Consider the following 72,089-nt stretch of genomic DNA (forward strand, 5'->3'; position numbering starts at 1 on the left):
TATGAAAAAAATTACCTATAAATACAGGTCATAAAAGTAAGTGCTTAAGGAATTATTTAGGCTTGAGTAAAATTTCTATGCACAGCATTTTAAAACTCCAAAAATAAACTTGGAAAACCCACAATATATAAAAAATCTGTTTCACATTTAAAAAAAAAATAAAATTGGTAAATAAAATCAAGAGAATACTTGAACCTGAGACCTGATGTAGTCCAGAATTTTCAGAAAAATCTATCTCCACATTTTTTTTCTAATTCATTTTGTCTGTCTGGAATGGAGGTAATGTCTCTCACTTCAGCCCTCACAGAGCTCTGCTGTGAATTTGTGGACAGAACAGTGCTGATAACACATCAGTATTTAAGGTCCTGTTAAGCAATGCTCCCATAGCATCAGGGCTGTTTTGTCACCCTCTAGTCTCCAAATTCCTCAAGGGCTGTGTGTGGGGGACAAACGGGAATTTGGGAGAGAACATACCACAGCTGAACCAAAACTGACCAAAGGGACATTCCATACCATATGGCATTTGCTGAGCCATAAAACTGAGCCAAGGGAGTAGGGGGTGGAACTTATTCTTTGTTTTCTGAAGCAATTGCTATGCATCCTGTGACTCTACTTCCCAGGAAATGACTGGACTTCACTTGTTGATGTAGGAAATGAGTCTTTTTGCATTCATTTGCTTCCATGTGCAGCCTTTGCTTTTCTTTCAACCACTCTCACCTTAACTCAGGAGCACTTCATCTTACTTTTTCCCCTTTCCTGCTAAGAAGCAGGAGCGATAGAGTGGCTTTGTGGGCACCTGGCAGCTTGACAAGGTCATCTCAGCATATTTGTAATACATTTATTTCAAAAATAATTTCCTAAATCAAGTTTGACTAAGTTTCAAATGACCTGTCAGAAAGTGTCAATATTTAGACAGTAACTGGGGATGAATTGTACTTCTTAGTCACAAGTACATGATCCCATAATTGATTTATTACTCCTACCAATTTCTGTTATTTCTGTACTTGTCTAGTTACCATATGATTTTATCAACAAATTTTGTTGAAGTTTTGCTGTAAATTCAGAATAATTACAAAAACAACGGAAGTCAATGCAATGAAATAATCTTTTAAGAAATATATGGCAACAGTAAAGCAATGCTAACAAAGTGCACAGGATAGAGGCAGGAAACATACATAAAGGAATAATTTTTACAAGTGAAGTTTTATGAGTATTCTTCAGGCATATGTGGTTAAATGGCTTGACAATGTGAAACTTTGTGGTTGAATTCTGATGTATATTTACATTAATAACATGTTGTGGACTGCAATGCTTTCCTGTAACCAACTGACTTTTTATAGATTAAATATTGAGAACAGTACATGAATCTAAAAGTTTTAAATGGAAACTATTCATATTCCTTTAAACTCTCCCAAATGATGTTAAACTGAAAGATAAGTAGTGTGTTTATTTTGATACAGGACAAATTTTTATGTCATGGCCTCTTCTTGCATGCTTCGGTGACATACAACTTAATATCCACTGGAAATAAAAGGATGTTTAATTCTTTAGAAATAGTTTATTGAAAAACATTTTTAAAAAAGAAATATGATGCCTAAAAGTGTCACTTATTGCTAAAAAATTCCATCTCCAGAAAGTTTTTGGTTTTGAGACAGTCAGAATATGTAGTCACCTCATCCAATGAGAATTGCAGTCTGGATGATTCATGAAGCAGTGCATTCACATAAGCTTAATTTTCCCATGTGAAAATGATGCACCATGACACTAATGATACATAGTTTTCCAATATTTAAAGTATCTTTAGAGGTTTCTTTAAATAAGTATATATTATTATATATATTTATTTATATATATAAAAATTATATATATATAATATATATAATATATATAATATAATATATATATCTATTTAATTCACATTAAATGTTAAGACACATAATTTTCATACCAGGCTATTGCAAACGTCTACACATGTTGCCCATACTTGTCATAAAAGAATAATTTTGACTGCACAACTTTGGAACAAGTATTCAAACTCCATAAAAATTCAAATGGATAGTAAATTGCATAATTACGCTGATCTTCAAGGTTTTCTTTCTAGGTTTAGCAGCTAAATGCATTTTTAAAAAAGCCAGAAGAAACTCTGGAGAGCAACTGAAAACCTTCTTCTTCAACTTTTGAAGTTCAAAAAGTTCAACTTTTGAACGTTTACCTTTCTTCATTAGGCTCTGATTTCATATTCCATACTTTAAATAATTTTTCACAGACATCTTTTGAGACATTTAACATTAAATTTCTATGGTGGAATGCTAAAATGTGTTTTTTAAGTAGATTTCATTTGCCAATGTGTGTCGTAAAAAAGGCTGAAAGGGAAAAGTAACCATTCTTTTATTGTAAAATAGTGTGAGAAGTAACTAATATACTGCAAGTATTTTCTGTGTACAGCTTAGAGTTTAAGTGCTTAGTATTATAGGGTATTGCTGGCATAAGCAAGTTTTATAGAACCTGGAATGTTATTTTCTTTTTAAGAAGAGCTATATGAACTCCATGGGACAAGATAGAACTTCATTAAACAGGCAGGGCATGGAAAAAAACACAAGAAAAAAGTGTTGTCTCTTTAAATTTAACTTGCAAAACCAAAAGTCATTTTTGGATGCAAGCACAATACGCATATTACATTTGCATAAAAAAAGATCTTTAAACCATATTTTATCCAAGAAAATTATGTAGGACTTCAGCACTGTATTAGAACATGAAGACCTTGAAGCAAGGGGGAATGTGAAGTGATGCCATGTGCCTGCTGGCAAAATACTACAGAAATGTCATGAAAATATTAATGAACGTACAGAAAACCTGTGGGATAGAGATGACAATAGGGAGATATCAAAAATCATTCTCTTATATGATATGGAGGAGTTTTCCACACTGCATAATACATTAGAAATGTTCTGTATTCAGAAAGTAACAAGTAATGTAACACCAATATTTTTTTAATTAGCTGCTCTTCATAAAAAGTAGAGTTAGTATCTGTGTATTGCCAACAGCAATGTCACAAGCATTTTGCAAACAGTATCACAGTAACTCCCCAAAAGTATTAATGATAATTTTGTACATGCTGTTAAGCAATAGCAAGGATTTAAAATACTAGGTAAAACTTTATATCTACACTTCAGCTTGTAGTAACTTACCTTCTGTGTAGTAATGTCTTCAAGTCATTAAAGTCTTCTGTAAGCAGAAGGATAAAGATGTCCTTTTCATCTTAGTTTATGATAACAGACACAAAATTCTGCTTGGTGTAAAGAGACATTTTTACTCTTTTATACAGGAGTCTCCTGAGGCATGATGAGAGACTGCATCAGTGCAGTTATGCCTCTGTAGGTAGGACCATCATAACCCTTTGTCCAGTTATACCATGTGGCAAAATAAATAAGATGGAATTCAAAACGTGGCACCTAGACTCCATACTAATCAAAGTACAGTGGATCAAGAAAAGAGAACATTATATATTAAACCTTGCATTAATCTAGAGTAGCATGTTTATCTGAACTCATCCATGAGTTCATAGGATGAAAATTTACTCTTCTATTTTAAGAATCTGATCTTGGGGACACACAAGCAGACAAAAATTCACTCATTCAGCTTTTGAGCAGAAGGGAAATTACATGAAGTAAATACTTCAGAGTAAAACTAGAGCTTGCAGTAACATAGGTATCTGTACTATATCTAAGCAGAAATTATGGCTATGCTTAAAATGGGTATGGAGTCAAATGCATGTGAATCTTACACACCTCAAATTAAGCAGAGTAAGCTGTGTTTGCTGGCAAAATAGTATGAAGAAATCTGCATTCCTAATGGGTGAGGTCTGACAGAGAGAAGCTGATTCTCAGGTCACATAAATTTAACACTTTGAAGGAAGAATCAGCAAACAAATACATTCTATAAGGGACTATGTTAACACATATTTGTAGGGGCATTCATCTGCCACATTTTGTGCAAAATCACCCTAAATGACATTGATGGATATTCATTCTAGAGGCAACAATGTATTTCCAAAGATTATGCTGCATCAAAAACCTTTTTGACATGACCTTTTATGCTTTTGATACCCCAGCACTGAACTCTGCTCTGTCCTTTGAATGCCCATAGTCTGAAGAATCACTTTATAAATTAAAGAATCCGAAAGTGCTACAGAGCATGTTGGCAGCTGCTGTTATTAAGCAATATTTCAGAGAGAAAGCCCATTATTTCTGAGTTGTGCAGTCTGTACTGGCCCAGTTAACTTGAGGACATTGGTTCCAAACTGCAAAATTGCTAAATATTCCTAAGACTTTGTGGCAGTTTATCAATTAATGTAGTTATTAAATGCAAGGAAGGTCCTGAGAGGGTACTTTAAAAAAATCCTAAACCATAAATAATGAAATCTGCCACTTACACTTTAATTACATTTCCCATGCCCCACCAGAGACAAAATTTAATGGTTTTCAGAGCATATTCCAATATTTATAAACTTAGATTTTCAGGCACAATCAAAGTTTAATATGACTATGAGATTTTTAAATTGATGAACAAGTTAAATGTATAACCTTCTTTAAGTTTGCTGGCCTGTGGTATAACTTGAAAATGAACTTTTCCTCAATTTGTCCAAAAGTAAATGTAAATTTTAACACATGATTACTTACACTCAATATTTACTTGAAAATTTCTGCAAGCACTCACAGAGTATAGGAGAATATAATTTAATCCTCACTGAGAAGCTAACTCTTCTGCTAGTTTGATATTAGAAAAAAGTGAGGACTGGCCACTGAATAGCACTTGCAACAGTGAAGGGTGAAAGAATTTCATCTATTTCCAGTTTGAATGAATGTTGTCTGCATGAAAATTATATCTGCCCCAGGATTCAGTCTGTCTTGTCTGTTCATGTCAATGTCACTATTAAATGTAGAAAGTTTTAGGAAGACAGATAAATGAAGAAGAGAGGTAAAGAAATTGAGAGCTTTACAAAATGCTGAAGAGTTTTCATGCCAGATGTTTTGTGTAATTCCTCTAAGGGAAGAGCTACTTCTTCTTTACTATCTTGCCATCCACAGTACTTTTGAGATCTTTATAAGCCATACATACTTTGGCCAAGAACAGGCTTCATTTCCAGCAGTGAAGGGCTAGCTTAGGTAAGTTTATCCCATGAACTCTTCAGATAATGGAATTTTACAAAAATCCCTTTTCCCCTGTGTAGCATGAATGAAATGCCTTTCACAGGCCATATATTTTGTTTGCACTTGACATGAAAGTAAGCATGCTTCAGTAAAAGATGATGCACTGCCAGAAGTCCACACTTCCATTACTTCAGCGTTCATTCCCCGCTATTCCTCACCACATCTGCTTGTGGAGGATATTGCAATGTCATGATGCAGCATAAATTTGGGGTGACTCCTGTTGGAGTGCTGCTGCATACATAAAAAGAAAGGAAGCTGGAAAACTCAGTCAATGCATCTCTGTCTAAATGTCTGCTGGTAAATGAGTTTACTTGCCAGGAATCAGTGCTCCATGCAAGCAAATTGAATCAGCTGAGGAATATGATGGGGAAGAAACTACTTAGTCTCAGATGCTGTAAATTAAAGGGGTTGCTAGCCAATTTCAGGAGAAGCTATTTTGGGTGAACACTGTACAGCAAGCTGAAATGTTGAATAACCTACTATTTTCTTGAAGTGAAGCTTTGTTTTTGGATTTTATGTGATGCAATTCTACCAACTGTTATGGTATACCACACAAGACAGCTATCTGGCCTCACACATCAAAAAAAATATGTTTCAAAGAAGCCTGCATTATCAATAATGTTTTCCATCAAATGCAGCTTTCTGCTTGGATATAAATCTTAAATTTTTTAAATTATAAAAATTTTAAAATTTTAAAAATTGGCAGGAGGCCAGGACTTCAAATAATTTTAGAAATATTCTATTTAATTTTAAACCTTTCATTTTTTCCTCTAGGATGCAAATAGCTCTAGTCAAAGTTTAGCTCTGACCTGACGAAATTCAATCTGTCATATCCTAATCAAATGTATATTCAGCTTTTAAGTCTGAGGATGTTAGAGCAAATATTCCAACATTTTAAAATACAGTAACGAAATAGCAAAAAGTTTCATGTTAATGTTAAATAAAAGTGAGAATTTAAGTCTAGAAACAATCACCATGGGTGATCTTTGTGGAATTTTTCTTTATAAATGGTAGACACTTACATCACTAACTTAACTACAGCATGTTGATGCATTAAAGAGTAAATTTCACACTCTCTGAACAGCCTAGAAAAATTGCTTCAAAGCTGTTACACATTTGCCACTACTTAAATAACTGCATATTAACAGTTCTTCTATTATATCTATCTGTCATGTTGTCTTCTCAGAAAAGATTGAACATGTAATTCATATTACAACTCTATAAAATAATTATCCCTTCACTAAGCCAGCTGTCATGGTGTCTTGTCAAACTGTAGAGAGGAATTTCAAAAGTCAGATCAGTTTGAGAATAATTGCATCAGATCTGAAAAATAATTAAAAAAAAAAAAAAAAAAAAAAAAAAAAGAAGAATGACTGCCCTAACTTCAAAATTTAAGTTAATTTTATATTACTGCCCTCAACACTCAGTTGTTTCATTTGCAGCATCCAGAAACACAAAAGGTGTAGGGTGGCATACCTTGTGAGTGTCTTTTGCTATCAAACAACAAACTCAAGTGATAACAGTGGAACTGGGTAGGCATGGATTTTGAATTTAGGCAAGAGCTATAAAAATTAAATGCAGGACCAGAGAGATCTATGAACATGGGTTTGTTTTAACTTCTCAGTCAAAGAGGTATTCTAAATTCATCTCTCTAGCCTGGTATGCTTGATATTCCCTGCTTTCCTGAGGTAAGGCTTTGCTGCTACATTTTGTAGCTTTTGATGAGATGCAACTCAGTTGGGTGATATAGTACACAACACAAATCTGGCATCACACATCACTACAAATATGTGTCCAAGAAGTCTCACCATCAAGAAAATTGAAAAAGCATTTGGCTTAACTCTTTGGTGAAATTAATATTCTACACTCATTTGATCTCTTTGCCTAATGATTACAGACAACCTTGAATTTTGTTTTATCTGTGAACATCTTGTAAAGATAAAAGTCAGAATACCAGTCAATCATCAATGATATCACTGAGCAATGTGGAGCTTCACAAAATCAAGAGACACTCTTAATTCATCTGTGATGCCTCCTGGAGCAAATTTTTGCTTTATGCTAACCTCAGTAATTTTAAAAATGCTCTCCTAGATATTTTTTCCAATAGTAAACAATTTTCATTACTGAATACACAAAATCCACATTTAAATCAGAGTTTTATCTGACTTCAATTCCTCTAAGGAGTCCTGCAGCATTCTCACTCCCTCCAAAAATATTTTTTTTTAGGTTGAAGATTAAAAACGGTTGGATAACATAAAAAAAAGCAGACATTATTTGAGCTCAAAAGCTTGAATTTTCTACTGAATTAAAATTTTCAGACTGTCTATAAATACATGGATAGGCCAAAGTGAAAGTGTTAATAGTTTTCTTGCTTCAGGCGTCTTCCCAGTTCTCTATAGATGGTTCCTTAACTCTCACAAGTTAAATTCTAGTGGAAGTTTCTTTCCTGTTTTTTTGGGGTTTTCTCCTAGTTCACTGTTGTTTGCAATTCTCTTGGTCTTCACTGTATCCAAACCTGGATCCTATTTAAATCCACTGTATCCTATTTAAACCTGGAGATTTAAATGTAAAATTGAATTCAAGGGTTAGAAGCTCTCTCCCAGGTCCCCAGGGAATAACGAGTAACAGTATATTTATTGTTCAGGATTGCCTGGGGCATATGCCTGCTGTTTCCTGGTTCTCCAGACATAAAAATCTATGCCAGCCATGTAGATTTGTTGCATTTTTGTGAGTCGATACTAGAAAAACCCTCTTCATATTTTAGAGAGAAGTGCTTCTTTGTAATGGCAAACCCTCAGCCTATTTTAAACAAGTCAGCATTTAGAATAGTTGATATCATTAAACGGGAACAGAAATTTGGAGCAATAGATAATAGTACCTGATGTATTGTCAACAAAGATAAATGTATTTGGGAGATTTCAAGGGTTATCTGCATATCTGCAAAATTCTGTTAGTGAAGTGGGGCCTCATGGAAGTAGGGATTTAGGGCTGTAGCAGACGACTTCCTACTGAATCCTTTAAAGGATGCAAAAATGTCACATTGTTAACAAGCACCAGAAGGACATTCCCAAAATATGCAACAAAAGCTCTACAAAAAACACAAATAAAGACTAGGAAAAGTAGTTTGCTCCAGCATTCTCTTCACATTTAAGGATTGCTGCTACTCAGCCACCTTACATTCCTCTTCACTTTCCATGGAGACAAGACACTGGTTTTAATTTGCCATGATACATGTTACTGCTTTAAGTCAGGAATAAGAAGAAAAAGGTTTTGTTTGTTTGTTTGTTTGTTTTTTGATACATTTGAGTTAAGGAAATTTTAATATTAAACAGCATGTATGTGCATGTAGCTTTTGGTACAGTGTTACCACATAAGAAGCAATCAGTGCAGAGTCAGGCTAACTTCGGATGCAGTATAATACTTCATCATAGCTGCAAGACAAGAAAGTTCTTCATTTATGATAATAAATGTAGCTACCTCTATAGACTTGTGATAGGATGAGAAAATGGAGGTAAAAAAGTAAAAAGGGAATGAGTACCTGCAAGCAAGCATAACTCTACAACCAAAACTCTCAAAAAAAGTTCTGAAAAAGGCTTAAAAACCATTTTCACTTAGCAAGCTCCCCAGGACATATTTTAATACAGAAGTGATATAACAGCTGATTTTTCAAGAGAATGCTCATGTCTCTTAACTAGTAATAAGCTAGTAAGTTGTAAAATACAGATCTAAAAAATAAGATCTAAAATAGGGATGAAATCTAATAAAGCTAGAAATCAATTTCTAATGTTCAATAGTTTGCAGAATGATTTCTAGCAATATTTGCAATAATCTTTCCATTTCTTACAATGAAAAATCAAGTATCAATAGATGCATCACATTATTCAATGTACAATAATCAAAGAAAACAATTCACTCAATAATTAATTTCTTATGAGTTTCACTTGCTGATTTCTTCTAATGATTACATGTCAGAGACTGGTGTAACAGTGAAGTGCCTGCAGGGAAGTCTTCCTAACCACAGTCATATTGGCTGTACTTGCCGTTGCTTCCCAAGCAAAGTAGAATCCAGATCATCAAATATTTTTGGTATCCTTATCCCTGGGGACACCACCTGGGCAACCTTGCAATGTAAAAAATATGTTCTATGTGTCAAACTTAAATCTATTCTCTTTTGGTTTAAAGTCATTTCCTCGTGTCTGTCATTGCAGGCATTGATAAAAAGTCTGCCTTATAAATCCACTTTGTATAATTCAAGTCTGTAAAAAGGTCTCCCTGGAGCCTTCTATTTTCTGGGCATTAAAAACCCCAAATCTCTATGCCTACCTTAATAGGTGGTTCCATCCCTCTAATGATCTTCCTGTCCCTCCACTGGGCCTGCTTCAACAGATCCCTCTTTTTCTTGTTCCAGAGGCACCAAAGCTGCATGCAGCACTCTAGGTGGGATCTCACAAGAGCAGAGAAGAGGGGTAGAATCACCTCCCTCAACATGCTGGCCATACTTCATTTATTTTCAGATCAGGGTACAAATGAATTTCCAGGCTGCAAGCACACACTGCCAGCTCATACACAGCATGTTCCCACAAAAGTACATGCTACTGCACACCTGAGGTCACAGCTGGTGCTGTATCTTCAGTCTATTTCAAAAATGTTTTGTAAATATGACATCGTTCTGAAACCTCCACGATCTCCCAAAACACTGTCCAAGCAAACTAATCAATTGGTAATTTATGGGTCAGGTACCTCACACTTCAAACTGGAGAGATTTCTTTCCATCCTCAGTTTCAGCAGCTCTAACTGCTGTGTGTGTAAGATTTACCACCTTAATTATGTTTTGGTCTTCTGTTGCTTTTAACTGTGCTATGTACTGAATCAGAAATATTATTCTGGCATCACACAATTCTGTCATGGCTACTGTTCTCACACAGTGTTATGAACAATGGAAAACATGCAGTCCCATAATTTTCATGGTTTTCCACCAAGGACTGACAGAAGAGCAGTGAAAGCCTGTATCTACAAGTTAGAAAATAGAAAAAGAAATTAATAGAACTAAGCACTGAACACATTTTATTACAATATTTACATGGTGCTTTGACATTCAAGAACTAATGTATTATTTTGAATCAAGAAAAAAGGAAAAGCTTCGAAGTGGGACATTTCTTATATTCTGAACTTACACATTTCTCTTTGTGCTCATGGACTTAAACCCTACTTAACTTACTGGTGAAAAGATTTTAATGTACTTTCAGTTATTATGCTCCTTACATTTCAATTCTGTCCCTCAGAAGTCTATGGATTTGAATATAGACAGCTCTTTTATCAGAGAAATACGTTGAGGCTTTATCACAAGAGGGATATCAAATAAACACAGTTAGAGAAATAAAAAAAGAAATGAAAAAAACCCCTTACCCAGCAGTCAGAAGACCTGTCTGCTTTCAAAAGTCAAAGTCCATTATCTGTTTTCTAAGAGATTGCTCTACAATTATAAATCTTTCCCTGACTGGTATTCTTATAAACAGCTCATATACAACATCCTCAGGATTCTTTACTCCCTAGGTACAGACAGTTCATGCTGAGTAGACTGGCTATTTATTCCAAAGCTCCCAGCACTTTACTCATTATAATGGCCAGTCACTTTGATGTTAGCTTCTCCCTTTAAAGTCCAAGCCCTGGAAACTTCTGAATTGTGTGCAAAAACATACTGAAAAATTCACAGATGATAACCAACAAATTGAGATCTTATTTTCTTGATGGAAATTAAACAAATTAAACAAATTAAGTTTGATAGCGGAACTATCCTCTATCCATTCATCCTTCATAAGAAGTGAGGCAGTATCTTTTACCCCTATTGTTCATAAAGAAAACCAAACCAAATCACTTGAGATGATAGCTCTGTAGTGTGGAACTTGAAAGGACCTTTCACCACCAAGTCCCAGAAAACTCACAGAGCTGAAATATCACTTAGTCTCAGACTATTCCCCCTACAAATGAATCCAGGTGTGGTAGGAAAAAAAAAACAGCCACTGGTGTTACTTTACAGGTGTTGGATCAGTGAAGTTCTCAGAAACATGGAGTAACCTAGAGAACATACTTAGCCGTGATATAGCCAAGAACTGAGTTGTCCTACTGTCATCAGAAAAACACCACAATACACATAGCATAAGATATTTATGTGCATCCTCAGTAATCTTCCAACTTTCAGGGCCAGGTGGCCAAATAATATATCCCCAGTTTATTTTTCTGATTTAAGGCTTCATTACTACACAGTAGTTGTCAGTGGCAATAAAGCTAACTAAGAGAATATTACTAATTAAAAGTAAATTAGTGTTCTCACACAGTCCTTATCCCAAGGTTAATTATATCTGTTTTTTGAGGTGCTCTTTTAAGATTCAAGAAAACAGAAGATCTACAATTAGATACTGGTACAGATAAACTGCACAAATCTGAAGCTTTATATTAAATGGACAAAGAAAGAAAAAATCATGCACTCATAACTATCCATGTTGCATTTCATTAAGTTACACGTATATCAGTAGTTACCACAGAATCCAAGGAACAGAGTAATTGCAAGTGTTTAAGCAGTGTTTCATACTGAATTTTCTGGTTTTAACAACACAACACAACGCAACACACAGAGTTTAATTCCAGCAGAAACAATCCTGAAAATCTACTGGGTGCCACAGTTGATACTCACTGGTTCAAGCAAAAGGATGATCCTCACTTTTTTGAGTGCAGAAGACCAAGCTTCTGGTGCAATACTTCACAGCCACAGTTGCTGCAAGACTTCACAGATTCAGGTAGTTGCAGTGTGTGCTCCAGAAATATGGGCTGCCCTCAACCTGGCTCTGTGCAGAGCCACATACCCTTCACTTCTGAGCTGTTGGGCCTTTACAGCAATGAATAACATAATATCAATATTATAGGTTTAAAATCAAGTGTTAAAACAGAAAGCTGTTTAAGCATGTTCATTTATATAGGACATGACCCACGGTAGATTCAACAGAAAATTGTTGTCAAGCACCTTCTTTCTTTCTGGTATATTACAATTCGGAAGTAAGGCTTGGAATGCCTTGCAGGTTTAATTTAATTACTGTAGCACTGACCTTTTTATTCTATTAACAAATAATCCTTTGTCCCTCTAGACTAGATTGTTTATTACATTTTCTGCCCACAGCTTAAAGCATATTGATTCCCAATTACCACTTTATAAAAGCCATCTTTTTACTGCCAAGCCATCTTTGACGCATGACTTTTCTGCCCACCCCCAAAGCGGTTTTAAAAGTGTACAGGTCGAAAGAGGTAATAACAAGATTAATTAAAAGTTACAGGAAAAAACAAAGGGATTGAAACAAAAATAAAAACATGCTAAATTACTGCAACAAGGTCTCTGTGTATCTTCTATTATCAAAAGACTGTTTCTTACCATAGAAGCTGTATTTTTATACTGAGGATATTATTTATCAAGAATGAGATAAGAGAATGACTGTTAAATTCATATTAGAGTAGGATCACACTAGAGATACAGTGTTTGAAAGGATATGAAATGAGTATCATTGCTGTCAAAAAATGTAATAGCTTAATATTAAGCTGCAGTGCAATATAAATGTACAGTTACAATTTCTAACCACAAGCTTTCTCCCCAGGTGCCTGGAGGAGGACGGCAAGTAGGCCTTGGTTATGAGCTAAAAGGGTCACATGTCCTATATCCCTTAATAGATTTCCTATGGACATCCTGAAAATCCTTCAATCATCAGGACAAGATTAGGATTGCCCAGTGGCATTGGTTTTTCCCCTCTCTTCACCAAATATCAGTTAATGCAAAACCAGCACAGGGTGTTATTATATGTTTAAAGAGTGTCAGTGCAATGTGAGTTTACCAGACCATCATAGATACCAGAATTTCCAGACCATATAGTACTTGGCAATCTTTACTACCCCTGCCCTCTTCTTGTGGTGCAGCTTGCTGTTTTGGGATAACAGCAACTATGCCATGCTGGAAAGGGCTTCTCCATAGCTTTCTCTTCACATTTATTTGTCTTATCTTGAGCTGAAACTACCTAAAATGTAATAGTGTTTCCCTGAATTTTGGCAGGGATTTTTTTGGGCTGTACACATGTGTCAGCTGCTGAATTTTTCATGAGTTCCCCAGTGTTTCTTGACCAGTGGCATGCATTTTCTAGGCATATAATTATCCCTTCTTCTTCCATAGTTTTTCCAAACTAGCACATTTAATCTTTAAGTTCAAACACCACGACCAATTTCAGTATTTTTGCCTCAGAGCCAGTGCCAAATTAATATCCAATCTTTATTTGTTGTTTACAAGAAGTTATGCACTCAGCTGTGTTCTACATTACTAAAGAATCCACAATTGTATTAGTGAATAAATAAATTTCTTCTGTCAACAAAAAAAGTAGAAAATTAATATTGAGCATAAAGGTATCCCACAGTCCCAGATGGATCTTCATAGATTTGATGAGTGTCTCCCTGCAAACCTCAAGAGGTTCAACAAGAACAATTGCAAGATCCTGCACTTTAGTCAGGTCAATCCCCAGTTTCAATACAGACTGTAGAACTGAGAATTAGACATGGGCTAGAAATGTCTGCTTGCAGCCCAGAAAGACAACCAGAGTTGCACATAGGTGTGTAAGACCTGATGAGATGCATCCCAGACTCCTGAGGGAATTGGCTGAGGGTAGTGGCCACAACACTTTCCATGATATTTGAAAAGGCATGTCAGCCAGGTGAAGTCCCAGATTACCGATAAAAGAGAGATATTGTACCAAGCAAGGTCAACCCACCACAAGCATTATCCTATATCTACATATGTAGAAAAGTCCCTAGCTTGGTCTCATAACTAGTCAGGAATACCAATGACTGCCAAATCTACATCTTCTGTGCATATCTAGTGATATGCACTGAAGGCAAAATGGCTTCTCTGTCTTCCAGGAGTTTTTGGATGAAGACTTTAGTTCCTCATATTTTCATTCCAAATACTTTTTGGCGTGCATAAACATGGTTAGAGTAATGTGGTCCAATATCTTTTTCTGGTATTACTGGTGAAGTGTTCCTTTGGGATAATGTGCATTGTTCATTGGCTTATCAGGCTGTGTGTTAAACACCTCCTAAAATGAGCATATATATATATATATATATACCAGCAACATGCAAAGATACCTATCACCCCAAAATGGTTTCATATTTATCAACATGGAGGATCAAATTTAAGCAAGATCATTCAGTGGAAAGGCAAAAATGAAGGAAAGTACAGGATGTTGTTGATGATATTTATGAAAGTCTACCTGCCTATAAACTTGAAAGTACAGCAACAATGCACAACAAGCTCAATCATCACTTTTTTAATCTATCACATCTGCATCTTCACCTTGGAATGACAGCACTCTTTTGTTCTTATTCATGGCAATTCCAGCAGTAATATTTGAATTGGTTGATAAAAATCAACTATGCAAAGTCATGTCTTTTGTTGAACAAAGTATATTAGCCACAGAACCTATGCAAATATCAAACCTGATTATCAGATCCATCTCTTGGTAGGTTTACTGAATATTTTCTCGGGAACTGCACAAAGGCTTCAGGTGGAACATCTAAAAAAGATCTTTTTAGTCTTGCCATCTGCCAATCACTCTTACAGTCTAACTTAATTCCTGTGGGCCATTAGTATTGTATTTGCAGCACAGCTTATCAATTTTATGGGTGACTATACTTTTTAGATCTAAGGCAGTACACAGAACAAGATTTTCTGTTAAGTGAACCCTTTGCTAAAGATCACAACTTTTAATAAGTTTGTGAGAAAAGCCCACTGCCCATCACAGCAGTCTTTATATTGCATACACCTATATATTTATTATTTATAGTACATATTTATTATTATTAAATATATTTATATTATATACACCTATCCAGGTTCCACCACAGAGTTTCTCAGACTCGTTCCTTGGTGAGGGATCACAGCTCTTTGCAGGTTCCTACAGCAACCTAAGGGAAGATTCTTACTGTTAGAAGATGATCATATTACAGCAAAATAATTTAGAACAGCGTGTTGTGGGCTAATAGAAAATTCTGGTACTAAAATGCACAGTTCTCAGCTGTCTTCATCGCCAGTTTATTGCTTTCCTGAAGCCACACTGGCACAGGGGAACATGTGTTTATGCCCAGCAGCTTCAGTTCAGCAGCTAACTAGTGCAGAGGACTAGTTAAGCATGCTAGCTTAAACTGAAATATAGTCTGGGCACAGTGTAGACCTGCAGCCATGCTTGTTTAAAAGCATAACCTACTGTTTCACCTATCAAATGAACAGTAAGCTGGTTATTTATAAGCTGTCCAGTTGCCACTGGAATAATGCAAACATTTGACTCAAAGAGTTATACTACTTCATTTTGTTATTGTCGTCACATCTCAAAACACCTTAGAGACTACTTCATCCTAGAGAATTGAATTGGCCTAAAAAATATAAGGAAATGGGATGTGAGAGTGGATCTTATACTTTATCTTACATGACATTATATTAGGTTACACGTATCTTGAGTAAAATTAAAAGTAATTTTGGAGTTGAAGTTTGGATAATACCATGTTCTAAGAACAGTGACACATGTATAAGCATTAGAAGTTAAGCAGAAAAAGACCCATTTTCTGCCCAAAGGAGTGGACAAACTCAGGTTCATGAGCTTAATTGCAATGCAATACCAAATGTGACTCAGACCAACCAACATTCCCTGATTCACAAAGAACGGCAAAGAGGAAAAGGAACAACTACAGCTGCCCAGCCCCTCCTTACCATCACATCAAGTGAAAAAGCAGCTAGTGTGTCTCTCCTACACCCTTTTCCACACTGCAGGGCAGAAATGGCTTTATTATTGATATGTCAAGCTTCAACAGCTGCTGTGCCAGCATCTCAGCTTGGAGTACTTGAGAGAGAAGCAGGAGGGAGAGCCAGAGGGGAAAGATAATCTCTGAAGCCACTTAATTTTCATTCATCTCACTGGAAAAAACACTTACAGGAGTAATTTTAGTTTTCTGAACACCTTTCTACTTCTGCCTTCAAGCAGCCTTTTTTTTTCCCCCAAACACAAAGCAGTATCTGACTCTTTCTGTTCAATTGTGCTGTACCTACTGCACCTTTTAGTACGTACTTCTGTAATAAAAAAATAAAGTTCTGAGAAGTAAAGCCCTACAGCAGCAAATCTGTACAAAACAGTCACCAACAAGTAGTTCACCAAGCCATCAAAGGGCTATAAATACTTGAGAAATCTGAGTAGCTTATGTTTCTACTCAAGTTTGCCCTGTAGTTATAAGTCTAACTCAACCTCTTAGTTAAACAGCAAAGACCATGCATTCTTATTTTTATGATATCTTTTAGGAATTTCATGAGATTTGATTAAGATACATACAGCTTAATCAAAATATAGTAATTACTACACCAAAATCAAGAAATTTCCAGTTCATCGCACAGGACTTAATTGTTGTCATGCCTTCCCAGAGGATCCTTTTTTCCTCTTTCATTCTTTCCATCTGTTCACACAAGTGACTCATTCCCCCATCATCAAAAGAGCTCACATCTATACATATGAATCCAAAATTTGATCCAAACCATCATTTCTTCTAAACAGAAGAGTAACAATAGAAAGATGCAACTTCCCCCATTTTGAAGCAGTGTAAGGGCTTTATTTTCTATCACGTAATTATTTCTCTGACTTCAAATGATAAACTATCCTATCCCTAGTCAGCAATCACCATAACCATCTATTTCTCATACCATATACCTGAAATGGACTGTAGCTTCTGCAACCACTCTGATTTTATTTGGTCTGACATCTTTGATGGTTGATGAATTCAACTGGCTGTTTAACACACCCATTGTGTTAACAATGGTCCTTTTTTATTCTTCTAACGTCTGTTCCCTAGGAGAGACTACATACATACTCTGGAGTCACTACACAAATCTCAAAAAAATCAACACAATAGCACAACTAACAATAGTGTTGTCTTGTTGGCAATTTTTTTAAGACAAAAGAAATGCTAATTTTTCTGAATGTTTTAGTGAAAAAAATCAGTTATTACAGGGAGTTTACTATATGAAGAACTCAAAATTATATTAAAATTTTTATTTGTATACTATTAATATATAATATATTAAATGTAATAATATAGAAAACACATCTTAAGAAAGGATATATATGCCAACAGCTACACCTCGTTGAATGCAAGACAATTTTCTCTGCCAAAAGTCTGAGTTCTGTGTCCATTCTACAGATCACCCTTAAGAGACTGCAAAAGAAGTATAGAATGCAATGGGTGGAGCTCCTAATCATGTATTTCTCCAAAAGTTCAGGCATTTTATTTTTACAAATTATTTTGAAAATTTAAAAATAAATAAATAAATAAATAAATAAATAAATAAATATATACTGCCATTCTGGAAGAAATTTTGTAAAATCAAAGTAAATAATAGATCTTGTTTCAGTGGATTGAGTTACTGTCACCATGTTGACAAATTCTTCTGAGATGCAGACAAACAATGCTCAGTGACTTCAAGGGGGACTATATGTTTCAAAAACCTTTAAAATCAAACCTGTTATTTCTCAGGTAAAGACCTAATCCAGATTATTTGGGGCACTTGGACTCTGAAAGTAACTCATCATATTCCAATAAATAGTCATTAATCTTGGCACAGGTAGATGTCACAATCTTAAATGCCATAGAATCATAGAATGGCTTTGGTTGGAACGGACCTCTGTTCCAAGATCTTGTTCAACTCACCTCCCATGGGCAGGGACACATGGATGGGCTTTGATCATCTTGGAATCAAAGCCACAAATCCCAGCCTGGGGATCCCATCCACACATTCTCTGTACAACCTGTTCCAAGGTCTCACCACCATCACAGTAAAGTATTCATTTCTTATACTTAATTTAGACCTACTCTCTTTCCGTTTAAAGGTATTCCTCTTTGTCCTATCTCTACATGGCTTTGCATAAAAGCCCTCTTCAGCTCTCTTCTAGGCCCCTGTTAGGTACTGAAGGGCTATATGGTTTCCCCATGGACTTCTCCAGGCTGAAAACCATAACTTACTCAACATCTGTTCCAACTCTCCACCCAGAGAAGTGCTCCAGCCCTGCTCATCTTCATGACCTTCCTCTGGACTCACTCCAGCACTGGGAACTTCCTGCACTGGGAACTAGTGAGGTCTCAGCAGAGCAGAGGCGCAGAATCTTCTTCCCTCCTGGCCATGCTGCTTTGGATGTAGCCCAGGACATATTTGTTTTTCTGGGATGTGAGCAAACATTGCACATCTATGTCCAGCCTCTCAATCACCAAACTCCCACAAGTCCATTCAATCCATTCTCCACCTAGTCTGTACTTCATGATATTCATATGGCCCCACCCCTCCAGCCTGTCATGGTCCTTCCAGATGCCATCCTTTCCTTCCAGCATGTGTCACCTGCACAATTCAACCGGATATCATTTGCAAACTTCCCAAGAGTGCCCCAAGTTCCTCTGTCCATGTCACTGACAAAGATGTTTAGCAGCATTGGTTGCCACCAACTCCTGAGCAATATCACTTTCCACCAGACGTTGAATATTGAATTATCAATTTTACAAATGCTAAAAACTAGAATTTACTTTGTCATGAAGTTTTCTAAAACAGGTTTGTTACAGTTCTGTAAACATGGCAGCATGAACACTAAAATTTTGTCTCAAATGATTTCAATTGAAATAATCTTTAAAATTTGTATACCAAATTAATCCCATGCCTCAATACAGATTAAATCATTGCATACCAAAAATATAGAAAATTAATACCTTTATACAAAGTATACCACACTGGCAGCATATTGTATTATCACTAAATATGAACAGCCCAGGTCCGAAAAAGTTTAATGTCATGTGAAGCAACAAGTTTGGAATAGAGGTACATAGAGGTGTACAAGACCCCCTTTTACACTACATGGAAAATCTGTAATTCACTAACTGCTATCTTATTTTACCTTTTAAAAAAGTTATAAAATATAATATAAATTATATATATGTATATTATAAATATAAATTAAATTTCCACCCCATTTAATTCAGTCCTGACAACTCTGCTGGAGAATGTATTTCCAACAAGGAATCCACACTCAATTTTCTTTGTAAGTTCATTTTAATACATAGCTTTTAAAACATGAATTTGAGCCAGAGGACATATTTAAAATAACATCTGTCTAAAGGTACTTGCAAAGAATACTAAATACACTGTTAGGAGATATTTTCTAGCTGTGGAGTATTTATATAAATACAGACTTTATATTACAATTTATAATTAATTATAATTTATATAACTAATTTGATCTCTCTGTCAAACTAAAGATAAAATTAATGATTAAAGAAACAGATTTTATTTTTAACACCGTTTCAAAGTCTTCAAAAAACCATGGATTATACCAAGAGCAAGAATCAGTCATAATTCAGAGAAGATAATACACCAGTTCATTTCAGCACTGGACAAAGAGTAAAAAATAGTGAATAAATCGATTTGTTATAGAGAGTAGAGGCCAAATTAAAGACAAAATGTTCTCCACCTCAGTAATAACAAATCACTTTCTCTGTAATTAATGTAATAAAATTTTTACATTTTGTCATATTGCAATTCATACACATGGAATATCAAGATTTTCCAGATATTGTATCTTTAAGTTTTTTCTCAGCTCCAAGAAAAGCTTCAATTTTATATATGTATTGTGTAGAAGTTTATAATTCAGAGCCTGATCCTTATAGCTGGGATCTGATCCACCAAGCTGTGGGAAAAGCAAGATATAAGGGATCTCATGTGTAAAAGATACAAGTCTTAAACACATTATTTCACAGACTTTTCTACTAACACAAAAATACAATAATACAGAAGTAATGTGACCCCTTCTAAATGCAGTATACTATACTATATATGTATATATATTTGTATATATGTATATATGTTATCCAGTTGTGCTGTCCCAGGTGCTCCATGTATTCTGAAATATGATAGTTAATTTTCCATTGGCGACATATTGGTCACAAGAGGTGAGAAAGTGTGAGAATAAAGAGACAAAGTAGTGTTTGCCTTGTTGTGAGAATTAAATGTGAGATTACAGAAGCACCAAAACTAAAGCTGAGAATGCAACATTATCTAGCAGAAATATACATCACGCCTGTCAATCCTGGCTTCTTCCTTCCCATAGAAAGGATTATAACTACAAATCTGTTGAACAGCTTTTACAGTTCCTTAAGAATGCAATAAATGTCTTGGAAAACTGAGACATGCTCTTAAATATATAAAATGAACTAGGTTTGTCCCACAGTCTAAATTCAAGAAAGAAAACTAAGATAATAAAAGATGATCAATATTCATTTAATAGGTTTTAATGAAAAACTCTAAAAACATTTTTTAGATAATCTAATGCATGGAATAAATTAATCGTTGGAGAAATGTCTTCTTTATTACACTATTAAATAATATACCAAGACTATCAAGGTATTTTTAATAAGTTAATGATTTAGGATATTTTAATGGGTTATTTACCTTGAGAAAAAAATTCCAGTTTATTCTGTGAATAAAATCAGAAGAGATTACAAATGTTGAAGCAGTAGTTTTACCATTTTTAAAGTAATTATATTTACCCTGATAAATTGCATTCATTTTTGGTAGTTACTTTATTCTTCTGAAAGAAATATTTTATTTGGAAAATTGAGACCCTCTAAGGAAATGATATTTGTTTTCATGTACCCATCTGGTGAGTTGAATATTGACTTTTGCAAAGCACTTACTTTCAGTTGTCTAGCCTAATAGCCAGTTATATTGAGGTTTTTTATTACCAGAAGCTTCTAGCTTAATAATAAAGAGGGGTTGTGTGTACAAAAGCAAATTTTGACTATGTGAGAATCAAAAACAAAATGCCATTTAATCAGAGACACACAAATTCTCATAACTTATTTTATACTTTTTCACCTGACATTCAAAATCCACAAAGCTGTCTATGAAATTCCCTGAAGAGTTTTTCTCTTACCCACATATAGAAATTAAAGGACTTCGTCACAAAACCAGTCCATGTAACATCATCATCCCTATGTAGCTCTGTCTGCACTAGAATAAAGCAAGAACTCAAGCACTGAGCAAGTTTCCAGAGGGTATTTCAGGGTATCATCACAGCATTCAACTTGCATTTATCTCCAGAATATTAGGATCATTCCTTAACATTAACAAGCTCTTAAAAGCCATCAGGAGTCTTCTCTCTTCATAGAGAGGAAAGTCACAGGTCTTCTATTTGAAAGTCAGGTTTTCTATTTGAAAGGGAAGACACTTCAGAGTATTCCTATGTTCACTGCTCTACTTATTTTGGAGTAACATTACAGTCACAAGACTTTCCACTTACTAAGCAGCTCTCCTTGGACATAATTTTGGAAGAAAGTTTCTTCCTCTCCTGGTTTAATTAAAGAATCATAATTTTACTGAGACACATGTACAGTGTTACCCCCAGTGTATCATTAAAATTATGGAATGCTGTTTATCTCATTAAATGTCTACATACATGACAGGAAGACAACAAGTATATTATCTCCAGAGAGTGCATATTTTTGATCAAACACAAATATTTTAAAAAGAAATCATTACCATCTGAAAAAGAAAGATTACTTAAATTATTTCTTAATAGAAAGTTGCAATATTCTTCATAAAAATGTTTTAATATGTGTTGTCCAAACCAGTATCCCACTGACATTCTGTTTTGTTCTGCCTTGCTAACTTGTGTATTTCCATTCCTGCAAGAACTCATATGAACCTTCTGATTTAAATGGTGAATTTCACCCAGAGTATATGACAAAATGTAAATTAATAAATATGGGTCAAAGCACAACTTTTAAAAGGTAGCTAGCTGAACTATAACGTTTACTGAAAAAATCTGAAACCATTTCTACAAGGTAGCAGTCAAATAACTCTTACTGTTGTTAAACTTGATTCTCTACTTGCTATTTTTTTAAAATGTATTTTAAATTTGTTATTCTGGTATAAGGCAGATCATGACTTAACCATATCTCACAACCAAAATATGAAGTCCCAAGGAAGCTATTTAAATTTGTGCTTAAATTAGAGATGCTTTTTAAAAATGCTCTAACAATCTGTGAAGATATCAGACAGAAACCATCCCACGAAAAGCCACCTATCAATCATTTGTATAATCCTGTTTAATGATTCTTGAGATTTCATCTCTCTTCATGCACTCCTTTGTAACTCCCAGCTCCTACCACAGCCCACGTTTGTAGCTGACAGAGGTGCCATATTGCTCCTCTAAGACATTCATAATAATCTTACACCAAGCCACATGGCCCTTGCTGAAATCTTCCCACTTTCTTGTGAAAATGCATTTTCACAAGAAACATTTACTCGCGAATGAGTACCAGATTCTTTCCTCCAATCTCAATAACCAAGCTGATGCCTCAATTATTCTTTAAGTTAATATCAATGGCTTTTTTCCCCAACAGATACTTGCTTGACAGCACTTCTCTGTGCTATTTTCTATTTTCCAATAGCTTGCAGTGCCATTAGAAACACAGCTAAGACAGCTTCTCTACCATTTTCGATTCAAAGTAAACATTGAAAATAATCACAGACTGATGGGAGGAGAGTGTAGAAATTGTTTTTTCTTTATAGAATTTTTCCCGAGGGAGTTTGTTATTTCTGTGTTAAAATTAGGAGCTGAATTCAACTATAATGAATGTATCTACATAGTATACAATAATTTATCATTGACAGAAGAGATTGATTAAAATGCTATATAGAAAGCCCTGAGCAAATGAATATGGTAAATAACTGGTAAAGCTTAAAGGAAATAAGAGTTTAACACAGAATGCTGAGTTATGTGTTGAACTGGATTTTAGAGAAAATTTATTCTCCAAAATATAAGCATTAACTCCTTTGACTTATTTGAAAACCAGAAAACTTAATACACAAAGTACAATAATCTAAAGATAAGGGTATGAATAACTTTCAGATCCCAAATAATATTCAAATCAAACCATTCATGATACCTCTAAGGTTTCTGGACCATATTCACTCTCAGAATGTATCTAACCTAACAGACCAATTAAAGAAGCCACTGCTTCACTCTAATGAGTTTTTAACACCAGGAAAATTTTCCTGCTTATCATATTACAACCAATGGTATCCTATTACACAGTTAATGTTCTTAACTGATACAAAATCTATATAGCATGTATATGAACATTATAAATTTAACTTTTAAAAGCACGTTTTAGCACTCAGCAAATTAATTATCAAAAATCTATATTTTTTTATGTGATTCTTACAGAAAATAGAGGAACAAGTTACTAACTGTTCTGTATATGTCAATACAAAAAGTCATTATTTTAATTCATTAGCACACTTTACCTACTTGTTAATTAAACCATGAATTGCATGCTATTTTGACTTAATTTGTTGACCTCCTAAGTGGTGAAAATTTGCCTTCACAAAATTTTGTTTCCATCTGAAGGAATATTGCTTAACTCTTTAACACATTTGGGCCAGAAAGGCCTTGCCCAGGATCAGCTGGAAATGATATAAACTGATAGAGATTTATTTACAGAGATGTGTGCCGGAGAATAATTTCAAATATTTTCATAATTGACTTAACATTGAACTGTGATATACCTGTTTGAAGGAGTACGAGAATACCACATGGGGATTAAGTAAATGTAAGGTTCAAAAAGAAGACTAAAAGGCACATTATCCTACATTCAATACAGTTGCTGTTTGCAAAAATTTTCAAGGGAATGCTTAATCTAAGCTACAATCTATAGCGCTTCTTACTGAGGGAACTAGGCAATCTCACTTTCAGTGGTTATTTGTCTTTTCATAACAGTAAGGATAACAAAAAAATCCTGATGTATTTCATGCTATTAATTTCATATTTCATGTAATATTTTTTTAATTTAATTCACGTATGCAATTTTAAATCTGCTGCTGTGATGGTAGCTCTTCTTCCTTCATTTCTGTCCATTCAATGATCTCATATATCCAAGTTACAAGAGAGGACTATTTCATATCAAGGCTTTAAGGGGAAGAGAATGGTGATGCTGTCTCCATCTTACTAGGAACATCTTCAGATTACCCAAAATGTACATTTGAAACACAGAGCCACAAAGAGTCCAACAGAAAACCTGAGGCATTTTTTGCAAATACTGAACCCATCATCTCCACTTGTCATTTAGAGGGATCACTCATATTCCTATGGAGGTAAAAAATACTGTCTTGGACAACCTTGAGCTTGTGATAGACATAACACTCTTCATGAGAAACATCCACTATAGTTACAAATGCTAATATGGTCTTGAAATCCTGAACACACCTTACAGCTTTCCCAAATTCATCAAAATGCTCTTTAGTTATATCCAGCTGGTCTAAGAAACATCTGGACATGAGGACTTGCCACTGGTCTTTCAAATACCAGTAGAAAGAAATAGACAGGTCCAACTTACAAATGTAAAGTATTTTATTCTACAAAAGTGTGCAGTGGATGACAAGTTTGAGACAGAGTTACTGCAGACACCATTCAGTAAGGCAGTCAAGATTACATTCTGCTTAATTACACTTTACAATTAAATATGCACTGACTAAAAGTCAGTCTCTGTGACTGATCTGAAGTAAGAAACCTAAATACAGAGGTTCTGGTCTTTCAGAAATCTCTCCATCCATATTCTTCCAGAAATAAAGGTGCCTTTTTTCACTTCCATTCAGTATTACACCGCATAGTAAGTTAGAAAGTTACTTGCTACTGCTGGTGTCGAAATGCTATTTATAATTTATGTCTCCATTTTCCAGACTGTCCACACTTTTCAAATACCTAATGATTAGTGTTTGGGCCCAGGGAACAAGATATACATACAAAGGGGGAATAAAACCTCAAAAGCCAAAAGCACTGTAGAATACTTGGAGGTTCCTTCCTCCTGAAATGAAGGAACTGCAGGGTCAGATGCTGTCCAGCATCCCTTTCCTTAACACCACACTTAGCACCAACACAAAAGTGCTTCACTTTTCATGGTTTCTTCCAGTCTACTCTGCTTCTAGTGAATTTTGTCTACTTATAAAGGAGAGGGGGGGAAAGAAAAGAGAAACAAAAGAGAGCAAGAAGGCAGAGTAGAGCAAGCCTTTTAGTTTGTTCTGAGGACTGTTTCTGGTTTCTGTCACAGCGAAACCACATATACACTATAGATGCCAGAAGTACTAGGCTCAAAAGAAAATAGCAGCACAATAATTATATTATATCTGGTGAAGGATTCAAATTCCTGGCAACAGCTGAAAAAGTTTATTTGACCTTTCTTGCAAAAATGTTTTAAGATCATGTTGGACATAATATATTTAGGCAAAAGAAAACCTACATGAAGCAATCAAACCTTTACTCTAAATACACATATGTGCACTTTCCTATTAAAGAGCTTGGCCATGTAAAATTACACTCCACAAGCTCCTCCGCACAGCTTTTTTATAAAAAAATTAAAAATTGAATAGTTCATGTATTTCCACAATTCTAAATTAGATTTTTTTGTTTATTTCAAATTATTTACAGAAGATCAGGAAAAAAAAAAAAACCAAACAAGCCTAATCCCTTGGTTGTCCCATATGTGCTGTGTGATCACACTCAAGATGATTTTTCCATGACCTTCCTGGGCCCTGAGGCCTCTAGTTCCCTGGATGCTCTTCTGCCCATTCTGTGGATGTGTGTCACATTGGCCAACCTCCAGTCACCTGGGACCTCCCCAGTGAGCCAGGACTGATGACCAGGTATGGGGGGTGGCTTAGCGAGCCCTGCTGCCATCTCCCTTTGGATGAATCCCATTCACTCCCAAGGACATTTGAGGGTGCAAACAGACCATCAGGTCACTGCCTACCTCCTCCTGGATTACAGGGGGTCTAGTCTGCTCCCAGTCCCTGCCCACCAGCTAAGAGGACTGGCTGCCCTCACAATAACCATTCCTACTGTTGAAGATTGTGACAAAGAAAGCATTAAGTACTTCAGCCTTTCCCTCTTCCTTGATGATAATGTTCTCTTCTACATCCAACAAAGGATGGAGATTTTCCTTGGTTCTCCTTTTGTTGTTGGTTTATTTATAAAAGCATCTTTTATTATCTTTCATATCAGTGGAAAAATTGAGTTCTCTTCCCATGACCTAACAACACCCTTGTACTATTCCTGAGTTGCCTGCCCTTCTTCCAAAGTTCTGTCATGGTTTAGGAATGGTATTCCCCAATTCAGTGTTCCCACTGAAAATACCCCAGACCACTGGCCACTGGCTCACTCTTCCCCTCCCCTTGTGGTGGGATGGAGACAAGAATTGGAGGCACAAAAAAGTAAAGATCACAGGCTGAAATAACAGTTCACTGGAAACAGCAATGAAATGAGAACAGTGACAACAATACTATACCCAAAGTGTATGAGACAGGCAAACAATTCACAGGTGTGCTCATCATGTGGAAACTGGTGCCACCCAACTGCACATACTGCCAAACCAGAAGACATGACTCCCCTGCTCACGGTGTGAGGGGGTGCAGAATAACCCCGGGGTCCCGGCCTTGCTCCTACCCAGCTTCTGCAAAAGTTGACTCTATCCTGGCCAGAATCATAACAAAATCAAAAACTCTCTTTTTTTCCCTGAGCTTGTGTGAAAGCTCCCTCATCAGCCAGGCCACTCTTCTTGCCCAGTGGCACTTCTTTTGGCACATGGGGACAGCCTGTTCCTGTGTCTGTGGGATTTCCTTCCTAATGCCCTTTCTGGATCCATTTGTTATCAAGGACTGTTTCTCAGGGGACTGTCTAGTGTCCTGAACAGGACAAAGTCCACACTCCTGAAATCCAAGATAGAACCCCTTCCTTACTTCATCAAGAATTGAGAAAAGCTCTATCATTTCATTATAATTACTTATATGAATGTAATTTGAATCCAAACCACTTTAAAACCTTTATCTTTCTATTGCGTAATTTTTGTTTTCAACATTCGACATTCAAGCTTAGCAATGCAACAAACAGATCACTAATACATGAGACTCTCAAATGGCAAGAAATTCAACTGCCTATTTCCTACAGACGATACAGAACTTCCAAACTAAGTGTTAAAAGTCCAGAAATTCAAAAAGAACAAAATACTAAGGGGCTTGAAAGTCCATTACTCAGAAAGTTGCGCATAACTCTACAAAACTACACATAAAAACATTATAGTTTTTATTAACAACTCTCAGAGCAATGCTATTTTATTTAGATGATTGTTAAAACTACTTCCACAAGGCAGTAATTTCCAATCAATGGTTTACTTCTATATGAATTGAGTCAGCAGTTAATATTGTTGATGTACAGAGCTTCCTTTTCTGGGAAAAAGTTATGAGCAAAATTTCTTAGCTTAGTATTATGAACATTTTTATCACTATTGAATATTTTCATGAAGAGAAGGAAAGACCTTGTTCCAATGGGAACATTTAGAAACCTGTGTGTACGTTTGAGAATGGGGAAAATTATGCATAAGGGCCTTAAAAAATAGTTGCTAAGCAGCACTACTTTAGGAAAAATATTTCCTCCTAAAGTTTGAGAGTTATTAGTACAATAATTTTGGTAGCAGCAAAATAATCTGCACAGCATTATACATTTATTAGAGGTCTCTGGGTTTTACACACACAGGATGCACAAAAGCAGCAAGACAAGAGCAACACAAGCCCCAGTGCTCCTACACTGATGTTACCCTCTCAAAGCCCTACTGCTGATGGTCTGTGATGTCTGTTGTTCTGCAGACACAGCTAGATACTTACCATGGTAAATTGTGTAGTCTGAGCTCAGATTATTCTCGGGTGCCCAAGCTCCTCTGAAGTGAAGCCAGGCACTGTTTATGAATCATATACATCTGTACAGAGCTTGGAGTCTAAAAATATTTTTTTAAAATATTTCAAGTCTCCATCCCAGCAAAAAGAAATGTTATATGAAAAGCATTTTAGCTGGTTTCAGCCCCTAAGTAACATATTTTCGAAAGCAAAATATAGAAAAGAAGAGCAGTTAATTATTTTTTTTACATATAAGGGACACAGAACCTCATATTCTTTCACAGAGATTGGCCAGAAACATGTGTCCATGGAATGGGCTTTTATGAATGAAAATTAATGTGTTTATTTTCTCTAACTGAGACAAGTGAATCTACAAACATACAAATATATTCAGTAACTGAATACAGGTATCCAAAGCACACAGAAATGAAAAGCTGTACCGAGCACAGCTAAGCATGTATAAGAGTTTAGAGGAAAAAAATTAAGAGGTTGATTGGGATGCTGAGCCTATCCCTTAGATGACATATGCATACAACACAGCAGTGCACTTTTCTGCCAAGTGTCTCATCTGTGTCTTTTTCCTTGCCATAACCACAGCCAAGAAAGTCCACCTCCTGGCCATCTGAGTGCCCTCACTTACAACAAACTACCACACAAAAGCCAAGTGAAGATTGCAGCATCCTGTGCTGCCTTCTAGGACCTCTTCTCTAGCGGACTGGAAACCAGAAGGGAAGAAGGAGAGGTGTTCAGAGGGGAGCCAAGTGTTAGTCAAACAGGTTGCTGGACTTTTGGCTGCTTCGACAATAACAGAAGAGAGGTTAAGTACAGGGATTTCACAGCTTGATGATGTTTTCTGTAAAGGATCATCTCCTGTAAGTCACTTTCTATTTACTTCCACTTCATTTACTTGTTCAGTTTCCAGTCCTTATACCAGAAGAATAAAATTAAAAAAAAATAATAATAATAATTAAAGGGCAAATAATTAGCATTTCCAATAGGATTATAACTTGAAGATGTAAGTTAAAGTTATTAATGTTGAAGTGCAAAGCATTATCATTTGATTGCAATGTAAGTAGATGAAATTAAGCAAAAAGTTAGCAAAATAATTAATTTAGCAGTTCAGAGCTGAACCTTGTGCTACTGAAATAATTGTAATTAATTCCACAATTGTGGAATAATAATTTTAATAAAAATTATTTTAACATTGACAGAAGAAAGCTTGACATTTGCAGCAAGTCAAGAGTATCAGCTATCATCATGAATGGAACTGCAATCTCCCTTCAAGTAATTATCTAGGACAGAAGGAATTACAGTGCCATAACAGAATTCCAGTAATTTTCAAATATTGGATTTATCCCAGCTATATAGGTGTACAGGTTCTCCTCTGCTAGGACTGTACTCATCTATTTGCTCACTCCTGTGAGGAAAACCTCGTGGTGCAGAGCCTAAGTGAATTTTGACAGTACTAAATTAGTGATGGCAACAGAAAGCCTAATTACTCAGATGGCTGAGGCACTGGAACACTGGGAATCAAATTTTTGTTAGTTTTGTGCTTGACCTTCTAACGGCTTACTAAATATGGCCACGGTGCACATTGATTTGGTAGCAACACTGCAAACTCTGATGGATCTGCCAGGGCCCTCCTGTGCATTGACACTGCAAGCAGGAGGAGCTGACAGCTGGACCACAGCTGAGCTGCAAGTTTGAAGCCATTTGCTGTCTCCAGGAGAGCAGATGGAGCATGTTGTGGAATCAGCTGAGGCCCCTTCTTCACTCAGAGACAGACAAACTAGATGAGAGTGTTGTGGAGAAATTATATGGAGACTTGTACTGAATTTAAAAGCAAGGATTACAATTCAAAGTGCGTCTTATTGACAAAACATCACACATTTGGTGATTTGGCCACAAATGGAGGTAATACACAGTTGAGTGGACTGTCTAAAGCCAGTCTGTGCCACCAGAGAATGAAAATAATAATGTTATTTGTGGACAAGCTTGGAGGAATTAAGAAATGGTGCAAAATGGAAAAGTGATCCCTTTTTACCCAGAACCTGAGTTTTATGAAGTGATGGAACACAACCATCAGTCTAATCAGGAGGCAGTTACTAAGAAGCTATGGAAGAGAGTAGATTTCAATCATGCTAATTATCAACATGAAAGGGAATACATTAAGAATTAAACAAGAATTGGCATTTTGCTCTTTGGCATCTTATCCAAAGGGAAAGGGATAAGAGTGAGTGAACTAAAAAAATAAGTGTATGAACTGAAAATGTGGTGTTCTGTAATTTTAGAAAAATTAGAAAGACTTTTATAATCCTTATAAGGTGAATTATGAAACTGGATCTTCGCTTATTTGCAGATCAATTATCCGCAAAGTAAATGAACGAGTTCATTTGTTGGGAACATGTCTTAAAAGAAAAGCAGAACACAGATGAGCAAGTCCAGATGACTTACAGTCTGAATCATGACCTTGATTTCAATTGAAAACACATTTAAAAATTATTTTGTTCCACTTCTACATTTTTATTACCAGACAATAGAATAAAAGCTAGATATAAAATACCAAGGCATCATATATTAAAAGTGATCATGGTATGAAAATTTCTGGAAAACAAAAGCTTTGCCTAATCTGGCCAGTAAATACAGGTAATTCCACATTATTATGAGGTAAGATCCAACTATATTCTTACCACATGAATGGCATTCTTCTCAAAGAAGGAATATGTAAGTTTTAGAAAGACTAGATAAAAAGCTAAGAAGGAAGGCCAAGCAATGCACGGCTCTCCTTTGTTGTAAATTCTGAAAGAATTTGTATCAGTAACATGAATTAACATTAATATTCTGTGATTTTAATTCTCAGGACCAGAAGTGTTCCAGAGGAGCCTTTTAATCAGTATTCAGACATTCCTGCCTCTCCTCGCACAAGGTTCTACATTTAAATTTGATTTCTATCTATTGTACATCCACTGTCATATTAATGTGCAGAAAAACTGCAATGTGGTAAACTGGATTTGGCAGAGTTGAACTTAGCATAAAGATACTTCCATCACTAAAGATACATTCTCCCCCTTTCCACTTCAAAAACATGCCATTAAGGCCTTTTACACGAGTACCCATTTCTACAAGGAAATAAGAACAGACCGTAATGACTGCTACCAGCTAAACCGAATTTCTGCGCCAGAAAACTCAAAGCTTATAGAAATCTCTAAGGACATGTGCAGGCTGATACTTTGTGTAAGTACCAACCTGAAGCCAGAGAAAGTTTCATCTTTTAATATTGTTCCTGCTGCTTTCCTCAGCAATCACACACCCATGTCCCAGTAAACATTCTACCCAGCCCCAGGACACTTTAACTAGGTTACAGGCTTGGACACCAATCCAATTTTGCAAGACATGACAGATTTCCAGCATTCTGAGGTTCAGAGAGTGTAATTTTGATTAATTCCTTTCAGGAAGGAAGATGCAAAGTGAAGCAAAACTAAAAACACGTGGAAATGAACATTCTGATAAAAATGGCTGGATTCCAGATGGCACAGCATTAGGATAAGCCTCACATTTGTTATGTACATGAATTATCTACTACACAAAATAATTCACTTTTTGTATGTGACAGATGTTCTTTTTGATTGTTTTTGTTACTTTTCTGTACTATAATTTCTACATTACAAACATAACACAAAATACACTTTCATCACACCCTTATCTAGGTCATATTATTTCCTTACTGCACATACTCTCTTCCCAACTCTGAGTCTTAAAACAGAAGGCACTGTTTAGTTTGAAAGGTCCTTTTCATAAAAAAAACAATCTGAGATACTGTTTTTCATGTGTTTTGTCAGTTTCCTTCAGTTCTCAGAAATACCTGCCTTGCCTAAATATTGGAGCTTAGAAGGCTGCCTAAAGCCAAAGCATTTCAGGGGGAATATATATTGATATTATATTGATTTTAATGAAAGAATAAAAGAACACATAGTCATAAATCCAGTAAAATCACCTCTGTTGTAGATAAACTTATTTCAAAATACATAGTCTTGTTCACAGAGCAATTTCCATGCCACTTTCAAAGATGTGTTTGAGAACAAAAACGTTGCTCAATTAAGTGAAAAAAGCCTTAGTGAAATTTAGAAAATTTTACAAGAGACAGGCTGCAGCAAAAGAACACCTGCATGATTATATGTTTTATGCAAACATACAAAATTAATGAGGCCACAGTCCCATTGCACTCATGATTCTCCTAAAATCTCATTTTAACTAGTATTCACACACCATCCATTTGAATTGGACCATTGATATCCTGGCCAAAAACCTGATTTTGCTATATAATTTTATAACTTCAAAGAAAATTAGGCCTACTAAGAGACAATCTTCACACCAGAGATTTTATAATATAACTAAGCAGAGAAGTAACACTGTGAAATGAGTGGAAATTAATTACCTCTAAAGAGAAGCAGAGATGACATTGAAACCCAAGTGTTCTGAGCACTCTTACCTTTGGACTTACCCAACGGACTGTCTGAAATATTTTTAAATACTGGGTCTTCCAACATTAAAGTGATAGATTAAACTCCAATCATAAGGCATTAGTAAGACCTTCTGTATCTCTGCAATTTTAGATATATCAGTGCTTTGTTTAGGCTGAGTGATCAGATAAGAATTATACCACTGAAAAACCTAGATTGTCACAAGAAGGTTTTTTTGAGTGGGGGTTTATTTTGGAGGGGATTTTTTTGGGGAATTTTTTCCCTGAGCTAGTGTCACTGTTATAAGTAGATACAACTTTAGTGAGATTGACAGAATTTTCACTTTTTAAATGAGAGGTAAAGTACAATTAAATCTAACTCTAGGGAATTAAAAAGGATTCTTACGATGTAAGCTGTGAGCGACAGGTTCTCTTTTAAAAATTTATCAAATCTGTGCACCTATTGATGCATTTATCATTCAGACAAAGGAGCCTTTTTCTTCACTGGTGAGACCCTAAATGAGTATTTGTCTCCAGAGCCCTCAGCGCAGGGAAGACACAGACCTGTTGCAGCAGGCCCAGAGGAGAGCCACAAAAATAATCAGAGGGGTGAAACACCTCTGTGGAAAGGGGGAGAAAACTGGGATCAGATGAGAAGGTTACAGGGAGATCTTATTGTGGCCTTTTGTGTTTACAAGGATGGGGAGAAAGTTTTAGGACCTGTTGTGATAGGACAAGGGGCAATAGTTTTGAACTAAAGGTGGGTAGATGCAGACTAGATATAAGGAGGTAGTTTTTTCACAATGAGGATGGTGAAATAATGGCACAGGTTGTCCAGAGAGGTGGTGGATGGCCCATCCCTGGAAATATTCAAGGCCAGGTTGAACAGGGCTCTGAGGAATCTGATCAGGTTGAGGATGTCACTGCTCATTGCAAGGGGGTTGGACTACACATCCAAAGATCCCTTCCAATTCAAACCATTCTGTGGTTCACAGATTTGGAGCTGACATGAGTCAAAAGAAAAAAAAATAAAATAAAAGAAGGTACCTGTGAAGAGAAAATATTTATTCATATATATTCTGTGTAAGCCTTCCAGCCTCCTGCCTACTGAAATTTTATATATCATTATGTCTCCTTAATTCCTTTTATTTAGAAGAAAAAAAAAAAATCAGAATTAAAATCAGTCTAAGGCATCATATATATGTACTGCAATTTAAATCATGCCAGTTTGATTTATGTTTTCATGTCTCATTGATGTCAACTTGATTTATGTTTTTATACTTAGCTGATGCTTTGAGTATTTCTGTAACGTAATGGTTCTGAAATCAAGAAAAGGCTCCCACTTAAAAGCTGCATTTTATTTCCTAAGCAGTTGTAAATAAGTAAGTGAGATAGCAGCTTGCAGTCTATGTCATAGTTGTACACTGGACTCAAAAAAGGGATGATTCAACACTCTGCTAACCTGCTGATGAGCCTCAAAATATTTATACAAATATTTTTTGAGAGATTCATGACTACTGTATGCAGGAATTAAGGAGGTATATCTATTTTTCATAATTCACTGGCCAGCAAAACAAGAATGAAAATAAATTTTTGGTAGTTCATATGATCTACCTTTGACTGCCATCTTACTAGATATTAATGACATTCTCCTACCACACTGACCATTGTATGGATAAGCAAAATCAGTACTTTCATCATTCTCTTAAACCACTATACGAAGCAAGAAAAATTTCATAGAGCTCATGTCTTGCCAGGATGAGGATCCTTATTCAGTATGTTCACATTATAGTCTAAAAAATAGATTTTCTAGTCCTGTAGAAATTCTCTGTGTTGAATTCAAGCACAAGTTATGATTAGGATGTTTTTTAAGGATTTTTTAACCAGTTTTGTGCTCCAAAGAAAGAGAAATAGTTTTAATCCTTCGTATTAGGCGACAGGAGAATGTAGAATTATACCAATGCCAATATTAATTGGCATCAGATTTTCTTCCTCATTCAACATCTGTGCTCCTTGTCCCTTTATTATAATCATTCTTACCACTTTCATTTCACTACTTTCCAGAACCTTTAGAATATTTATTTATGTGAATTATAATGTGGCACCAAAAAAAATCAATTCTTTCAAGAATTCACTTGCCACTTTTTCACTTGTATGTTTGACATCATAAATATCATGTAATATTTTCATGGGGTTCTTTTGTTTGTTTTAGAGTCCACCAAATAAAGACAAGAAGAAGGAGATAAAATATTCAAATTCTTTCCTTGTTTTCTGGACTATCTTTATCATTAATATCTCCCTCACCCACAATCATTTGTTTTACTTCAAATTCAAGAGGAAGTTCTGTAAATGTTTTCTTGAATAAAATGAGGTTGTGATGGGCTGGGACTGTTGACATTCATCTCACAACAATTTTCCCTGACAGGCATGAACTGGAGTTCAGTTCTTTTGATTGCCTGGTTGTTTTTTTTTTGTTTTTCATCTCCTGGGCTTCTTCTGTCTCCTATCTTTGTGCACATTGGAGAATAATTCCATTCTTTTCCTTGACTGTATATTACCAAAATCTGATTGTGAAACAGTGAGTCAAAAAATGAGGTCTGTTTATGATTCTATATTGTTGTTCCCACAATCAGACATAAAACCCTACTATATGTCCTATAATCTGCTCACTTGCTCCTTACTGTGTTTTCCTATTTATTTTAAAAGAGGAAGACAACTTTCCACATTCATCACAAGCATGTGCCAAGAATACAACAGAAGAAATAACATGCTTCACTGACTCAGCATTGGCTGATGAACTAGAAAAACCCCAAGAGCATCTCCAAGCTAGAATTAAGGTTTGCAGTTAGTATGACAAACACTACTTCTTTTTTTTCTGTTTGGTACTGCTAAGAAATTTTGATCACACAGAATTACACTGAAGAGAGAACACTTTATTGTGATACATACCCCAAGGGAAAAAAAAATTATGTTATCATTGTTATCAATTTTACATAACTAGGTTTCTGGTATCACAGCAGGTCACTTGGTACTGAAGAAAGGTAAATTAAGTAGGCTTCTAAGTCTGCAATCAAACAAGCAGGACAAGACATTATAGGTGTCTGATGGCATGTCCTTACTGCTCACAATTTAAGAACAGTATATTTTAAAATTGTGGAAAGATCTATTGAAGACTTCGGGTTTGTTTAATTTTTAAAATATGCATTATAAAGCCTTCAATCACAATTTATCATATTTATCATATAACACTTCAGAGGAAAGCTGAAGAACTCAAAATTTTAATCCCACTTACTGGGCATTTGCCCTTGACATCTCAGCTATGCAACTTTAGAGCCACTGGAGAAAGTTCATAAAGAAAGCAGCCAAGAAGTAGCACAGCACAGAGAGAACATGAAGTAAAAGATATAAAGGAGAGGATAACAGAATGATCAAATTATAGTCTTTTGTCTTGAAACATGTCAAACGATGCTGCTCATCTCCAAAAGTCTCATTTTTAAAGGTACTGAGCATTTTACAGCAATTAAATGTAATGGAAATTGTAATATTGAACACTTGCAGAGAAGAACGGCTCAACTGTCTCATAAATAATTGGATGCTTTTGTTTCCCATTTTAAGATTCCTTTAAAATGTATTCAACAACTGATAGAGGTTTTCAAACCTGTGTACTGTCTCTATTGCCAGCAGTGCCTTGGAATAACCTCAGAGTTCAGTGCTTCAGCACTGGACACTGAGTAGCACATGAAATGTGCAATGGAAGGCCCAAGGACTCTGTCTAAGGGCAGTATTGTAATTTCAGTGACAGTCCAGAACAAATTACACTAACACAAAAAGTATAAATCAAAATGTGAAAACAGCCCTAAGGTAATTGCATATTTCTTTGCTGAAGAGCAATAACAGGAATTTTCTACTTGTAGAGACTCTGAGCTGCTGTGTTACTTTCTTATGTCCTGCTTATAATATGCACCTATACTATAAATCAAAGTTTAGATTAGAATTGTGGTTTTGAGGGTTATACAGCCAAAATTTAATCTAAAACTCTTGATTTTCTTTTGAGGTATTGTAGCTTCTTACCAAAAGCACTTAATGAAGCACTAAAAGCTTAATTTTGATCAGTTTCTCCATGTTTTCCATATTTTTATTTCTCCATCCTAAACCTGAATATTCAAAAAACTTAACCCTCATAAGAACTGTTTCTCTTAATTGTATTTTTTTTTCTTAATGGATTTTAGTAGGCTTTAGAATACAATGGTAAAAGTCTTTGTTTTGAAAATTGTATTTAATAATGCAAGCAGAGAAAGTGTGTTAATCAAATGCTTGGCATTCTCTAAAGCAGTACATGCAACATTCTTTAGTCTTAACACTAAAAAAAATATTCATGCTGGTCTTGTTACTTTGTTTTTCTCTTTTATCCTTTTCCTCTTTAAGGCTTCTTCAACTTTTCCATGCCCTTCAACATTTCTCTTCTGATTCTGTATTCCCCAGCCACACACTTGCCCCCACAGCTGCAGACATTGTTAAGGATTCACTCTTTTTATTCCTTTCCTCACATCTCCTGAGCTATGGATATTATTCTTCATGTAGAGCAAAACATTCTTGATCTCCTGAAGATCTCATAGTGGCTTGTCTTCCAAGAGGCAGCAACTTCTCCTCATGCAAGTATGTGCAAATTTGTTTGCTCTCTTGCTTGTACATCAGCCCAAAGCAGCTCCGTTCCCTGACACTGGTATGTGCAGAGATCTAAACATTCTTTATTTACATTTTTCAAAGTGGTCAGAATGGAATTTTTGCTCTTTACCCATAGTATTTCCTGGATGTCATGACAATAGCTTTTAATCCACATTTAGCACTGAGTTTGTGGGTTTTAAAGCAGGAGTGAAGTAGCTGACAACTTTTACATTCTTTATTGTTGCTGTTTTCTATTTCTAGGGAATTCAATAATTATAAATATTTATATATATGGAAGCAGCAAGCAGAATGAGCAAGTTGGTTTAGCTAAAAGTTTCAAAAATGATCCAGCTGCCAGATTTCCCAGGGCACTGGGGACTGATTACCACAATACAGTTCCCACATGTAGGTGCTACAGCCCTTCTGAACAACCAGAATGTTTCACAGCCATGACACATTTTTCAGAACACTTATTCCCAATCTGCATTCAAAAAGACTACCTGCTGCTATAAATTTAATTTGAGGACATAAGAGGCTATCAACAGCTCAAAAAATCAGACCCCTGGTGAAAAAAAACCAATTTACTTAACCCTGTTAATTAAATTACTGAAGTATTTTAAATGCAGATTAATTTCTACATTTTTCTAATCCTAGTTATTTCTACTTTTTAGAATAAATTTTAATAAATAATAATAAATTAATAGATTAGATAGTTTGAAAGAAACAAACAGAATTAGAAAAAATTCTAAATAAAAATTTCTGGCAGAAACACACTTATTCATAAAGGTAGCAACAATTATTATATAGGTTATTGGGCTTCCATGTTCATTATTTGGTGTTTTTCAAGAAAGCAATGATCTTTGAATGTCATCCTTTTTATTGCAGAGATAGTGGGCATAGCCATCAGCCTTAAACCACTAGAAGGAAATCTGCTCCCTACACACAAAGGAGCATGTCTGTAATGTGCAACTGAGAAAAAAAAATTGCATCTAAAAAATGATGGGACATTTTCTAAAGGCACACGGAAAAACTGCAATTTTACCAACACAAAGCAAAGGAGTTCTTTATAACTTACAGCTCTGAGGAAAGTGCGGGTTTTTTCACAATGCTATATATTTATCCTGACAATTGGAGAAATATTCAGCCTAAAGGAACTGGGAGAAAGGAGAAAAAGAAAACATCAACCTTAGCTTTTGAGTACTTTCTTTAGGATCCACTGCTTAATCTGAGCTTCTGAAGTTCAGTTGAAAGAACTTCCCTTGAAGAAGCACCTAAACTGTTCATGATAGATCTCACAGAATGAATGTTTCTAACAGTTTATCACTTAAAACTTAATAGCAACATTTCAAAGTCAAGCAACTACCTGTAATTTTAGAAATTCAGGGACATTTCAAAGTCAGTCTTCTAATTTCTCAGAGGAATAACTGAATGCATTCCACCATAGGTTGAAGGGAAATTTTCAGTAAAGGAGGAATAATGAAAATAACTTGTCAATGCCTGAATTTTACAGCTTGCATCCACTTTACAAAACTGTCCCTTGTAGCAATGAGTGAGCTCTGGAAAAAAGCAAGGTGGCTCCACCTGGAATGGGAGGACCCTGGAAGTGACCAGTGGGATGAGCTGTGGGAGCTGAAGCTGAGGGTGTCAGAACATATGTGTCCTCACCACACCCCAGTGACCAGAGCGGTGCCAGGCATGAGGCTGGGAACCAGCAGGCAAAGGGTGAGTGCCCAAGCTGAAATTCATCTGCTGAGCAAAGTCAGGAGGGCCCCAGGGAGGGTCCTTGCACACATTTCCCCCCAGCCAAAGAGGCACAGGCAATCACAGCAGGTATGATTTCAAAAGGCTTAGTAACTTTCTTGAAAATAAATTTTGGGAATAGGTGCGTAAGAACTATTTGGGTTAATGGGTACATAAATGGAAAAGATAGACAACATGAGAAACCAGAAGAAACATTTGATGTTTTATTTTTAAACCGGTCTTTATTTTTTATTGTTATTCAGACTAATTAATCTTTTCTATTTCCAGAGATTTCCTCAGATAGAGTAATGAGTGCTACATGAAAGAGGGCCTAATCAATGCATTAGCTGAGGGGGGAAGCTTTGATCATGGAGTGAAAGTTAACTTCCCAGGTCAGGAGACCCAAATCTATATCCACTCAAGAGATGCACTGCTCAAGGAGCTCCCTCCACTTTTCACTATGTTACAACATAACATGTTCAATAGTAAACATCAAGTTGTTATAGGTGCATATGCAAAAGATTAAGATAGATTGTCACTTCCCAAGCTGGCACTGATTACGCTGAGGATAAGGCAAACTTCTAAAAAACCCCTGTCATTCACAAAAGTTTGTCTACCAAATACTGTCCCTATGATTTCTCTATGGTCTGCTCCAGTATGATTAATGAGCTAAGTAGAAAAAATCTTTCCTGAAGCAAATATTATGGGACAAATTTATGAGCAAAACATAAATGTAAAAATAAAAATATAAACGTCCTCTATTTAAGACATTTTGTTACCTAGGACTTGAATTTACATGTCCTCTAGCATAGGGCATAAAAATGAAGGGTAACTATACAGAAATTTTAGAAGTAGGATACCTTGAAAGATTTCACTAAAATGTTTGGATTGTACAAGCAGAATCAACATGACTAAGTAGATAGCCAAGATCTGAGAAATTAATCACGTATCTGAGCTATAAAATTGAAACACCAAACTGAAAGTGGTTTTGTTTAATGCTTGAATTTGAAGCCTTTTAATCAAATGCAAAATGTAACAACCCCAAGTACTAATATTGGTTTCTACAGTAGTAATTTAATCTACCTATTAGAGAAATCTTTTAAAATTAGCTAGCAGTCCTACTTTTGAAATAACCTACCATCGTCTTTCATTCTTTGCTAATGTTTCTGTTCATTTCTGATTTTCAATGAGTATGAGAAGTAAATTAATCAAATGCCATGTCTTTATTTATTTTTGCAAGTCCCCTGCAAAGGTAGAAGCAATAACTGTAAATCATAGTCATAGCAATAGCGTTATTTAATGGGATGGATAGGTAGTCAGCAAATTCCAATAAAAGAAAAATGAGAAAGGTATAAAAGCCATTAAGAGTATTGCAAGAGAAAACTCTGTTCCAGATGATGTTCATTCCCCCTGTAGAAGTCTGTAAACTCCTTTCTTCATTTCCAGCTCGAACAGGAGAGGAGCCCTGCATCCAGAAGAGAGTTAACTTTTGTCAACCTATGCATGCTGCTCAGTGCAGGTTTATACATTCATAGCTCCTTGCTTACAATAAAATCAATGCTCACTGAGGAATTGACTCAGAATTACTGTTAACAGCAATCAACATGAAAGATGTGCCGTGCAATACTGTAACAACAGCTCACCCCAGAGGAAAGGCTGGGGTTCAAAGCTCATTATACCTCTTCCTTTAATGTACAACCTCAGACAAAGCATCTCTTCCAAACTAGGCATTTTTAAAGTCTCTCATCAAAGGAGACATAAGTGAGGTAAGAGTTCAATGGGATCATAAGAATTAAAGCTTCTAGTATCTTGCTGAGAAACTTCACATCATGTAATCTTGTCATCATGTAAGCTTCCACACCTGTTTTCATGGTCTCATTTTGCTGGGGGTTTTAGCATTCCTGTAAGGAAACTTGGAGCTTAGTTTTCTAGATGGTTTTCCTACAGACCTGCAGCAGACCTGTTGAAGCAAAGGGATTTGGCTTATTCCTTCTAAGGCAAATGGAAGATGCTTAAATGTAAAGAATCCATTTCCAAGACCTTTCACTGAAGGAAAAAAAACCTCACATAGCATGTAGATTGAAGGATTCATATAACCTATGCAGCTACAATATGAAATTCTGAAAATTTTTGCCCCCAAAAGTATTTATTCTGTTTCTGTGAACATTCCACTGAAATAAATGAAATTAATTGCAACTGTTGCTAGAATAGAATAGAATAGAACAGAACAGAACAGAACAGAGCAGAACAGAACAGAATAATAGTTCATCTGGAAGGGACCTACTACAATAATCTAGTCCAATTGCCTGGCCATTTCTGGGCTGACCAAAATTTAAAACACTTTATTAAGGGCATTGTCCAAATGTATGTTAAGCACTGCCAGGTTTGGGCCATCAAACATCTCTCTAAGAAGTGTGTTATAATTTTTGACAGCCTTCTTGGTAAAGAAATGTCCAGTCAAAATCTCCCCTGGTGCAGCTTTGGAAGATTTCCACATATTCTACCACTGGATACCAGGGAGGAAACAGCAGTAAAACATCAAGAAGTGACCTCCCTAAGATAAAAAAAAGCCAGCGTTTAAAATAATAATTAAAATTGAACTAAAAATCCTGCTTTAGTATGTAAGAAAAGTAATAAAAATATAAAAATTTTGTCTTTATTACAATTTTAAATATATTTTCCTCACTCAAAAAAAATATTTACTTGCTTAATTAAACTAGCTGTGCGACCAGTACCATTTTTAAAATTGGACAGCTGTATCTGATGACTTGTGCCAGGTCAATACCAATTCTTTACTGTGCAATTACTCAAAGTCAACTTATCCACCACATTAGTAAGGAGCTTGATTTCTAATGTACAGCTTCATTTCTGTGAATTTAGATCCTTCCATGACTGAAGGACTGCAGAGGCATAGCAAAAATCTCACATGTCTGCCCCCAAAGAAATTGAAATCTGTAGTATGATAGAATTTTGAAATCTGAGTTTAAAAATATTGGTGTGTTTCATGGAAAAAAAAATACATTAAAAATAAAAGACAGCTGTACAATTAGCTCTGTGACCCAGGTGCCTATGATCTGGTACATCACCAGAAGGAAACATACTTCTCTAGGCACCAAAAAAAGTTCTCTGGCCTGTAAGATTGTCATAGCTGGAAGTTTTACAGAAACTCCTCCTATATTTCACTACATCCACTATAGCAGTTTTACATTTTCATTTCTCCTATACTTCATTATATTCAACTAAAAAGAGCGTATTCAGATTTGCATTTTGCCTTCTGTACTTAGGCCTTCTAAAGGCTTAAGTACAGAACATAGGATGATTGGTTATAAGGTTTAATGAGGGCATTTATTTCCCAGTTTACAAGATTGTTTTGGGGGTGGGGTTTGACTACTACTGCTATTGGGTAAAATAAAATGGCAATCCATCGATCTGCTTTTAGAAATAGATAACTGGATGTATGGTTGATGCTTAAATCTGAAAGGAAATGGCACTCTTAAAGCACTAAATTATTTGAAAATAAACCAAAGGTTTTTGACACTAAGATTTTATATTATATTCCTTTCCAGAATCACAGGAAATGGTACCGAACTGAGATATTGGCAGGAATAGTCAAATCACTGAACTCTACTAAAGGAAAACACCATTCTAAGTGGAGAGAAAAACATATGTTGAGTCTGCTCCAAGACTCACTTTCTCTAGATCTGCTTGTCTTTAATTTCACTTTGTATCACACTTTAAGAGAAAACTAGTGAACAGGTGAAAGTGAAAATTGTTTTAAAAAGCCTTAAAGTCTTAAACCACAAAACATTCTCAACTTAGTTCAGTGCTATGCATAGGTTTCAGGCCTAAAAACTTCACATATTAATAAAACTTACTAGATCAGACTCTGCTATTTTGGATACATTTATTTTTATATTAGACTATACACATAGTCAGATGAACACAGATATTGCCTACAGCATAAATAAGGAAAAATAGTTACTTACAGTTGTCTATATTTATTTTGAACTTTTAGGTTTGAATGCATACGTCTTTTTTCATGTTTAGAAAATATTTAGCCTCTCTAGGGATGCTAAATAAAAAGCACTTACAAAAAAAATGCAAATCCATATACTTAGAATTTCTTGATAGACCGATGCTTCCATTCATTTTTAAAACCCTGTATTCTGAAGACAACCAGTATCTAATATGGTGTCTTTATATGCAGGAATTAAGAAATCTCAGACACAGTCTATTTTCAGAACAAACTCTGAAAGAAGAACAGAAAAGTGACTGTCTGGGACTATCATACGCTGCTGTAGAATTATTACAATCCACCTGTGGATTATTACAAGACCTGGGATATGACCAGTTTTGTCATTATCATGTACTGATATGCCCTATATTGTGTACCAGGAAAAAGAATTTCAGAAAAACTGGCTATCATGTCTTCAATACTGAAAGATCTTTTCACCAGCTGCAAAATGGTGTTTCTCCATGGCACCTTCGGCCATTAATCATCTTTAGGTAGATAAGAAAGTGCTCTGGGATTTAAAGGAAACATTTTTAATAGTGCTGTAGCTATTAGAAGTCACCAAACAGCTACACAGATGAATGGAAATGAATGAGAATGAATATTTCATGAGAGACATCTGCTACACATGTATTGCTATAGATACTGATAAAAATTTGTGGAAAAGAATGTGTTTTTTACAGTCAGCAGAAAGGATTCTTTCTTGTTCCTTCAGTTTAGAACGATTTTCCCTGAAAAATGAATGCCAGTAGTTTGTGTTAGTACACCATCTTGTGGATATCTCATCTAATTGGGAGTGTTGCTGCAACAGACAGCAGAGGGTTCAAGGATTGCTTCTTCCTCATCCAAGGCTTACAGTCACAGAAAATCTCCCTTTTATATCCATCATGACTCCTTTCCAAATCTGCTTGTGAGGACCTAAATCATTAAATGTGAAAGAATATGTACCCACATGAAGAAAGATTAGTTTTTGCTAAATATTTTTCTTAAGACATACTTAAAACTGTGTTTGGAAGAAATCACAGGTATTAAACTCTTTAGCGTACTGTACGATACATACAATAACCCCAGAAATAGCAAACTAATTATTTAATCCACTACAAATTTACCTTCATGGTTCATTACACTCACCACTGGCCCCTTGGAGTGCTCCTGCATTCATTGGAAAGTAAATCTAGCTTTGAAAGCACCTGTTGTTCTTCAGTACCAAAAATGCTGTTGTCCTTATTCATAACTCAGACATTCAATCATAATGTCTTCCATGAGTTATGGTGCCTCCAAAGCATTATTCACAAAAACCTCTATCTTATTTCAGACTACTGGGAAATAAAAAAGTATAGGCTAAGAAGAAGGTATGGGAAAGTTTCAGGCTTTTCATATTCTTCATTTTTGTACATCTATGATCAATGATCCCATTCTTTGCCACTGTAAGTTACAGGTATTTGAAAGTGATCTAATTTGATTTTATTTGATTTTAATTCCTCCTGGTTGGTTTCCCAGGCAGAAATATTGAAGGGAATATGAGATATCCTAACTCACATGTGTTAAAATGGAGGTCTTGAGCAATTTCAATCCTGTATTGGATTAGTGCATCAAGATACATGAATTTTCATTCAGCATGATAAATTTTCACAATGAAGACAGTGAAGCAGTGGAACGGACTGCCCTGAGAGACTGTAGAGTCAACATAAAGTCAGAATAGTGCAAAATCAATTTGAAATGACATAAAGGTTAGTATTAGCAATATATATGTTTGGAGTAACTGCAAGGTTCAAAACAGTGCAGAGTATAGTTTATGGAACTTAATTTCTTTGTAAGCTGCTCTTTTTATTCTCTTCACTTTGCAGGGAGACACAAAGAACTTGAAAAAGTATTTCAGGGTCCCAGTGCTTTAATTACCTGCCATGAGCAATATACACACACTGTGCACAAGGACCCATGTAGCCTCTCTGTTATTGCTCTGAAAGCAATTCACATGAAATACTAGAAATGACAAAGGAAACAAGATTAATTGTTCCATTTACCACCCATTAAAATTTGCATAGAGAAAAAAGCTTCTAAACAATTTTTTTTTTCCAAAATGCTCTTCCAACAGCCCTATAGTTTATGTAATTTAGAGATTAGCTCTCTTGGAATCTTTCCCTTGCATTCTCTGCTTTTACTTCTGGCTAAAATGAAGATCAATCAAAACCGTAAACCAGAAGGGATAAAAAAAAAATCTCAAACAAAAAAGAATCAATATTTACAGTTTCCATGTCCATAGCTTTGTGTTGCTTGCTGCATTTCATCTTCTACAAATACCAACAAATCAACTGATATTTATTATGTAATGGCTACTTGGTGATACAAGTGAATTGAGCCCAGGGTGCTTTGCTTCATTCTGTAATATTACAAAAAGGTTTAGTAGGATTTTTTCTTTTTTTCTTTCCCTTACAGGTTGATTATTTCAGCCTACATTATTTTTTAGAAGCAATATCGTTTGATATTGTGTTTTTATGAGACTAGATCAGATCTTTAATGAATATACTTAAAACACCAACAGAGAGGATACACTGGGATACACTGGGATATTTTATCTCTTAATGAAGTCAAACTAGGTGAGGAATCAATCAGTACAATCAGTTGGAGTGTTTTGAAAACCAGCACAAACAAGTAAATAGATGTATTATTATGTGGCTGAATGCATAAACCAAACGGGGATTAGAATCTGAGTGCACTGAAGTAAAAACTATTCTGAAGTAAATAGTGGTTCTATAGTGTTATTTAGTGCAGTTTAAATTGCCAGAATTAGAGAGAAAAGGCAGAAAACACAGAAAAGCAACTATAACAAATTAAATGGAATTTATTTCCTTTGTGACAATTTTTCATTCTGCTCTGCTGCACACTTACTCAACAGATCTTAAAGTAAAAAAGGGTTGCTTCACAAAGTTACATCATAACTTGCTGGCATTTTAATTTACCTTATTTCACAGTTCGAAGAAATTAAGCCTAGGATGAATTATTAAAATAACATGTTTTTGAAAAGACAGCAAAACACTTCTAGCTGCTTCCGCTGGTTGGCCAAACAGAAACACAGACAAAACAATCAGATCAACATGTAATGATAATTTTTTCCAGAGAAAACATGTTGGTAAAATTTTATTTGATAAAGTCATTTTTATTTTCATTCCATAACAAAATGTGTTGTTTTTCACTTTTCCTTTGTAATGAGACAAAGAAGTGTAACCTCTGATTAGCTTGTTATTGTATCACTGTTTTCAGTTTCTAAAACTAAAACTCAGAGTAAGAGTTAAAATGGTTCACTTAAAATAATTTCCAAAGAGCACTCTAGAAATGACAATCATGCTTCTGCTTTGGCTTTTCTGTAAGCATCTTAATCCTTTTACTCTATGCACACTCATAAGTGGGCTTGTAGCATTTTCTGGTTCTGATTTTCCCAAGGTGATCCACTGAAAAATCATCATAATCCCACTGTTGACAACTTTTCAGTTTGTGAATGCTTTTTATTTGCGTTGGCTCTTTCTGGGGCTGGCAAAGACTTTCCCAAATTGTACTCTTTGGAGAAGAAGGGATCACTTTGCACAATCTGAGTGATGATTTAACTGCTTGTCAATTTCAGGAGTCTGTCTCCTAATGATGAAGGGACTGTGCATGATTTCACACATCGAGCAGCTGGTCATGACCAGTCCTTTACATTAGTGCATCTGCAACAAGGAAAGGAAGGCAAGGTCAGATGGGAAGACTTCACAAGCTGGATGGCAGCTGGCATAAGAAAATGCACTGACCCGTGACATTGTCCAGAGCCTGAAGGGAAAACAGGACTCTTACTCCTCACTGTTCCTCTGATATCCAAATACATTCCTGGGAACACTGGAAAAATACACTGAAGGCTTTTTTACAGCTGTTCCACATTCAAAGGGTGAAGCACAGTGGAGATCAGTTAATTTTGTTAACCCAAGGGGTGGAGTCCATTCTCATTCTTCTAACAAATAACACTGATGTCAATGGGACAGTGTGCCATAGAGTTTCTTTCTCCTTCTTTAATAACAAATCAGCAGTCACAAATCAAGTGTTCAAGAACAAAGTATTTATCTGCAAAAGTTTTTTGACCTTATATGACTTCACACAGACAATTAATGTTTGCATTGGTAGTGCTTTTAGAATTAAAGAGTGAAGATGATATAAAAACTAGGTTTTATTGATTTCATTTTCACAGAAACTTAAAAGACTTTTAATGAACTGGCTAAGTAGGAAATTATTAAGATTGTCAATAGTGTTCAGAGGATTGGAGAAGTCTCTTTCAATTTTCTATGTATTGTTGTACAAATCACCTCAAAAAAAGGTATCAAATATGATCTTTCTTTTGGTGTGTGAATTACTTGTTCTGATTCTAAGAGTAGATGAACAGGTCAGAACTGCAACAGAAAATTGTAGTAACTTCTTTAAAAATACATAAATCATGTCTGGCCATTTAAAAGGGGGCACTGGGAAGGTCTAATCCATTTCTGACCTTCATGTGTGATGATGAGAAAACTGTAAATCATGTGCTTCTGAAATGGGAATAAACACTCAGATACCTGAGGTGCTAGGTAACATCACTGATGTTTGTGAACCAGATATTATAGTCATAATCAAAACAGAAAAGCCTCAGGAAATGAATTATTCTCCTTTCTGATACCTGCTGAACAACAAAGATAACATACAATATTAAACATTTTCTTTTTATGTGAGCACCATCTGTCCTGAGTTTTGAGTGAACCACGAAATTGTGAAAGAGAATAATATGGTAATGATAGAATCAAGTCTCTGTCAAGACAAATGAACAGTAGGAGAAGTGCTGTGCTTCCACTGTGCTTTAACTTAGTAATTTCTTAGCTTCTGACTAGACTGATTGTGACTGCAAATTGAATGTTTTAATATGCTGAAGAAGTGAAAAAGTCATTATACAATGCCATTACAAGGCAATGCAGTGACATCTCAAGAACAATTAATCTCAGTAAGCAAGAAATGGGGCAAAAGGGGAAAGAGTTCACTCACCTGTGTGGGTGAACAATGAACTTCTATCGAAGTTCACCCAAGTACAAGCAGAAGACACCCAGGAGGTGGAAGCACGGACAATCCACTTGGAATGAATATTGAGATGTTGTCAGATTATGAAGAAATGAGACGAGGAAAGCCAAGGTCCATCTGGGATTAGTTTGACCAAGGATGTCAAGGACTGCAAGAAGGGCTTCTTCAAATACATCAATAACAAAAGGAAAACTAAGGAAAATGGGGACCCATTACAAAATGGAGCAGCAACCCTGGTGACAGAGGATGCAGAGAGGGCAGAGGTTCTTGGCTTCTTTGCATAGACTCCACTGAAAAGGACAGCCCTCAGGAATCGCCCAGGAGACCAAGAAAGAATGGCTGATCTCCCAGAATGCTGGGAAACCATTCAGAGGGATCTCAACAGGCTGGAGAATGGGACATTTAGCAGTGGGCCCATATCCTAGACATAGCAAGATAGCATGGATAGATACTGCCTTTGCTGAAAGATCTTATATGAAAAAGTTAGTATATGTATTAATATAGCCAGGAACAGAGAGAAGTTTCTTCCTGATGTGAATCTGTGCAGACTAATTATAATCTAGAAAATGCAGTAGGAAATCCTTTTAAATGCCCACTTAATAGATCTCATCAACTCACTGACTGCAGACAATACCTGCTCCCAGAATGATTTTAAAACTACACAGTTAACATAAACTAATAAATAATTTCTGGTTCAGGAAAACAATGAATAATGCATTACTTTATCCTTTAAAGGCGAGAATTTCTGTGCCTTTACAGAAAATCTAAGTAATTTGAAACTTTTTACAGAAGATCTTATATAATCCAGTTTTTTAAAACTGTTTCAGAAAAATGTAGCCCCAAAAATTTATTTTTCCCCCCTGCCTCCTGTAACATAGCAGCTTGAGTCTTAGATATTTCCTTCTGCCTTCTATCTACAGTATTCAACAACTACAACTACGGTTTCCACGAGGAAGGCATGAGAGGTAAGAATTTATTAGATACTTCTCTTTTCTGGAAATTCTCTTGCAAAATGGGAGAGTAGGTTTTCAACAGCCTACAACAGCAAGGGCTCTGCCAGCCTCCAATTGTCATCAACAACAGTCTGAGAGCCTTAGTCCTATTGCCCACACAGAAGTGAACCTGGCACTGCCACTTCATTGACTTATCTTAAAACTGTGCCTCTCTACCTCCTTTTATCTTATTCATTGTCTGAAGAAAAGGGAAATGTGGCAATGAATAGAAAGAACCCTCACTTTATTTTATGTGCCACAACACCGTAGTCTGCTTTTCTAGTGCCCTCCTCTTAAGCCTCTTTTAAATCCATATCGCTGGGCCTAAATGGCATGAAGAGACATGAGTGAGGTCTTTCCAACCAGATTAATCAACAGAGAAGACTCAATGTTTGTAGAGTATCACTGAAATGATAGAAGTATTTTTTCATTTCCTTGAGAATAAGAATAATGTTAATAATGTTCTGGGAATCAGCTTCTTATACATGTAAATAATGTGACAATAGTCACTGTCATCAACTTCTGACAAGAAGCTAATGGTGAGGGAAGCTCTATGGCACCCAGCACAGCTTTGACACATGGGAAAGACAGCTTTTTGTCATTTAAGAGAAAGAATACCAAGGCAGGAGAGAACCTAATGTCCAAAGAGAGTTCAAAAAGGCTTTAGTTGAATGGCCTTTATGGAAGCATGGCACAGCTTGTTTGCAAATAATTAATTATTTTAAATTTCTGCACAGCTACAGTACTGTACAGTAAGCTACAGTTTATTGTACAGTAAGGCACAGTGCTGGAAAATGCATAATCTGCCCACTTGGAAAACACTGAGCAAAAGCCCTTAGAATGAAGGATTGGGATATGGTATCGAAAAATTTAACCTAACAGTGTCCTGGACACCAAAACCATTATTTATAATTTAGATGATCACTTGCTTTCCTAAAGCTTAAAAAGCAGGGTAAGTATGTTAACCAAAAACATTCAGATCTTGACAGTGTGCCATTTTGACCCAGCCAAAAGTCTGCTATGGACAAGGAACCACGTTTACTAGCTGGAGAGTGGACAGAACTGATGAAATATGATTTGTCATACATTCAATTTATCCATTATGGAAAATATAATTTATTACTACACCTATTTCCTAGTATTCTAGGCAGATCTTGCTCCTTATCTTTTGTTACCACAGGGTTTCTTATCATCACTGGCATTTTTCCATTTTACCTTGTGCAACTAAGTATAAGCACTAAACATTGTCAGGGATTTTTAAAATACCCGTAGGTCTGCTCATCACTAGGAACTTGCACCTTGGATGGATGAACAGAGCAAAGCTGATGGGCTGAACACCTCACTAAGGTGAGCACTTCAAAAGCTAAAAGTAGAAAGTAATTGAGAAGTATAAGAGGTTTGATAAAAGAAGATCTCTTGAGCTTAGAGAAGAGATCAGTGTCGTGTGAGAAAACAAAATTTTAGTGAAGTCTCTTGGAAAAGTAGGTGTGAATAGAGACAGTACAACGTGGACTTTTGATATTTATATATATCCTTATATATATATATACATATATATACTAAGTGATTCACCATATCCTAATGGATTACATTTACATATATATGTAGTAAAAATACTGTGCAAAATTTCTCAAATAAGAGCACTTCAAAACAACCACACCAACACCCAAACCAGTACTTCTTCAGGGCTTTAAAAACTAAATCCTGAAAACATTTCTGCAGTATTTTATTGCTCAGTCTGGTTCTGTTTACTGCAGTGATTAATATTTCAACAAGTGATTCATGTCTAACATTTTTTGCATTTCAAATGTCTTCCATATAATCAGAAGGTTTTAAAAAAATATATATTATGCCTAAATGAAATTACCTCAGAAAGGAAAAGATATGGTTTGCATTTGTAGAAGCAAACTTGCTCTTTTGTAATCTACTGATTTAGAGAACTTGATCTGCATAATCACTTTCTGGCTATTTTTTATTCATTTACAGACTACTCATCCACACTACGAGCAAAAGAAAAAATCAGAATGCAGTGATTTGCATAATCCATGCCATTACACACCAGTCTTCCCATTATGGTTGGTTATTTTACCTATATGTTTGAAATCAACAGACTAAAAAGAGCTCCAGAAGACAGAAAAAAACCCTTCATATACCACTTTTCCATGCTGAAGCTGAGAGTTTTCTTGTTTCTGATTTTTCATATGTTTCATTGGGTTTTAACATGAAAATTTTATAGATTTCATGTAACAAAAGAGCAAAACTGAAAAATAAAACCTTTGTATACAAGTAGTACCATGAAACAAGGAAAGCAATTACTTAAAAAAAACACCTCAGAAAACAGCACCAATATGGGCCCTTCTAACTTGTCAAATACTTCTCTTCCTCCACTGGAGATCTTTAAAACACTGATTAGCCATAGAAGTGATTGAAAAAGTTTTGCACAAGTTTCTGTGTATGGAAACGGTTTCCTGAAAACTTACAGACCTGCCAATCAAATAGTTCTTCTACATCTTGGTAGGTACATGCATGTTTTAAAAATGCTGTTAAACAAATGCTGCCTGTTACAATTAAAAACCTCATGTCCAAAAGTACAATGAAGGAGAAAAATGAGGTGACCAGAAAAATTATTAGAGTTACTTAAAAAAAAAATAAATTAATGAATAATACTGTGCAGTTTAACAAAGATGATTAATGACAAAGAAAAGGGGACAAATACACCACAAATATTTCTGTTTCTATTGTAGATATCATAGGAAATGTAGCTGTGCTGGTAGAACACCTTAGCATACACAAAATGCAAAAGCCTCTACAGAAAACCAATTTAATGTTGTAGAAGAATAAACAATAACTCCAATTTACAGTGTGAAGTCTGAGTTAAAATGCCTTTGTAAAGAATTTACTCAGAAAAAATAGAAATAATAAACAGGAAACATCATGTGTCACATTCATATGATCTATTGACAAGAGGTAACAAAGGTTTCATTGCCAGCATGACATGTATTTGTCAGGACTGTCTGCAATGGGTAACATGTAGTCTAAGGCAAATAGACAGGACTCTGAAAGTCTAGACTAGCCTTGTCTGTGCACAGCTATCCACCTGGGCTTCAGGTGTCAGCCCTGCCTCAGGGGAGTGACCCACACTGTGACGTGCCCACAGGCACCCCGCTCCTTGGATTTGTCAGTCCTCTGCCCTGGTGGCTGTTGTCACACCCAAATCCTTCTCCCTTGCTGGCTCTGGACTTAATCAGTATGAGACTGACAATGTGTGTGAGTTTATTGGTACAAATAGACACATAGTCCACTTGGTGTTGTGTATAAAGAGGATATGCTCATGCACTGAAATACTAATGTCCTCCTTTATAAAGTACACACCTCATTTACAACTCTCATAATAATGGTAATATTTCAGCTTTCTAACAATTTATTTGCAAAATAAAATAAGAAAAGGGAAAAGGAACCCAAAAGTTATGGATCATTTTTTCATTCATTATACGAAGTGAATGGCCACAGAGGAAAAGAATCAATAACTAAAGACTCAGTAGGAGGGGGAGCATCTGACAAAAGTCAACAGCTCATATTTGAAAACAGAGTTCATATGGAATGATAGACCTTTCATCTCTCACCCCTCATCAGAGAGGCATGCATCAAAAACTGAATCATATACATAATGCAAAATAAATTATATTGCAGAGAAGAAAGAAAGATGGAGCTAATTGAACTGATACAGAGTACACTAATTGCTCAGGTATCTGAAGAAGTAAAGATCCTTAATGAATAACTTCAGTTCATCTTCCTTCTTGATTACAGAATCAAGAAGCTGATGATGAGCACTGTAACTAAGAATTTATGAAGTGGCTGAAAAACAACTGATCTAAAAGATTGTACAGAGTCTTCTTTAGAAATAAGACAACCACACAGAGCATCAATAGATGCTCCTCTTCTGCAATGCAGAAAACACAAAATTTCCAAACACAGATCTAAAAATAACCTAGATGCCCAGAGCAGCACCTAAGTACCAGACTTAGGTACTGGAAATTAAGTACCAAAATTCCAAACTTCATCTGCCTAATCAGTTAATTACAATGCACAGACAGGTGAATGTTGATTAAAAAGTGGCAAGATCCCCAACCAAAATAGCTAGGAAGGCTGTGGATTTAAATGTACATTGTATTTCAGTCCTGTGCAGTCCAGCATGACAGGTTTTTTTCCCAAGCAAATGCAGAGGCACCTTATAACAGGCCATTGATATGAGTGGTGATAATTACATGCTTCAAAGGAACATGGCTGCTATAGGAGGTGATTGCCTCAGGATCAATCTTGTTCAGCTCTTAAAAAAAAAAGCTTAAAGAGAAAGTTCAGGGCCAGTGATGCTGTTTTGCAAACACCATCCAATGGAGAAATTTAAGACTAATGTCTCTGTTACCTCACTGGCTGTCTCTCATGGTGCACTCGCTCAGCAGGTTGTGAGGCTCCAGACCTTCCTCGATTTGCAGCCCCAGATAAGTACAGGCAGAGCAGGCACACAATGCTGGGCCATTCCACTTGAGAGTCCACACACCCGAAAGCTCAGTGTTGAAATGCATGTTTTACCTGTTCAAGTATTTTTACTCTTATTCCATTTCCATGCTTCTACTTAAATGAAATGATGGGGGGGCTTTTTTTTTAATGGGGGTTGCTACTCATGTTTGTATTCTTTCACTGCCATGACTTGACCTAAATAAAAGTCAAATCTAATCTGCTACCTTAAAGGGATTGAAATCAGTTTTAAGGTCATATTACCTACAAGTAACAGACCACTTAACATCAGCAGTATGGAATATCAGACTGTAAATGGCTATGGCAGACAGAAATATCAAACCTAACCTGTAAACATACACAAAGACAAGGTACTGAGGTTCACGGATACATTTTTTCTCTATGCTGATTCCTAAAAGAGAGTGATTTCTGCACTGCCATGTTCACTTCTTAATAAGAAGTAGAAAATTCTCTTCTCGCCATGTTAAAAATATCTGTGGAAAAACAATGCTAGATAAAGCGAAATGAGGTTGCAACCTGTAATTTTTCATTAATGGAAGAGTTTGAAAAGTTCAGATTTAATCACCAGGAAACATTTCTAAATATGTTTAAATAACTAGAAGTCACTGCCAACACTGGATAAGCATTGTACCACGTGGAATTCCTCATGCCATACACCAGAGAATATATGGAGTGACAGGAATAAATTAAAATTTAATCTTTAATTTTTGTCTATAATTTTTCAGAACCCCCTAAGAGGCTGTTTATACAGGACTCAAACAGAAGCCTTTTAACTATGTTGAAGGGATGCCAGATGCTATTTTCTGTACATTAAATAGACGGAAAGTTTGGATCTTCTCAGTGGCCATTAGTCGGCAGCTGATTCATGTTCACATTCATGAATATTGGTTTAGAGCTTTTTAATTGCAATTAATGAGATAAATAGTTACATTTTCTGATAAACTTAAGGAAATCCTCTTATCATTGTCCACTTGAAAAAAACTAGAAAGAAATATAACCTTATTCTCTCACCCTAGACTAAAAGTATTTTAATACTAATCAATGCTTATTTGTGGTATGACTTTCTAACATACATCATATTTATACAATAAAATTGTTCAACCTCACCAATATAAGAATAGGCATCAGAGGTTTTTCACACCTTAGTGCTCCCCCACTAGTCAATGACTGCTTCTACAGATGTGACTTAAAATTCCATCAGCTTATAATGGGTACATTAGTGAAACAAGACACCTCTGATTTACTATAAACAGTATGGTTTTGTGGTTCCTCTTACAAAAAACTAAGATACTGGGAAGTCTTACTCTGAGGCAGACATAGACCTTGTAGTATTAATGAAAGGTTTGTTACTCTGTGTATTGCTCTTCTAGATCTTAGAAATTTGCAAAACAACATTATTCATTGTTTCTCATCCTTACAAAATAAAAGGACTAATATGTCCCTGTTATAAACCAAAATGAGTCGTCACTGGTACAGTAATCCTTAAAGAAAAGAGTAAAAGAATGCTGTGCTACCAAGCTACATGCCTCATAATAACCTTTTTCCAGCACTTGAAATGTTTAAAATTTAGAGCAGAAAATATGACAGATAAAAAAGAGAAAGGTAGGCTACAGGGACGCTGGGAGTCATTTCATTCTCATTATACATATATGAAGAACAAGGGCAAAATCAGGGGAATTTTACTTATATAAAAGTGGCACAGGAGAGCAGTTCAGCACATGGTAGAACATACAGGTTTAAGGTAATCTGATAGGTGATTCTTAGGTGTACGAATGCATCACGGCAGAGGACCGCACAAAGTTGTCTTTGACTGCTCTAGCACCTAAGCTGGATGGAACATCCCTGTCAACTCTGTGGATGCTGGGCCATTACAGGCAGAGCATGCACACAGGTGGGAAAAGGGGTTGCAGCACACACATAACACAAGCCTTCATTAGGGTTTATCATTTAATTTTAGGAAGATTAGGTTTAGTTTATTGAGAAAACTTCTCTACAGAGAAGAGACTAGGCTACACTGATGTAGCCTAGTCACTTATGTGAATGGAACCAAGCCAATTCAGAGCCGAGGGCATGACCAAATTCATTTCCAGCTTCTATCATTGCATGTGTCAGAAGGAATTGTTGCTGTGTAAACTGTCAGCTCAGATGTCCCCTTGGTGTTGTCCCTACAAATGTGAGTAGAATACTTCATGATCAGCTCTGTACAACTACAGCAGAGCTGCTAAAGATCAAGGACATTCAAAGACAGCAGTGGCATTTATCGAAAGTTTTACATTTGATTAAAGACGACAAAAACTGAGCTCAATGGGCACAACCAGAAGCACTAAATGCTAAATAATTCTGCATAATTCTGTGGTTCAGAAACATGTATTAGCTGATGCTCAAGGCAGTGAGCTGTTGAAGTTTAAATGTGAAAAGTTCTGCCTACTCCTATTAACAAGAACTGAAGTATTTGTCAATACCTCTCTCACACATTCTGTATACATCCATGCAGTGACATCCAGCAGGACACAGGTACTAGGAGTTTAAGTACAACTTCTCTGAAATATTCCATAACACATGGCAAGACTTTTCATAATTCTGACACTTCGAGATAACTAAAAATGCATGGTGATGAACAGGGCAGTGAAATTCAGACGTGAGATAAACCTCTGTTTTGAATGTACTTCGTGAAGTTATGACCAGGACAAGATCCATCAAAATTTTGCAAATATCATAGTGACAGCGAAACGGGGCACAACATGATCATACATCCCTTCTATCAGTATTGGTATACTAGCAGTACTTCTTGCCACATAATAATTATATGGGGTGAAGGAATTTAATTAATGTATAAAGTAATTTTTTTTTAAAGCTTAGCATATAAGTATGAGCTTAAATTTTTAATGAATGATGACATCCACATTCCTCCTTAGAATATTGTCAGTGCTAAGAAGAAAATATCAATTTACTTAATTTCATCTCAATCCATTCTAATATTTAGAAGGTCTGTTTTTCTTTGAATTTTTGGTTTAATTTCAAGTAAATCAATATCCAATTCAAAATCAAACAGCAGTTACAGAAACAACACAAAAACTAATTTTATCTATGTGTCATACTACTGAGTTTGTGCTGTAGTTATTGTGATTTTTCACAACATGGATTACCTATTTGCTCTTCAAAAAACTCTTACTGGTTTATCTGGAAAGTATATTTTATAATCATTGGGGTGTAATTTTGAAAAAAGTCAGAGAGTATTAGTATAGTACATTTTAAAGCAGAGAAATCATCCATTTCCATTTTAAAAGATCAATTCTCCCAAAGCATAAGGTCACAAAAATGTAATCCATTAGCACTTCTCTTGCTTCTTTTTAAATAGTTAATCTCTTTGTTTTAAGAGTTCATAATATCAGTATATTACTCATGAGGGATTGTTTCATGGTCCAATATTGGTAAAAAATATAACTTTTTAGCTCTTAAGTGCAAATCTATAAAAAAATTACCAAGCCCATTTTCTTCTCCAAATTGAGTATAACTAACTATATTTGCGGTTTTCAGATCAAATGTTTAGAAACTTCAGTTCCCAAGGCTTTACATGTCAAATTTTTATTTTTTACATTTAAGTCAAAAGCAAAATTCCTGTTGACCTCAGGGAAGTTCTGGAATATGTCATGGGCAAATTTTAAAATCCACTCAAACCCTCCAAACAACAATACCGAAATATCTCTGTGCTTTTGTTAAGTACACTGAAATACATTAGTTTGTATGTCTTTCAAATAATACTATAACTTTAATAATGGTTAATGAACCATTTCTCACAACTGAAATTAATAAGGTTTTGGTATTTTTGAAACCTGCATTTTTCCCCTCTGTAACTGTCCTGGGGTGACTTTATGATGCTTGTATCCCCCAGTTGTCTATTCTGTTTATACTGGATATTAAGTGCTGCTCCTTTAAGATGGTTCAGAGAGCAAAGAGGAGAAAGAAAAAGTGTGGAGTTTCTTTTCAGAAATTGCACTCACTGCTCCACATGCTGCTCCTGGACGGTGCTGTCTGCAGCACAGACAGACAGCAGGACAGAGCTATCCTGTGCTTTTAGTTAGTTTTTAGCTAGCTGAGGCAGAGAAGTTCCCTGGACAGTGGTTTTTCTTTTTCTTGGAACTGTTCTAACTTGCCCTGGACTGAAAACCCAGACAAACACCAGGAGCTCTCACATGGGTCCCACCAGGGCTGGGATGCTGCACCCCAGTGCTGGAGGGACAGGTAAGAGACTGAGCAAGCCGAGCCCACAACAAGGAATTTCTGAATTTTCCATCTCTTCAGAACTGTGAGAGGTTTAATTGTTCAATATTATTCATTCTGTATGCTTGTGAATAGTTTACTTGCTAAATAAACAGATTTTTTCCACTTTTCTCCAAGGATATCTTCTCCTGAACCAGCTGGGGGAAGGGCAGCATGAATTTGCTTTTTTAGAGGGACCCTGTTAAGAGGTTTTCTTCCAAAAATTGCCCCAAACCAGGACAGTAACTTTTAAGCATTTCTCATATTTGTCAAAACAGCACATGGACACAAAAACATTTTTGCTTCACATTTTTGTTACCCTAAATCAAAACTGGAAAAATTATTTTAAGGTGAAGGATTTTAGTAAGAAAGACATCCTGATCATTAAAAGACTACCTTTTGCAGAGGGTAGAAAATTATAAATAATTATTATATTTTCTCCTTTCTCTAGATTTTAATTAGCTCATCTTTTATTTTGTTGTAAGACATCTCACTGTTATTGTTTCTTGCTTATTCATTTTTTGAAAGTTTGATTTTTAGTTTCATTCCTGCATTTTAAAAATTCATTGAGCATGAATAATAACAAGCAGGAGATTATTGATCAGAGATAAAGGAGAAAAAAAATTGTCCTAGAGCAGACTATATACAGTTCTGTGTCTACAGCAGCAAGACTTATTCTGGCAGGATTCTGGTTATATTGAAATTAATGGCAAAAATACAGCTACTTCAGGGGAATCAAGTTTTGAAATAAAGTAGCATCAAGCCTTTATAGTGTTTTTCAGGTTACACTAGAGAAATAATTTTAAAATAATTCATACTTAATGAAAGACAGCTGACAATTCATTTAGGCGTAATTGTTTTTTGAAGAAATTACAGATGTTACCTGAAGTAATGTTACAGAAAAGTAATGTCCCTTCTAGCCATTTCCTGGCCAAGAAATCATTATAACTGTGACATATTCACCATCAGCAAATGATTATTCATTTATTCTCCCACATGCATGAAATTACTTGAAGTTTCACTGTTACACTATTCCTCATTGGTACCACTATTCTTTTCATTGTGCATATGTTCTATAACATAGTTCTTGAAGTCTTGACATTAGAAAACAATACCTTCAGGGCCTTGACACAAAGATTTTAATACTGCATATAATATAGTTTGGAAATATGCTACTATTTTTCTTCAGATCAATTGTAATACCTTGATTTTTTTCAAGTGTCTTTATAATGATCTCTAAATAAATTTGAATGGCAATCTTCTGGTCACACCCTTGAGAATTTACCATTACTTATTAGTACAGAAAATGCAATGAATGACACTTTTAACAGCAGATATACAAGAGCTTAATTTACAGATTAAGGTGTAAGTTGATATATAGGAATAGCTAATAGTTTACCCCAGACAAGAAAAATTACAAGGATTTTCTATCTTCTTTCCTAAGAATAAGAAATAAAGTATGGGGCAGAATGCCCAATAAAATGTAACCCATGCTGCTAGGATGTAGTTAAAACTGAGAATTCTTGAAAGGTGCTCAATCCCATAGCAAAACTCAGATCACCAAATAGCTTTTATATTCGGTATTGAGTGTTCATGCTCATTAATTCATTAATTTGCAAGCTGGACCTTGATTCTACCACCTTTTCTGTCAACATTTCAGCTGTTTGAGATGGTATTTGACCTAATTGATTCCTGCTTCTCTGAAATTGTTTGTATACAACTTGACAGTTTGATTGGAGACACAGTGATCTGTTGGGTAAAATTGCCATGCCATTGGGCTGCATAAGCCCTTGCAGGCACATTAGACACAGTTTGGCTGTTTCAAAGGATGGTAGGTACGTGTAAAAAAAAAAAAAAGGTGTTTATGAGGGCCAGCTATAGTACATTCCTATTTCTGGTTAGCCACTCGAGCCAAACACTTCTCTCACTGCTTCTGCAACAGGAAACAATGCTTTGAAAGCTTTACTCAATTTTCAGTGACACAAAAAGCTAGAGTAAACATCATGAAATCAATACTGGGCAGGATAAATGTCGGGGAGTAAAGATATTAAAGTTAAAGATAAAGAAGATTCCAAGATTTTGAGCTGAGAAAAGAGATGGCAACTACACTGAGAAAAAAAAAATAAAAATAAAAATCTGCAGTTAGAGTAGAATCAGCAAATACTTCATTTGTAGATAACATAAAAGCTCTCCAGCCAGTCACTGAAATAACCTGTCTGAAGTATGTTATTTAAAACCTCATCTGCAATTCTTACTCCAGAAAGCCATCTTAGATTCTCAGTTTTATACTCTTTATACACTGTTCTTCTGAAGAAGTATGCTACTTAAGATGACAAAGCAGAGACTCAAGGACAGGTATTGCACTGGAGAGGTAGCTCAGCCATAGGGATTGACAGATCCAGATCCATCAGACCCACTGAAGAAAACTGTGAAGAAAACTCACAGCTGCAAACTGTGAGTCTGAACCTGAACTTTTAACTCAAGATATCATTTTACATCCATTTTCATTGCTAAAACTTACTCAACCATTATATATTATTTTTCTGGGTCTACTTCTACTCCTTACAGTTGTCTCATTTCTGGTTCTGTGATCTGATTTTGACTAATTTTTGAGCAGCACAACTTCACTAGCTTCAGGGAAACTGAACTTGATTTACAAACGGTGGAACTACATTAGAGTTAAGCCAATGATTTTGACATTATCCTTGTCAATGTAAGCTTAATTTTTCAAAAAGCAGATTTTCCCCCCTATTTGCTGTTGCTATGGCAACAACATCCAGTAACTTGCTGTGACAGCATGGGCAGGAGTGGGAATTGTGATGAAGTCATAAAAATACTCCTTTTGCAGCAAATAAAACCTGAAGCAAAATCATATTATTATTTTCTATCTATAAATCTATCTTTTCCAAACTATCTTTCCACCAGATTTTTAAAAATCCCTGTTGGCTATTTCTATCCTTGTGATACATGAATAGTTTTTGCTTCGGCACTTTTAAAATTGGAGAATGCTGATGCAGAGTTCTCAGGCTAATAAATTCAGGATTTAGCATTTATGTTGGCTCTTTAAGGCAATATTTTATTACTTCTTGTAATTACAGGAAAGCCCTGAGGGGGCCTTGGGTGATATATACAATATAAATATGAATATTGATTCATTCAGTCAATCAGCCAAACATATTTTTTTATGTGGTACACCTACCTTTCAGTGTTTATCTTTGGTCACTGTAGATAAATAATGCAAAATGAATTAGAACCATAAATAAAGGCTCTGCGTACAAAGAATAGTTCTGACAGAAGATATAGTATGTAATGAATATGTACATGAGGGCAACTTATTAATAAGATAACTAGTATTCTAGCTTCTGTAGCAGCGCCCTCAATCATGCCATGAACCAGATGCCAACCATATTCCCCAGAGGCCAGCTATTAATTCCTTGGCTAAGCAGAAATATAAGCAACATTACTTTAAACACATGCTGTTTCTCCTCTACTCTTTAACTATCCCACAGTGCTGAAATTGTAATGAGAAGGTATCTGGAGCTCAGCCAGACAGACGTTTGCAGTCCAGCCAACTGGATGTTACTGCACAGAGATTTATTACTTTTTTTCTTTATGCTTTTTATCAAATTAAGGTTAAATACACCCAGTTTCTTGAAAATTCTCCTTTCACTCCTGTAAGTACGTGGACTTCAAAGTGGCCTCCTTATTTGTAGATCTACAGATTGGATAGAACACATGCTGGATGGTGCTAGTCCAGAAAAATATTAATTCTTAACTTCATGACCCCCACTGACCCAAACATTAAGTCTCATCTTATTTTTGACAATGTTAGCTCAGTTTGGAGTGAAGTATGTGTATAAAGGCTAGGTAAGTTATAAAGCTTTGCATTTCAAGTATTTTCTTTACAAAGAATTACCACTAAAAAACCCCCAAAATTAAAAATTGTCAGTGGTATATTCATCTGGTGAAGTGAAATCGGGTTAAGTTCTGAATGTTACAGTAAACAATGTAACAGTTAGTAAGAATAGAAGTTTACAGTTCTTTCAACTCTCAAGACAGCATTCATACTTACCAGCAAACTGTGCTGGGTTAGCCCTTGCTGGTAGCTAAGACCATACCTCATTGTGCACTCACTCAGCCCTAGAGCAAGGCAGAGAACTGGAGGAGCATAAATGTGTTAAGACAATTTAAAAGCAAAGGAAAGAAGTTGGAAAATTAAGTAGGAAAATGCTATGAAGAAGGTTAACTCCACAAGAAGGTTTCTTATCTCGGTAACTTGCTTCTCCAAGTGATAGAGTCAAAAAGGAGAGGTGTTATGCTGGATTTTGCTCACACCAACAAAGAGATGCTGGTGGGGATGTGAAGCTCAAGGGCAACCTTGGCTGCAATGACCAGAAAATGGAGTCCAAGATCTTTGGGGCAGCAAGAAGTGTGCCCAGAAAGATCTCTGCCCTGGAATTCAGGCGACTTGACTTGGCCTCTTCAGGGATCTGTTTGGTGAAGCGCCATGGGGTAAAGCCTTGGAGAGAAGATTGGCCTAAGAAAGTTAAGCATTTCTTCCTCCAAGCTCAAGAAGATGTCTTATTAATACATACAAATAAGGCCAGGTATCCAACAGATACTCTTCTCAATTTTAACCTGACAAAGAAGTAGAGAAAAGCCTTTCCATTATGTTATGTGGATAATTATTTTTACATTTGTTGTTAATAAAGTATCTAAATATTGTCAATGCAGTATATAGTATAAATAGGTTTAAAGAGATAAAATATAAACAGATTGCCCTAGAAATGTACAGGCTTTGACTTTACAGAATGCACAGCAACGAAGTGAGAAAATGCCTATGGAACTACTTTAAGATTTTATCTCTGTAGGTAATCAGGATCTTAATACTTTTAATTATCCTTTCAAAAATGAGTCCTTCCAGTGTTATAGATGGATGAACACGGGAGACATTCGTGCTTGGTGGTGGGTGAGAAGGAAGAGGGGGAGTGAAGGGGATGGAGTGGGTAGGGGCACATCCATCTGGCAGCTGCCTGCAACCTCAGGAGACCTGTCAGCCCAGTCTTCAGCAGCATTTTATACCCTTTTGCCAGCCAGTGTGCACCAAAGCCCATCACAATCATCACAGCTCCCACATTCACTATGTGATCATCCTGAGTGCCCCCTGCAATTCATACTTGCTATTCTTACCTTAGGACAAAGCATCTCTCCCATCAGAGACAACTGCGAGGGAGAGCGGGTGTGAGTATGGGGAGAAAGCAGGAGAAGGCATTTTGTCACCAACATACAATACTAAATACTTTTAGAAACATATGAATCAATGCCTGACCACTAAATTTCACTCTGTTTGGTAAGCCTTTACGGGATTTTTAAACAAAAGCTGAATGAATAACGGAGTTAATCTAGGGAAGAGTAATTCACTAAATTATTTCAAAGTGGCACTTAGTGGAATGAAAACCCCATTATTGTGTTACTTTCCCCAGCACACTGAAATAAAAAGTACTATTTGGACAGATCAATAACATTTAACTTGATTGAGTTAAATCAATTTGATTTCTTATTTGATGGTTCCTCTTCACACCTTAAAAGCTAACCCTATCGAACTGTATCACAGCAGGCAGAATTTAAACTAAGAGTTAAGGGAACAGAATGCAAATATTTCCATATTTTTCATTCAAGCATACATATACTGAAAAGTACATAACTGCTGTGAGGCAAGGATATTCCACCAAATATGTCACACAGTTTCAGTATTAAAATATATTTGGATTCTTGTCAATTTATGTAAAAAAAATGTTTAATTTATACTTGTTATTCCACAGAAGTGTTATGATTCTGGAAACTTTTTTTGTTTACTTGTCAGAGCTGACCAACAGGTAACTATTCTCGAAATCCCCAGAGCATCCAAATGCAGGCTTAGATATCCTCAAAACCAGCACTAACTTCCTATGAACACAGTGTGTGTTATCTGTATTTGCTTTTGAAAAATGTCAGGTATATAACAAATGAACATCATTACAAACATCAAAACTCTGCCAGGATGATTGCATACTGAAAAATTTAGAAATACCAGGCATGAGTCTCATTTAAGTCTTCATTGATAAGATCCAGTCTGCCCAAGATCTAGTTGCAAAGACTGTATAAACCACTTCCAACCTTTTAGAAAAAGTAACTTTACTCATACATTGTTAGAGGAGAATGTCAACATTTCTAATTGCCATTTAGAAGGACAAAAGGTGGGTTGGGAAATGTCACCACAGAAATCTTGCTGCATACCTCCTAAATTCTGGCTGCTTTGGAAAAAAGTAAAGTCTTTGAGACTCTCATCTCTGCTATTCAAAGTATACAGAGACTTCAGAAGTAATGGATACTGTTCTCCAAGTAAGGCCAGTGGAAAGATGTTCAAAGATGTAGCCTAGCATTTTACAGGATGAAGCTGATGGCCACCACACCGTACAGGAAGAAGGCAGGCATGCCTTTTGGAAACTGGCAATGTGCACTGACTCCAAATACCACAATAAGCTTAGTCAGATCCCTGACACTCTCTCTTCTTCCTAGAATGCCTCACTTACAATCTCTGGCAACTTGCAACGATACAGTTTAAGAGTTTACCCTTCTCGTTGTTTTTCCCTGGCCTTGCACTTTGCCAGAGACAACAAAATAGACAGACTATGAGAGTCGCTCTGGTGGGGAGGTAACACAAGATGTCAGCCCAGCTTCCTTGCTGCTCATACCTCACATGGCTGTTGTAGGAACAGTAGGTATAAAGGATGGAGTCTTGAATTTTCCCCTTTTGCTCTGATCATGGTTATAGCCAGATTTATGTCTTCTATATGGGAAAAAATGGCAATAGTTTATCACAAATCTGGAATGTCCACATATTTAGGAACATATATCCTAGGACGTCCTTTGTTAAGATATTATTCATGCTTCCTCTTTTCTGATACATAAAAAGAAATTACATTGGAAGCCTTATTCTAAGTTTGAGCGAGATTTACCTATGTGTGAATGAAAAAGGATGATGTACTTTTTTCTAGTGAAATCCCTGCTTTAAAAAATACGCTTAACAAATTTGTACACAACATTAATAATTCAATATTCAGTCATGGTGGCTTATGATGAGAATTATCTGCTAAGACTCTTCAATAGCTATCAGAAGCACTAGATTAAGATGGCTTGACATGATACTCTTAGTGTAAATACAGAATTAAAGAGCTCTAGAGATTACCAGAATGTATAAATCAGCTTTAGCAGATAATTGGAACAATCAATTTAATCCCCGGTGGAGGATTCTGGTTTTGTGAAGGGGTTTAGTATGCCAATTCACGAGGAACAAAACAGTTGAACAAAATTTGTCTTTTCAGGATGCATAAGGTTATGTCTTGATCTTGGATATTTGTTTAACAGCTTCCATCTAGAGATCTGATTATCCTGAAGCCACAGTCTTCATGCAGATGTAGTGATTTTGCCAGAATGGAACACATACAGTGCCTAATAAGATTCCATTACAACAAAAATGCTTATAAACATAAACATTGGATAGATAAATGCAGGAAAAGCCATTACTCTCCATAAACAGAAATATGTAGTTGAAGAGTTGATACTGTCTGTTCAAAAGAACTTCCTTGGCCCGTTCCTTGCCAGCAAAGGCACCACTAGTGGGTGGTGTTTATGTGTTGCTCATACTTTCAGTGTTTGCATAAAGTAGTAACTGTGAAACACCACTTGTACAACATCCAAGTTGTACTGATGCAGCAGTTCCATCAAAGCTGGGAAAGAGAACAATGCCAAAATATAAACACAGTGTTATGATATGAAAGGCTTTTTGAGAGAATGTATACCCTCAGAAAACAGAGAGATAGGATACAGCGCTCATACGAGGGAGCACAGTTGTAATTATTTGAGTAAAATACCACATCCATGACTCTGATAATCACACCAATTTTAAATGTTTACATTATCTCAAGGACTAAAAGCTTTTCCATTATTTTGATATGTAAGCTAAAATTTGGGAACAAACTGTACTGTTCTGCAAGATGAGAGCAGTCAAGCTGGATTCATTTCTAATGAATATAAAGAGCAGAAACTTGAACTGAAAGCAGTAGTTCCACCAGCTGTTTACAAGATGTAAGAAAATCTGGTCCCAGTTATTTCACTGCTTTCTTATTCTAAATTAATGGTATTATTGTAAAGATAAAGTTAAAATGAAGTTCTGTTTTGAAAATACAATATGAAAATATTGTTTCATTATGTTTCCCCAAATGCAAACTCCCACTTCATTCTTTCTAACTAACAGCACTAATATAAATTACCTGAGATTCATTTAAAGGAAAAAGAGATTTGCAGCAAAGTTACCATTTTGCAACTGAAAGTTATTCACAACCTAAGATGAAATACAAACTGTTTTACAGACCACTTCTCACTAATTCTCACTATTAATTTTTAACAAACATTAACACTATCCTTCTCCTTACTTCTGTAAGAAACAAAGCTTGGAACACATAGAGGTAATAATAAAATCATTGCTTTATCAAGATTCTACATACTTTATAAAAAAGTATATTGAAGGCTACTCAAAATGCATAATGATTTGTTTTTATGTTTGGAGTTTCACTAAATCAATTACAAAGTTGCAACTTGTTATTTCACACAGGTTTATTCAGGGCACAGTCCTGCACAATGCCCAGTGGAAATTATGACTGCTGGAGACAAAAAATACCTCAGACCACTCCACCAATCCTTGTCCCTGTTGAGCATGGAATGTTTGAACATGTGAGAAACATAAACAGAAATATACCAGTCCATATTTCAGCTGAAACAACTTGTATTCCACATCCTCCTTGAGATATACATCTAAATTCACACTTAAGTACATGTGACTTTCAGCAATATGACACATTAGGATGAAGTCACAAATCACATGCCAAAAGTACATGTGGTTAAATTGATCTCCGTATGGCAATATTAAACACAGGACTGTCGTCAACAGAAAAAATTGTGTACAATCTAATGCCTCCAGTATATCACTATATAAGAATCAAAGAGAGCCTCAGGGGTTACAGAAGGTCAGCATGTTTGCTTAACTGCAGTTTTGCTTCCACTATTATGTCATTATGATTAACTGAGTAAGAATTCAAACTCTTAAACAGTGGCTTTCTTAAGAAAACCGTGGGGCCTTTTCTATGTCAGACTTAAATAAACCTTTAATTCATGGAATGGTTTTGTTCAAGTAGGGTATTCTAGAATTCCATGTTTTCCAAAGTGCTGGATGATAGTGGGCTAGAGTTAATGCATGTACTTCATAATCTCTCAGGCTATTCAGACTTTCACTTGTGGACCTTGGCTGCCCAAAGTGGCTAAGTAACTACTTTCACAATCATGGAGTCACAGCTAAGTGAGGTGCTAGAATACTGAATCAAGAAGAAATTAAATGCAGTAGCTCTGTAGGATAAAAACTCCAAAATAAAGGTCAAAAAATGCAAATGAGATGAGTATCAATCATAACTTTACAGAGAAGCCCAAAATGTTATTATACTGTCACCCAATAAAATTCCTGTGACTGATAGGAAAAGAAGTTCATTTTTATCTCCTGTCATGAAGTATTAAAGCATTAGAAGAAGCTATGTAAGTAATAAAAAGACCATTCAGCTTTATCAATTTTGACAGCTAACCCCAGGAAACATTTGCTTTCACAATAGCTGGATGTTCTCATTTATTTTGGTGTTTATAATCCTTTTATCCTAATCAGTTCCCCTTCAGCTGTCCAAATAGCTAATAAAGCTGTTTTGTAGCGATTCTAACTACAGTATGTTGGTCTCTCCTCTACCATATTCAGCCTGCTGTTGTTTGCCTAAATGTCCTCAAAATCCAGGGGGTTTGCAATACTGGTGATTAAAATTCTCTTTGGTCTTCTACAGAATTTTACTGCCCCCTTGTCCAGGTTGTTATTACCTTTTGTTTGTTCTTTTATGGTGTAGCAAGTCACTGTCAGAATTATCTTGCACATTTACAAACCATGGAACATTTCTCTTTTTCATCAGCTTCTGATTTCTTGATATACAATTTCTGACTTCTCATAAATTTCTTTAATTTCTTTTACTGTTTGCTTTTCCCCAGGAACCTCAACATCTTACCAGTTCTTCAGTGTTACACCTTTACCTGATTATGACTCCATTCTTTTCAACACACGCCTCCAACACAAGCCCTAATCTACTGAAAAATGACACATCAGACAAATTAGTGCAGTAGTAGAACATATAAGATCTATAATTTTTAGTGCATGAGAACAGGCCATTAAAACCATCCTGCACATCAGAAGTGTGCCAGAATAGAAATCTGTGCTTCAAATACCAAGAGCAGCCAGTTTGTTCTTCTGTGCCTTAGAAATTGAATGCACATACCCATTTTCTTCATTGTCGTTATGAGTTATTTCTCATATCTTGTAGAAATTGAAAAACCCTTGGAACAAGCAACATACACTTTACTCATGTTGACAAAACTATCATTTATAGGGCCCCTGCAGAGATGTGCCAGCCATGATTATTTACTAAGGTCTTAGGTGAGATCTTCAAGCTGATTTCATGTGCAGTGAGCTGTAACACAAAATTTAACACTTTGCCGACTTTAAACAGCATTTTATTCTGGACATGGCTGTAGATATCCAAAGATTAAGCTGTTTTTCTACCTCACCTTTTCTATCTGAACCTTTATAACTACTGCTAAATACCAACAATGCATAAACCAGTAAATTTTCAGAAAACAATTAATTTGGCCCCTAATGCATGGTTATTTATACAGAATAACATTGGGCAAGTGGAAAAGGTATTCAGTCTTATGCATTCCTCCTAGTGGATATTCTTGCCATGATTCATTACTTCTTACCATCTAAAACTAAACCACAGAACCATAGCACCATAAGATGTGGTTAGAAGAGATCTAAACAATCATCTAGTTCCAACCTTGCCACCAAGGGCAGGGCACAACTTCAATTAGACCCTGTTACTCAAAGCCCCATCCAACCTGGCCTTAAAAACACTTCCAGGGATGGGGCATCCACAGCTGCTCTGAACAACCTCTTCCAGTGCCTCACAACCCCCAAAGCAAAGAACTTCCAACATCCAATTCTAACACTACTCTTTTTCAGTTTAAAGCCATTGCCAATTACTAAGTGATAGTAAGCAAGCCTAAAATATTAATCTTGCATACATACTTTTTTTTTAAAAAAATCTACCAATTAAATATATATATATATGCATTTACTACCATTATGTTATTCTGTTTCACTTTTAATCCTTTATCATCCATTCTTATTACCCGTTAAACCAGTATGGCTTACACATAGCTTCCCTCTTGGGAAAATTAGATTTAATACTGCAACCATTAAATTTTTTACTATCACCTTCATTTTAATTTAGGTTTCACCTTGAATTGCTAATATCTTCTTCCCTTCACTCATTTTCACTTAAATAAAGGTAAATTGGCAATGCAACATCATTTCTTGACTTCTATATTTGTTCATTAATTTTAATCTGTATCACTTATTTTATTTTTTGTTTTACTTTGAAATGGTTTAATATTTTTCAAGGTTCTCTTTATCTAGCAATTATTTCCTTAACTCAGTTTCAACATAAATGCAAATAGCTGATGTTCTGAAGTCTGTTTGCTCATTAGCTGCTGAAGACTCTTCTCCACTTAACAGTCTTTCCTTTTATTATTTCAAATCAAAGCAAGAAAGCTTCATTTTAATGCAAAGTAATTTTTGATGGTGATTTGCTTCTTAGGTTTGCTTTTTGCAGTAGTCTTCTTATTTAGTAAGAAAATAAAATGAATCAAAGTGAGTTAAAGTGTGCAGGGAACAACTTGTGGATTAACCTTTTGTAGAAAGATGTTTTTTAAAAGCAGAGAGTACTCATTAGATCCTCTACACAAAAACAAAAGTAAAGCAAACAGTGAATTCATCCCTCAGAAAAGAGTGACAATAAATCTCTTAGATTAGTCAGAATTGAACAGTTTGAAATAAGCAAATACCAATAGCTCATCCCCTGCATGTGTTTATCCCCATGCGGTATGTTCAGTCTAATAACTCAGAGAAGACTGAATTTATATTCAAATTCATCAGCCATAACTGAAATATGGAATTACTAAGATACTACAATTATTTTTTATGGGAAACCTTACAGGAATTTAAACTTTTCTTATAAATTGAATGTAGAGTGATGGAAAAAAAATAGCTATTTTTAATAGCTAATAGTAGCAGGGGAGTTTAATTTTTCAGTACCCATGAGATCATAAGCTATTTTTAAGGTAATGTCTTACTGGGATTACTGGCAGTGGTAATTAGCTAAAATTGACATGGCACTTCTGACATATTATGACAGGGAAGAATTTGTATCACAGCTCTACTTTAGCACTTCAACATATTAGAATAAATTTGCCTCATGGTCTCAAAAGGATATTCAAGGGTACTCCTCTCTTTTAATCCTTTGTAACTCTATCAGCTTCCCTAATTTATTATTATGAGTATTTCTATACCATCTGTACCATTAGAGGAGACTGGCTACAAAATATTGTTTATATCTGCTAACCACACTGACTTGAAAACTTTTATCTCAATGCACAGCTACATAAAGGAGTTTTTGCTGAAGCATGAAAGTCTTGTAGCGTAATATCCTGGCTACCCTGAAGTAATAGAAATCTCTGACACTTCAGAAGTACATTCTAAGTCTGGGGCTTTTGATTTATTATTTGTTTGAGAATTAATGAAGTTTTGATATTTTTGCTTTTTATTATCGCTGCATTTTGATACATCTCTGAGAAAGGGAGTGAAAAAGAGTTTTGGATTGCTTTAAAGCTGACTCAATACAGTGCTTGTTTGAAGCTATTAATGGCACATCACAAGAGACACTACATGCCTGCCTAAACTTTACACTAATGCCTCTTAGATGAAAGCATTTTTTGGCATGCAAAACAGAACAGCCAGGCAGCCTAAGAGTAATTACAAGATCATACTGCATTTCACGTTTTCTTAACTGGTTTCTAAAGAAAACGGTTGTTTTCTAACTTTGATTGTTATGTGTAGGGGAAAGTGAAAAGTGGTTTTTCCTTCACCAGTAGTTACAATCCCTACTAATGTAAACACTGTGGAAGTCTTCAATACAGATTCTATATGCCATTGTTGTTCAAGAAATAGTTCAGTGTCTTCAGCTTATTTGGAAGCTCTCCAACACAAGCAATGTATAATCAAGTATTAAAGGAAATTAGTGAGCCAAAAAAACCAATCTGCTTTTAAAAACTAAGAACTTGGGGAGCACAGATACACCTTTGTTCTGTGCTAGGTTTTTTTATAGTTCAACAGCTTTTTATGAAAATTAGCACTTAAAAACTTTGATAAATATAAAAAATAATAATTTGTAATTAGAAAGCTGTTACAGTATGTAATATTTAAGAGTTTATTTTGGGTAAATGCAATAATCTAACCAAAGAAAAAGAGAATTGCTTCAATGGCACTTTCTGTTTTCATTAAATGAACAGAGAGCAACCTCCATTTGACACTCATTTGTCTTAATAATAAATCACAAACTCCAAGTTCTTTGAATAAAAAGACAGCATTTGGCTAGCATCAGCAATATCTTTTCATACAGACTCTACAGGGCTGCCAGTTCAATTCCTTCCAAGAATTAGTAAAGCAGCTCTTCAACCAGAGGAAGGCTAGCAGAAATTCTATGTGATAACACTAAACCTATTTCCACAGCTCTTGCTCACAAAAGTTGAAACACAGATCTTGTTTTAAAATCACATTCTTTGCTTCATCATAAAAATCATGAAGTAGGAAGTCTTCATTTGTGTTTCAGATCCTGTGTAAGAATTTATGATTTTAGTGAAGACTAAATTTCAGAGTGACCTGATTGAGGCCTTCCAGTGATCCCTTAAGTTTTAGCTGTCATATTTTTCAGATTCTGTAATGCATTAGTATATAACTCTGAACTACATATAGAGTGTTGGCAAGTTCTATTCACAGTTTAGTTAGACAAAACAATCCTTTTTCAGCCTGAAAACCAAGGTCAGCATCGCACCTTCATGCCCAGGAAAGTATAAACAACAACTAATTGAGGAGAGCAAACTGGGAGGACCTGAAGCTGTAATTGGACAATTAACCCAAACAGGTAAACAGACTAAACTTACAAAAGTGTGAAAACATGTGACCCAGCGTCCATCTTGGGTTTAGCCTCAGCCAGGCTCTTGTACTGCCCAAGGTATATCCTTTGAAGGCCTTTTTAATAAATACCTACTTTATTCCTTTAACACTGTCTAGCCTCTGTTC

This window comes from Parus major, chromosome Z (genome assembly GCF_001522545.3).
Source record: "Parus major isolate Abel chromosome Z, Parus_major1.1, whole genome shotgun sequence".
In the NCBI taxonomy this organism is placed as follows: Eukaryota; Metazoa; Chordata; class Aves; order Passeriformes; family Paridae; genus Parus; species Parus major.